Here is a 62,619-nt window from a genome sequence, read left to right on the forward strand (position 1 = left end):
TATCTGTTCTGTTTTGTTCAGTATCTTGTTGAAAAGAATATTGCTTTCAGTGCAACTCGGGATGCAACATAGCACAAAGGCAATTGATTACTGTACTTTCAGCATTTTATTTAATTAGCTTGTCTTGAGATATGTGGACTTTCATCTTCAGCTATCAGTAAGAGGTGGTAGTCATTTTCATCGTTTGGTTTGCAACATTTTCCTTGAGCAATCATTTCAAGGAAGGAATTCAGTTCCATAGTGCTTGTATAGAATTATACCTGTATCAATGCTTTAATGAACAGCTGTTGATACAGTGAGTGTTGATCCAAATTTCTCTTTCGAGTTCCATAGCTGTTAATTATTTGTTTGGCTCAGTCTTGTATCCTCTGTACTTCTGATTGCTTACTGTGGGATATCATTGGATCTGCTCTTTTGTTGATGTGAATCAGTGTAGCACTGTCCAGTCCTTTGATTGTTGGTGTCACTAGCTATATTCAGTATCCTGGTCACTCTTATTTTTACTAGTACACTATTTGTTCAAGGAATTTACATCAGCATTTCTGCTGTACTTAGTGTACAACTGTCATTTGCTATTGCTTTGGATTTTGAAATCTTTCATCACTTTGTTTATAAGTGCAGTGTGCTAGTAAATGAGATGGGCTTTGATGTCTTTTGACAGCTGGCATATTGTGGAGTTTAGGAAATTTCTCCTCATGCACTTAGTACTTTCATACTCTATGTTATTTTAGAGGGAAATACATTGAAATCACCAACTCCATTGTACATACCAATGCTCAGTGGTGGAGAATTTATAACAGTATGTTCCAGTTCAGGTTTTGTATTCTAGAAAGAACAAACAAAAATTATTTTGTCTCACTAAACACCGAAGGCATATAATAAAAAAATTTATTTCTCAATCCTTGTTGGGAGTGTAAGATGGTGTAGAACATTGTCCTTGTCACTGTGCGCTTTGTTTTGGATCATAGTTGTGATAAGATGGAACTTTGAGGTCTGGCGGAGGTAGTGTTCTGCACTCTATGACATACTTATTGTTTCCAAGTTTAACAAGCATTTTTTGCAAGCAAACTAACTCACTTGGAATGTCCCTTCTTATGAGATGTGGTCTAAGGATTTACCCTTCTCTAAATGATCGCAATTTTGCTTTTTTATTATTACAAGTCTTAGATTTGAATCTTGATTTGTAATATCCAATTAGGGTTGACTATGATGTTAGTCCCTGCTCAGTTGAGGTCAGGATTTCTTAAGTGTTGGAATCCCATTGTGCTTTCATTTTCTTGGTGTTGATTGTCTAAATCCAAAGTACAAGTCATTTTATGTTGTGTTTAGTTGGGTTTTGGAGACATTGTGATTATCTCTATTTGCCTCGTGTGGATTGTTTAATCATTGTCATTGTAGGAAAATGATTGACAGTGATCCAAGCAATTGCTTTTGGCTCAGCTCCCATTCAAGAAGTTGTTGGACTGTTGCCTCTAAGGAAGAAGGAAAAACGAATGGCAGGAAAGAGGGTGGTGCAGGAATCTTTAGCAGAAATTGATCCCTAATCTATTGATAATGCCCTTGTTCTCTTTATTTCTTTGAGGAAGAAACTTATTGTTTCCTTAAAGTAAAGGACTCTAGTTCAGCTGTATGAGGAGCTGATCTAGTGGTCATAGAATTTTGTATAGTTCATGAGTTTCCAGTAGCATAGCTAGTGCATTTCAGTGCAATGATTCTTAGATAGAAAATAGCCTGGATGAGTTTCATAAACTTCTTAGTCTTCCATTTGAATTTCACGGGTCTCACGCTTATTAGCAAGTGATAAACTTGTGTCGTTCTCTAGTGATTCTCATGAGGTTCTTCACTTAGCTTTTCTCTTTTTATTTTGCTTCTAAGAAAGCTCCTTTATGACAAATCAAGTATTGTCTTTCTCAGTTTTTGCTCTGACAGTAATTCCCAAGTACTTGAGGTTTTAGATGTTCTGTGAGGTATCACATCAGTACGATACCGTTTCAGGAATTTCAGTTTGATTACAGTTTCTTGGGTTTTTGACGCAAAATGATCTCGGGTTAGCCTAGTACATTTATACTCAATTTAAGAAAGGTATTTGTATCATAATCTAAGCATCTTTTTCAACTGCTTTATGTGAATGACATGGCCTCCTATGAGGAAATAAGTGTAGCTATATTTTTCCTTTAGTTTGCTTGAGAGGAAATTGCTGAGGATGCCTCTTTTTGTTGCACATGTTAAAAAGAAATCTGTTCTTGATTATTCTGGCAATATTATTTCACATCGACTAGTCTGTTGGTTTTTTCTTATGGTTGTTGCGTAAGTTTATCTAATTGTGACAAGTCTAGAAAAAAACTGGTTTCTTTTCCAACAGTTTACTCAAATCATAAAGATTCTTGTTTGTTGGAGCAACTTAGTCTGTTTTTCAAAATTGTTGGTGCATCAGGGTTTGCTTTTGACAGTCTAGGTTATTGAAATCCCTTGAAATGAAGACAGCAATCATGTTATAAGACAAATTAAGGCCAAACATTTATTAGTGACAGCCATTTGCTCAAAAGAACACAATTTAGAAGGGCACATTTCAGCCATATTTTTATCTTTTGGTTCAGAATATGCAGGAAATAACTTAACTATGTAAAAACATTTAGATTTAATGTAAAGGTCAGGCATTCACCCTCCAAGGAAAGTACTGGCAGATGCATTTTGGTATTTAAGGTTTACTTTAGTACCAATATCATGTCTTTCAGTGCCCCCTCGAAGGGTGCGCTGCCTGTGCTAACTCGTCGATGTAGGGGAATGCGACGTCAGTCCGATCTGGCACATAACCGGCTGGGGTGAAGCCGGGGTGTTGGGGCAGTACCCTGCATTTGATGTCATCCCCTTTTCCGGAGTCTTTTTTGCATTTGAGAAACATTGCACGAATTTTAACCTTGGTCGTGTATTTGGTCTTGTTGCTTTCTTTAAAGCTTTTTCATCCAGGTATATTGAACTGTACTTGAAATGAGGACTCCTGTCTTCAGTGGTGACTTGAGACACTAAAGTGAACTATAAATGTCTGAACTTTAATAATTCGTTCATGTTCAGGAGTTTAAATGGGATTTTTTAGTCTTGTTTCTTTGCATTCAATGAATGATGGCATTGATAAGTTTATACTTTAATGTCAGTTGTAACGTAAATTAAAAGTTTAAATATCAGTTTCTTTGGGGGTTTTAAATGTTACATTACCAACAACTTGAATTTAATTAAGATAACGCCTGAAATTGTTCTTATTCGGACCAAATTTAAGATATATATCCACTTGAAAAGTAGTAGAGAAATACTTTGATATAATCCAAATAATCTTAAATCCAGAGAGACATTTGCCAGACGTTAAATGTTGTGTTTAAAGATTAATTTGTACTTTGACAAATGTTGCTTTTATGCAGTTTAACATATTTTGGTTATTAAAATATTGTTTCTCTCAAAGATGTATGGAAGAGTTACGGGTAACTTTTCTTCTTTCTGAAGGTTCTAGTTTTGTAAACTGGACTTAGATTATAGGCTATGCAGTATATTATAGGGTTAAGATATGTTAACAAAACTGAATTGCCTATGAAGTGTCTTATAAAGAGTTAAGAGTTAAGTCCATGGTAACATTATGTAAGTACTGTACTCATTTTTAGAACAGCATTCTCAAGGTATAGTTAAGCAGGATTCCCTTTGATTGGCAAAGTTATTCAAATGGTATATGAAACTGTAATGTCAAAGATGTTCTTAGATCACTGCAAGGAATTAAAAACATTACTTCCATTTGTTGCTTCAGATAAGTCATGATTTTGAAAAGCAAGACTCTAAATGGAACTTTAAAAACTGATAATAGAGTTACAAAATTCAGAATTTTCCTTACAATTCTGTGTTCAGAGATATTTTTGGTACTGTGGTATACTGAAACACTTAGAATTGCTTCTAAGTATTCTCTCAAGATAAAAAATTGTCCGCAGCAGCAGTTTCCAGTTATGATATTCCTGGACTAATTATCATTTGTTGTAAATGATACCCATTTCCTTAAATGTTAACCAACTGGGAGATGTCCCAGCGATAGTCTACTTCCAGTAAACAAAGAGTTGCCATACAATTTCAACTTCTCCATTCGGAGGAATGAGACAATGTCACCGTACTCGTCACAGGAGATGTTACGGGACTGTTTGACTTCTATATAAGGTTCTCTGGTATGCTGGGAAGCAGGTAGAGCCAGCAAATACAATTCTGTGAAGTCAGCCCCTTATTTGGGGGGGACACTAATATGTCCAGAAAAAAAAATTAATAAAAAAAATTTATTTATTTATTTTGTTATAATTTACCTTTGTATTTTTATGGGCAATAAAAGTTAATTTTTCTGAATTTTTCCTTTATTGTTTTCCTTAATTTTTTTATATATAGAAATAGGAGATTTTTTAAAGTTCATTTTCACAACATAAGCATAAGGATTTTTTACATAGTACAATTTTACATAAATTTCATGATATATGTATCTTGCAGTTCTATTTTAATCGCCAAAACTCCTGTGTTAATAGATTAAACTTAACTTTATTGGTTAAATAACTGACTTACAGTAATAACTGCATTGGTTAGAGGGTATCTCAGTTTGCATTTTTATTTCCAAGTTCTACATTTCAGTACAAGAATAATTTGCATCGCTGTAAATGTATCATGCATTTGAGGTAATAGTCCACAAAATTTAGGAATTGTGGTCAAAGTTTTTTATGTAAAATCATGGTTTTTGCACAATTGACTTTAGAGATCTGGTCAATGACCCACAAAGAAGTCCATACAAATCCTTGGGATTCATAAGTCCTTTTGTGGGACTTCGGCTATAGATCTCTCCAGTCAACTGTACAAATGATAAAAATTAAGACATGCTTTTACATCTGAAACTTTGACCACAATTGCTAAATTATGTGGTCTAATAACTCAAATGTATGATACATAGTGTACAGTGATACAAATTATTCTTGTAATGAAATGTAAACACTTTGAAATTAAAATGCCAACTGAGATACCTTCTAACCAATGCAGTTATTACCATAAGTCAGATATTTAAGCAATAAAGTTAAGTATAAATCTATTAACACAAAAGTTTTGACAATTAAAATAGAAACAAAATTAGTCTAAGAAGAACTTTTAAACATATATTTCACTGGATTTTATCTTGATAGAAATCTCTTCTGACTTTGGCAACATTTAAAATTGAATCAATAAAATGAATCTAAAGAAATTTTACAATGAATATTTTACTGGATTTTAGCCTGATTAAAATCGGTTTTGACTTTGGCAAGAGATTTGGCACCATTTAAAAGTGGACAAAAATAATTAGTCTAAAGAAATTTTACATAAATATTCCTATGACAAAGAAAAGGGAACAATAAAGATGGATAAAAAATCTGTTAGCATTTGGTGAAAACAAAGACATTTGAGGACTATCTCTCACCTATACAATCCCTAATTTATTCATAGGTTTTCCATGGTTAAACATTGACAAGAAACATTGTATGATACCCAATTGTACGTACAGTATAATCATTATACTAAATTTCATTTAACCTTTACCATAAATTCCTTCTCTGATTGACATCAAATCAAAAAGACAATTCTATGCTACAGATATTAAATTTAACTTTAAAATCTGAAATACAAAATAAAATACCCTAAAAGATATGTCAACTTTGTAGTGGCTGGGAACTACCATTGGTCATTTTGTTCCCAGAGTTGGAGATAAATTTACGTAAAAAAAAAAAAAAAAGGCTTTGCCAAACTACATTTGTTCAATTAATCATTTCTTTAAACATTAGCATGTTGAATGTAAATATATATCTACTTCCCATAAAAAAAATTACATAATCAAAATAAACATGTAAACAAGGTTTTTGATTGACTAACTTCAGATTTGAATGGTAATTTGAGTTTGCACTTAAAAAGCGCTGATGATGCAAATAAACTTTTAAAAATCTAAACTTGGCTTAAGGATGTAAATTGATTCTCTATCAAAGCAAGACTGTGAAAAAGCTAAATGAAAGTAGAACATATAAAAATCATAAAATCTCAAACTACTGTACACAGATCACATATTGACATTACTCAGCAACTTGTACTAATTAATCAGTAGAACTTAGCAAAAGACGACTATTTTCTTAAGTGGTACAGCAAAATTAGATGGCAATACAAGAGAACCACAAAGTAACCAATACAGCTATTTTCCTATACACAAATTTTTGTTTAATATATATTAAAAACCTATGCAATAATATTTCTGGTAATTTCTCCGGTAAATAATTACAGAAAAGAAAAAAAAAGTAACATGGTAATTTCTTCACAAACTTCTCAAAACTAGGAGAGAACTTGAAAAGTTTGAAAGATTCTTGTATTTTTCTACACTTTTCATTTAAAATAGTTGGAAGTACTACGATTCTGCAACTTTTGGTCAAAGTAACAATTAAAATGATTCAATGACAGACAATTTCAAAAGGAAACTGGAAATTGGAAGCAAAAAACATCAAGGAACTGGCCCCATACAGGAAAAAAGACCCATTCAATGTTTACAAAGACTATCAACATTTCTAGGCACAAGGAAGAGGCAGAGACTAGCCACTTAAAATGACACAGGATAGACATCAGTGGTGTGAAAACGCAACCCTATACATCTCTTGGGCTAAAACAGAAACTGGACGGCTATTTACAAAGACTTGAAAGGGATCATGATGAAAATAAGAAAACATCGAAAATGCGATGACCAAAAAAGTGATGCTATGCAGAGCCTTCAGAACAATCTTACCCGATAAGCATAAGGCAAAGGGTGAAAGGTCCTCTCTCTCCACGATACCCATCTAAATCTTAAGATTAAAAATTGAGGGAAACTTTATACAATATCAATCCTTGAATGACAAGATTGAGAAACAAGGCGAGAACTGTTAAGATTTGACAGAGCAAAATAGGGCACCAGTTTCATGTGGAATTCCAAAACGTGCATTTTACAGCAGCTTTAAAAATACGTTTCATGACTGAGTAGCACCAAAAATAATAAAGCTGTCATTAAAATTCCAAAGGACATTCTTACTGTACCTGGTATAAAGGGCACCAGAGAATTAATGTTGAAATCTGCAAGATTATCCCAACCTGTAAATTGACACGTCAGCAAAGGACCCTGCATGGAGGGCATAATTTAAATAGAAACGAGAACACTATACCAACAGACTAGATCTAATATAATGGCCTTTCAGCGAGATTAGGATATACAGTATATGCAAAAGCAACAATAAAGTCCACAAAAAATATAAAGGAACTCGCAATAAAAGCGCTGCTGAGCAGCTGTTAAACTTTAACAAGGTAAACATAGCCGCTTACTGGGTGGAAGGTAAGCCACCACTCGACAGGCAGCTTGGCCTTCATTTTGACCTTTGGCAAAGGTGCCTGCGGGGTGGTTGAAGAAGGCTGTGTAACTTGAAGGTGTAACAAACCATCAATTTTTAATGGGAGACTTATCCTGAGGAGGTGGAAGTTCTCAAGACCAAAACTTGCATGGCTAACCGACCCGGATACTCTGGACTTTGTATGACCTCACTCTCGAGGGTCCAGTGCCTTGCACCTCCAAAGAGTGGTAAGAACATCTGATAATCTTTAAAAGCCAGAAGGAAACAGTTTTTTTGAAGGTCATTCTCTTAAGCTTATTATTCAGAGCTATGAAATATTCTTTTTTGATTTAGCATCTCAACGCCCTCACAGGACAAAGTAGCAGATCGTCTCGATTGCAAAAATCCAATTTTGACAGGTCATCTGTCCTCACCACAAACTGTGGGGCATATAGAGAAGGAAACTTTCCAACCTTCAGAATGATCAATGGCATATGAGTGCTGTGTAATTATCAAACTTGCTTCGACAAGGCTAACACATTCAGGTATCCCCAACATAAATACAAAAATACTTTCTGGTACGAGGTCCAAACTACACAGCAAGTATTCACAGCAAACCAACTTAGTATGGTGTCCTTAACTTGTAGTTTTGCTGATCATGGCGATCCACAAACCCTTTCACCACATTCAAGTATCCTCATGATTCAAAGAGGTTTCGATACTACCAGAGCCGCAATAGTGAGGATGGGGTGAAAGGTTACTTAAATTCAGCTCACACATCAAGTATTAATAAGTAACTGATAAGTTGACACTATGATAACACTACTGCTGAAGCACAGCTTCTACACCAAATATTGGGTAACAACCACTAAAAGGCCTAGAGAGCAGGTGTCTAGGATCTTGTATGCACCATTTATCAAATGGGAATGGTAGTTTTCCTCTCCCAAGGTCCTGCCAAAAGTACCGACGGTATCCAGTGGTTTTAGTGAAAAGAATCTTTGCGGCAAGACCACGGATATTACGAGCTCTGGGAGAAGCGCGGCAAAGGGATGGAGGCCTCATAATTGTCTTTTGTAGTCAAATAGAAACTGTATTTTTGGTTACAATTTTTTTTTTACCCATTGTTGTTAACAAATAAGTTGGAGACACTGGGTTCAACAAGGTTCAGTCTTTATCAAATAGAGATAAACTGCCCTAACAGGGCATAGAAGTAATTCAGTCCCTTCTCGAGTGATGAAAGTCAGATCAGTTGACACAAAAAGGTGGATTTTGGATCTTGCAGGAAGCTATGGTTGCAGAAAGCCCATGAATATTGTGAGCCCTGGGAGGGGGCTAGGTAACCCGAGGGTTTGAAGGCTCTCCAAACAGGCTCTCTCTAAGTGTCTACTGAGTGGTTATTACATAATGCTAAGGTTGAGGAAAGACCAAGAATGTCATGGGCTTTTACCAAAGATATAAACTTTCATAATCACATCCCCGTGACCAGAAGATTATGATCTTGGACACGCCTTTCTTGTTTTGAATTGTGCTAACAAACAAAGATATGGAAGGACAGGTGGCAGGAAGCATTCTCTTAAGGTATAAGTAAACTGGCCTTACAGGAAAAAGTAAACTGTGCGAATCCTCAGTTACCTCCTTAAATGACAGAACTGTAGAGGGGTGAAATCTGGTATCATTATTAGAAAGATTTTGGATCTTGGCTACAAATTCTGTAACAAAAGTAAAAGAAAGATCTTTCCACCCTCTAGAGTGTGAAAAAAAAATAGGTTATGTAGTTTGCTCACTCTTTTTGATGAGGCTACAGCTAAAAAGAAGACTGTCTTTAGTAGTAGGTCTTGATCTGAAGCCTTGTTGAGGGGAGTAAGAGGCGCCATTATGGTACCTGCTGAAGCCTTAGTTGCTGCATTACCACGTATATATGCCTCGGGAGGGGCCCCATCAGATGCTTCTCTCAAAGATAACCATGCTTTCATAATCATCAAGAATAGTGGTCTAGAATGATGCAGTGTTCTGTAGATGACACCAGTGACAGGGATCTCAAAGTTACTTCGGAGCGGCCTCGAAGTCCCTCTTTCAGAAGTGGTAGGTAAACTTTAACTGTGGAGATACAGTATTTACAAAACAGCAAAGTGGAACTTAATCAAGTGCAGTTATTGCAACAGAATTGGTCAATCTGGAAGCTCCTTGGAACCCCTATAATTAGATCTATAAAGTTAAGGTACCACTCCACCTGAAACTATTAGAGATTAGTCAGAACTGGGGAAAGTCTTAACACATCCATCCCCTCCCAGGAGAGATGGCCAGCATCTGGAACAGAACTAGAGAATTATGTGCTGCTAATTTTAGATTCAAATAATCATCAAACCTATTTATAATTGAGGAACTGCAAATGATGGGGTTTCTCAGAACTCAACAATTCAAAGACAAAAGAGAAGCAATTATCATCCTAGTTGACCAATAGTCTATTACTCCTATCACACTTATTTCACTGGGATGCAGAAGGCTGAGAGGTGAATGACATTCACATTGACTATTAGCAAAGGAGGCGTAACAGTCTCTCCTTGCTTGTAAATATACTTCTCGGAAGTCATGCTGTCGTACATCAACACTACTGAGGGACTACTGATGGTTGCAGTAAAGTAGGGCTACTTTTGGCTCTAGATAGTTGTTATTATTATCATTACAACCCTAGTTGGAAAAGCAGGAGGCTATAAGCCCTGGGGCAACAACAGGGAAAATAGCCTGGTGAGGAGAGGAAACAAGGAAAATTAAAAATATTTTAAGAACAGGAACAACTTGCCACTCTGTGGTAGTCACAAGGACACTTGCTCCTTCCAAAGGCAGGCACCATATTTAGCGACACGAGGAAAATGACGGGTATGGCTCCACTGTACACTTCCTCTCAAAACTCTGCAATTATCTGGGATTAAGTTTAAAATTGCCAGAAGCTACTTTAACTGATATACAGTTTGGACAACCATATCAAAAGTTATGTTAGTATTTCCATTTCTAGATAAGCCTGAAAGGGCAAAGGTCATCATTATCATTACTATTATTACTCACTTAGCTACAACCCTAGTTGGAAAATCAGGATGCTATGGGCCAAAGGGCTACAACAGTGAAAATTAGCCCAGTGAGGAAAGGAAATAAACAGACTACAAGAAACTATAAAAGAGACTTATGTCAGCATGTTCAACATCAAAAAATTCACTGTAAGCTTGAATTTTTTAAATTCCACTAATTCAAATAGCTAAGGAAGAAAATTCTAGTATACTGTGTAGTGTTGAGCTTTATGATAGAGAAAGCATGACTATTAGAATTAACTGCATACCTAGTTTTAAAAGAGGATGGTACTGTCCAGGAAGATGTGAATGCAAAGTGTAGTTAGAATTATGAAAAATTTTATGCAACAGGCATAGGCTAACGAACTAGCTGAACATCAGTGGAAGAGAATAATTTTTAGACCAGAAATAAGACATACAAATAGACCTCAAGTTCCTGTCCAAAAAAGTTGAAATGAGATTCAGCAGCTCAGGAGATCAATACTAAAACAAGGCAGAATGAAAGAATTAAAACAATTCTTCAGAATATGTTGATAACCAAAAATTTTGACACTTTCTTAATACACCAACATTTTGTGCAATTGAAGAAGAGAAAGACCGAAAGTTTTTCTCAAAAGGAAATTTTCTATCAAGAATCGCACCTAAAATTTCAAGTCATACGCAGATAAAGAAACACGACAATTACAGAGCGACTGTCCTCGACCTACTTACAATTATTTTGAGTTTTGTTAGGATTCAACTTCAAGCCTATAATTTGCACCATGCACTAATTTTAGCTAAATCTTTATTGCGGTAAGCTTCAATAAGGATGGATTTGAAAGAGAAAGGCCTGAAGTTGGGAAGGAAGGCTTTAGCTTCTTGCTCTCTACAGAGGAAGACACAAAAGGGGAGGAATCCGACACCTATTTGATTTTTCCTAAATCATGCAAAATTCATAAGTTGAGGTAAAGAAGCATTGCTTACCATGACAGGGGCCAGAAGAACCTTCCACCGAGATTAGGGAAAGTTCTCATATTCACTTGAGAAATACTCATAATCCCAAATGTACTGAAAGCAAAGAAAAAGCACAAGGCACAAAGCGAAGCATAGCATGGACAACATCGAAGCATCGTTTGATTGGAATGGCAACCCTAATATAGCTCCCGTCTCTAGATGCTACGAATTAAGAGGCAGAAAATACTGAGGTTAAATGACTAGGTCATTCACTAGATGTGCCCTGTGTTATGACAGCTCCATCCAGTTCAACAGACAGTGAGTTAAGAGTTTCCATACGCACATAGACCTTTCCCTGCCAGGAAAGGGTAGGTAGACTTGATGACCCGATCAACCTCAGAATTTTCTTTATATGAAAACTGCTTTATTAGGATCATCATGGTATTTGTATTTTGATTAGAGAGTGGTACTTCTAACATATAGTGTGCACTTGGGTGGCTCAGAAAGAAACCACCAATCACACAACACCTCCCAGTCACCTGAGCATGGAGAGGTTCTCCACTGCCAACACTATGACAGATAAGATGAATATCTTCATCAAACCTAATGCTTCACCTGGATCCAAATGTTTACGAATCTGGTATAATTATAAATGAAGGATCTGAATCTTGGCCCAGCTCCTGACGGGACTGGTTCCTATTAAGAAATTCATTAGAAACTCATCCTTCTTTGGACTCTCTTCCTCTTACCATTCATGACAAGAGACCGACTCGTAAGCAGACGGTAAGGAAGGAAATCGGTCGTTATGTTCTGCTGAAACAGATTCGTAATATGACTGAAGAAATAAAGGAATAATGAAAATTAGATCTTTGCAATTTAACATTATTTCTGAAATAAGTGGCATTTTACCCCAACTTTCCACTTAAAAAAATATTAATATTCATAATATAGATAAATAGTAAGCTAAATGCAAACCGTTTAAGTGATAGCTGGTCACAATAAGAGGCAGGAGAGATACCTCTTAGAATAGGAGATACAGTTTTGCACTCCTTTTCTTATTAGATATTAATGTAATGTTCTAACTTCTAATACCTGTTACTAAAGCAATGGCAAGCAGCTCTTCTAGGAGTAGGACACTCCAAAATCAAACCATTGTTCTGTAGTCTTGGATAGTGCCATAGCCTCAGAACCATGGTCTTCCATTGTCTTGGGTTAAGAGTTCTCTTGCTTGAGGGTACACTCGGGCACACTATCTTATTTTTTTTCCTTGTTTTTTAAATGGTGTTGGGCAGCCTTAATAGAAGGGCCATGGATGTCTAGAGGTTTTTCAACAGGTTGTCTTTTCCTTATGTGTTTTTCTTTTCAAGATCATCCTTACTGTCCGCCTTTCAGTTGAAATGGCTATCCTGAAGGTTATTTAGCCTTGCTTGGTGTATTGGGTCTATGTTAACCAGTTTTTCTGATGTTTTTTTTTTCTATAGTCCATGGATTTGATAAATTACTTTCTAATTCTGTCCATATTGTTTTCGTCACTCTTGTTAATTTGATTTGCAAGTTGTAAGTATGATGCATCTTTTTTTATTACCATCAATTCTTACGCTGTCGAGACATATGGAGCAAAATCTGGGACCAGTATGTCTTGAATTTTTTCAATGTCGTCTACTCTATTACAATATTCGAGGTCTTCATGCAAATATTCAAGACATTACAGTTGTGTTGAGACAATATGATGTTCTTTGGTGCTCCAAAACTTTGGATTCTAATATGAGGCACTTATCTGTGAGCTTCTTACAACTGGTTTTGAGTAGCAAATAATTTTGAAAAGGGATGCCTTTTCTAGGGACAGGAGAATGGCAGTGTATATTAGGACCGAGCACCCTGCTTCTCATAAGTTCTGCTATGAATGTGGATGTCATAAGATTCAGGTAATACAAGTTTGTGGCAGGCCCAATTTTTATGAGTTCTATCTATCAGAATCCAGACATGGATGATTCTATCTTCGATTGTCCTCTTACCATTATGGCTAAGATACAAGATGATGATAAAAAGGCCTCTTTTGTTTTTCTTGCCAATTTCAATGATCACCGTTGGGAGTGTTTAAATTCTGGTTCTCCTACCAATCGACACGGCTCAAGAGCTTTAGACTTTACCTCCGAATCAGGCTGCGAGCAAATCTTAAGTGAAGCTACTCACAGGTCTGGTAATTGCTTGGACCTTGTATACGACTACCCTGGCGTTATAACAAGTAAGGTCAGTTCTCCAATAGGGACATCTGATCATGCCTTGATTTCATTAGTAGTGAAGACTGAGCAGCCTGTCCTGATGTACTATACTCATTGGGATTTATATGAAATCTCAAGCAGACTGGAATGGGATTTTGAGTGATCTTTGGTGGTTGAATTGGTTACAATTGCATAGTACTGTTGATCCTGTTGTCCCTTTGAATGAGAATCTAGTCAAAATAATTGATAAGCGTATCCCTTCTCGTATGCTAAGGTGCCAAGTGAAGGACAAACCAAGGCTCAATGAGAATTGTATACGTGCTTATTTAGAGAAGCAGAAGGCCTATCATCTTTGGAAGGGTAACAGATCAGATTTGACTTGAATTAACTATACTCAGCTTAGAGCTTTTGGACAAAATTTATGCTTCAAATTTATACTATGTACAGTAACCATAAAAGAAGCCTTTTTGGTACAACCCAGGAACATAAGTGCTGACCTGCCCTTGAATCTGCACTCTTTGGTGTAAATGCAACAGTTCCTCCCTTACTTGAACCAGATGGCTCTGTTGCTCACTGTCCACAGGAAAAGGTAATCCTTTTGGCCGAGGTGTTTGACAGTAAGCAGAGTAATAAGAAACTTGATCTTCCTCATTCCTGTTTTCCTTAGGCTAAACTAACTAGTTTAGCTTTTTTATCTCGTGAAATTATAGATCTTTTGATGAACCTTGATGCTTATGGAGGTGAAGACCTAAATGGTATTTTTCCTTTGCTTTTTACAAAGATTGCAGATTTCTTATCTCCAAAGTTATGTTATTTCACGCAAGTTAGCAAGAAGAGGAGTTTTCATCACTTGTTGGAGAATTGTTAATGTTACTCCACTATATATATGTATGTGTTTGTGGTTGTTCAAGTCCAGCTGATTACAGCCCAATTTCCATAACTCCCATATCTCAAGTTTTTTAACGTTTTTTAGCAAAACATCTTGAGAGATTTGCTGAAGGTAATCATCTGTTCCCTAGTTTGAAATTTGGTTTTCGTAAAGACCTTGGAGCATGTGATGTCTTTTAAACAATCTCCAATTCTGTACAGAAATCCCCTGATTGTGGTTAGGAAGTTACCTTGGAGCATGTGATGTCTTATAAACAATCTCCAATTCTGTACAGAAATCCCCTGATTGTGGTTAGGAAGTTACCTTGGAGCATGTGATGTCTTATAAACAATCTCCAATTCTGTACAGAAATCTCCTGATTGTGGTTAGGAAGTTCATAAGATTGGCCTTGATTTTAAGGCTGCCTTTGACCGTGTTAATCATGAGGCCCTTCTTTTCAAACTCAAACAGTTGGGAGTGGGTGGGTTGTTTGTTAGCATTAATATTGTATTTTTAATTAATAGATAACAGTTTTTCTTGATGGGCACCATAGTGAGTATAGGAATGTGATATCTAGTATTCCTCAGGGTAGTGTTCTTGGCCCATTGCTTTACACACTATATACACATGACATGTGGTTTGGCCTAGAAAACAAGCTTGTTGCATATGCAGATGATGCTACTCTCTTTGCATCAATTTCATCTGGGGTTGCTGAATCCCTTAATAGAGACCTAGCTAAAATTAGTGCATGGTGCAAATTATGGGGCATGAAGTTGAATCTTAACAAAACTCAAAATATGATTGTTATAGGTCAGGGACAATTGCTCCTCAACATCCAGATTGCAACATTTATAAAGTTTCTTGAACTCTGTGACTTAGAATTTTAGGTGTAATTCTCTACAGCAAATTGACTTAAGAAACACATTAGGTCTGTCTTCTTCAATTGCAAACAAAATTGCTAATTGAAAAAGTCTTAAGATTTTCAGAGATCAATCTATTCTAAAGAAGTTTTAATTCTTTCATTCTACCTTGTTTCGAGTATTGTTCTCCTGTCTGGTCTTCCGCTGCTGATTCTCATCTTAATTTGTCGGAGGAACTCACTGTCTATTAAATTTCTTATTCCTGATCTAGATATTAATCTCTGGCACTGTCACATTCAATTAGTCCATTACCCATTTTGCATAAGATTCTACAAAATTCTGATCATCCTTTACATACATATCTTCCCAGACAGTTCTATCGTGTTCATAATACTAGGCATGCAGTTAATTCTAATAATCAGGCCTTCTCCATCATGAGGCTCAATACTACTCAGTATTCTAGGAGTTTTATTCCAGCTGGGACCAGGTTGTGGAAGGATCTTCCTAATCAGTTCGTTGAATCGGTAGAACTTCAAAAGTTCAAAGTTGCAGCAAATTTTTTTATGTTGAACAGGCTGACATGAGTCTCTTTTTATGTTATTGTTTTTAAAATATTTAATTCTAATTGTTCATTATTTCTCATATCGTTCATTTACCTATTTCCTTTCCTCACTGGACTATTTTTCCCTGTTTGAGCTCTTGAGCTTATAGCTTCTTGCTTTTCCAACTAGGGTTGTAGCTTAGCAAGTAATAATAATATCATAAGCCTCTAAAGATCTCTCAAGATTCTGGAGAGGAAACCAATGCTTAGGGAAACCATAGTTATAAGGCAAACCTAGTTTGCGAGAACGTGATGGGAATTGCTAACTTTCCTCTTCCACCACGGATGCCTCACGACTCAGTGGGGTTAGTAGTCTTAACTCTGGAGTCCCTCCAACGGAAACATCTTGTTGAACATGCCTGTCCATTTTCCATCATTCTGGTTGATGTGCTGGGACGTGGCTCCTAAAGATCACAATGTGCGTAATCCGACATTCGCCTGGATGTGCGTATCTTTTGAAGATAAGGTTTCAGGGATTTCTCAATATGAAAAACTGAATGGAAGTTCTCGCCGCATAGAATGACACGAGTCTCTAAATCCCGTTGGGAGGAGAAAGAGTAAAGTAAAAATATCATTAAGCTTCCTATGACGAAAAAAAAATATTCCCATTGGGAGAAGTTCACAACCTACAGTTTTTACATGGAGATTCCCTTGAACATCTCTTGTCTAGGCGAGAGAGACAAAGAAGATGTGTGTCTATGTCTGCCCGGCTCATAAGAATGCCACAACAGTCGCTATCCTGTCCAGGGCACGAATGTGAATACCAAGTTTTACCAGACATAAGCACTCACTTATAACTTACAGATAATGAATAGTAACTCATATGACTGTGAATTAAGAAAGAAAACACAAGAGAACACAGCACTAGATGAGTAGGGATATAAATGCAAAAGGCTCGATCATAGGGAAGTGAGAGCACAACCTCTTCACTTCGCGGCCAGCAGCGTTGTGAAGAGATAGAGATGTTGTGAGTATGTGTCCTCCTGCTCCTTGTGCATACGATGTTTACCCAGCAACAAAGCATGACACAATCAACCAAAATTTTGATAGGCCGGTTGTAGAAAACATGATTACTGTAGTTACCCCAAATAAATGACTCAGAAGTTTGTATCCGCGTAAGAATAAAACTTACAACACAAACAACGAAATGAATTTTATGTTCTTTGAGCACTGAAATTAAAACATACCAGCAAAATCTTTTTAAAATATCTTAAAATCGTGTTAGAGGTTATTGTTGTTCACATGTTGAAGTTGAACAAACCAAATATTTCTGTAAGAATAATAAATCCCATAAAGACAATATATAAAGAAAATGCAATTGGTTAGTTCCAGTGAATTTTGATAAAATAAGAAGAAAAATCGAATGATTCTATAAGAACTTACAAAACATTAAAATTGAAATATTGCATTCAATTCCACCAGTTACAAATTTAAAATGCACTATCCCCTTAGCTTGACTAGATTTCTTTACAAAGCTAAATTATTATTATTATTTTTTTTTTGTTACAAACACAAGATTTTAAGAATGCATTACAGTATTAAGAAATGTTTACTTAAGATTTTTCTGTGTCAGATTTACTCGAGTGATCAATTTGAAATTGTACTACTCCCTCATCTACAATGTTTTTATCAAAGATCTTGAGGCAATTGTAACCTTAACTAAGAGTACATTGCATTTTACATTAATTTCAATGAAATTCAAGAAAAAGACAACAGTTACATGTATCTGCAAAAATTAATATAAAACTTGATTTTAAATTTAATTCATATTAAGAATTATTCTAAATCAAACACATTCTAGAAAACATGGTAAATATGAACAATTAGTTATAAATATTAGAAGCGATGATTTTAAATCTTGAATAATAGGAGCGACGACTTTATATACAGTATCTTGTATGTCCTCCAAAAGCTCGAGAATTTCCATTGTCAGTGCTCATCCATCAAAAAATATCTGTAATAAAAGGAAAATTGTCAAAACTGTCCCAACCTTTCTTATTTCAGCTTTTAAAGTTGAAGAGTTTAATTATTCAAACAGGTTACTTTACATGGATGAAACTAGCAAGGCCATAAACATTGGTTGAGAAAAGTTCCAAATGGAATGACCCAATGTTGAGAATAGTTAAAATTCAAACAAAAAGGTAAATCAACAAAGAGATGAAGACATACAAATAGCAATGATGATTCAAAGAAAAAATAAAACAATGATGAATACTGTACGACTATTTACACATCCTTTCAAACTGACGCCATACTGTGCAGTACATACCCGACCATTTTTCACTTCTATAAGAGGGAGTGAGATGTACAGCCTTAACCCTTTTACCCCCGGGCTATTTGGAAATTTCCAACCCTTAACCCCCAGGGGGTTATTTTTTTTCCCAGCACATTATGCAGTATATTTTTTTTGAATTACTCTAACAGCCTTAATTTTTGTCATAGAGAGGTCAGGTTGGTCTCATTTTCTTGGAAATTGCCTGAATTTTCTCAAAAAAATTATCAAAAATATGAAAAAAACAAATTTTCTGGCATTTTTTTGCAAGGACGTACCGGTACATCCATGGGGGTAAAGGGATGGCTTTTGTGAAACGTACCAGTACGTCCTTTGGGGGTAAAAGGGTTAATATAATTATTATTATCATTATTATTATTATTGTACAGTCATTTCATTATCATCTTCCTTTTTATCATTATTATTATGATTATTTCTTGCTAAGCTACAACCTTAATTGGAAAGCAAGATGCTGTAAGCCCAATGGCTCTAACACATAAAATACCTGTGAGGAAAAGAAACGGAAATAAACTATATGAGAAGTACTGATAAATGGATATAAAGTGTTAAGATCAGCAACAACATTAAAACAGATCTGTCATATATAAACTATGAAGACAGATTCATGTCACTCTGGTCAACATAAAAACATTCACTGTAATTTTGAACCTCTGAAGTTCTGTCAATTCTACTGCCCAAGAAAATAACACACAAACAAGGTTACAACTTGGTACACTACTGCTTTCCTCATCAAGGTTAAAGTTTGAAGGCCACTTAAATGTGGCAGAGGCAAGGGTCAGGATAATTTTCTAGACTGACTATTGGAAACGTCCCTGCCTGGTTCAAGCTCAACAGTTTCTTGTAGAGTGAAAAAAAAAAAAAAAACTGACTGATTGCAATAATTACAGAGGCATAACACTTACTGTACATGAGTCATGAAAATACTGGTATATAATATGCTTAATCTAAAGAGACTGGAGAAAGATTGATGAAAAGCTGAGAGATGAACGAGCAGGATTTAGAAAAGGTAGAAGTTGCACTGACCAGATTTTCATTTTGAGACATGTTGTACAGCAAAGCGTTGAATATAGAAATCCCCTTTTGATGGGATTTGTGGACTGAAAAAGCCTTTGATAGAGTGCACTGGCCAATTTTGTGGAGAGTCCTGCATTACTATGGAATTCCTCTTAAATATGTGAATTTGATTAAGTCTGTTCATGAGCATAGCAAGTGAAAAGTTAATGTTAGTGGAGTCTTATCAAGCGATTTTCCAGCGAACAGCGGAGTACTCCAAAGGAATGTGTCGTCACCTATGCTGTTTATCCTCCTCATCGATTTTGTAATATGTAGAACAGTCATAGATGGTGGAGAAGGATTGGACTGGATTGGTGATAGGAATTTAGCAGACCAGAGTATGCTGATGAGGCTGTCCTTGTTAGCAGAACATTACAGAATTTGCAATGCTTGCTTACCAGAATGCATGAAATATCAAATGAGGTTGGGCTGAAGATAAGTAGAAGAAAGACAGATGAGAATGGAGTATGCAATGTTAGATGAAATATCATAGGAAGGAAAAAGGATTACAGTGAACCCTCGCTACTTCGCGGTTCGACCATCGCGGATTCACCACTTCGCGGATTTTTTTCATAACCCATATATATATATACATATTGGTAATAACAAAATCAACATACTGTACTGAATAATCAATATAATCGATGCAAAAACTAACCTATACACAGATGTGTACAGTAAATGCGTTTGTTTCTTCATTATGATCAGAGAAACGTAAACAAAACATTGGTTGCCACTTTTTAACGTGCTTCTTGGCGTGTTGAGGAAACGCATGATATAAAATCGCCTTTAATATTTGTGCCTGTTTTAGTTTAGGGTACTGCAGTACATGCATTAAGTGTTCTGTACATTAAAGGGTAGTTTGTTAACAGTACTACGTACAAGGGAAGGTTTTAAAAGTCTGAATATACATGTTAAATAAATAGGTAAATATGGTGTCCCTACTTCGCGGATTTTCACCTATCGCGGCCGGGTCTGGAACCTATCTACCGCGATAAACGAGGGTTCACTATGAGGTAGAATCTTGTAAGCATTTAGTAACTATGATCTCCAATACAGTAGAGTTTAGTGAAAGATTGAAAAAAAGCAAATCAGACAGTGGCTAAGTAAGTAAAACTTGGAAATCAAATCGCCTGAAACTGCATATAAAAATCCGACTATACATCAGTTTAGTGAGATCGGTGTAACTCTATTTACATGAGAATGAAACAATCTCTAATATATTTAGTAGATTTGAGCACAAAGCCTACAGAAGGATATTGGGAGTTAAATGGCAGGACAGGATTAGAAATGAAACTATAAGAGAGATTACTTGAGTACCATATGTTGACGAGATCACGATGAGGGGTAGATAGAGATGGTTTGGGCACTACCAAAGAAAGATTAGTTCACCAAATGTTCAGTTGGGCTCCACAAGGCCCTAGAAGAGTTTGAAGATCCAGACCTACATGGTTGAGGACAATGAAGTGTGAAATAGGAGATGATGAATGGAGAAGTATTTAATTAAAAGCTCAAGATAGAGACGACTGGTGAAAGCTAACCGAGGCCCTTTACGTCAATAGGCGTAGATGATGATGATGATTACAAAATAAAAACAGCAAATATACTGTACGTCTTTTCTATTGTTTATGCTTGTAAGCTCTTTCAGACTACGATAATGCTTGTAAGCTCTTTCAGACTAAGTCTATGCTTTCCATATCAGTTGATTAAAGCAAAATACTGATTATTTTTCAAGCTAAGAGATAATCATTACTTGAACGAATATTTCTATTTTACCATATCAAAGTATATACCAGTAGTTTTTTAAAATTACTTTTCTCATTTCATTTACTGTCAATTTTAATGGCATATCGAAGTTTAGAGGTGTTTCATATCTGATGCTGATGCACAATTTCATGATTCTTGTTTAAAAATCTTTGGAAATTATTGAATTGTTCTTATAATTCTATAATTAATATGTCATATTCTACTTAACATCATTTGTAGCAACCAAGGTAATTGGTTACAAACCGGCAGTTTACTTTCTTTTGGTAACAATTGTTTCATCATTCATTCTCATTTGCTCTTCTAACTTACTGAACCAGAAGTTGCGATACAGAGGTAGAGAGAAAAAGACGTTAATCTATTTTGATTTAGTCTCAATAGAAAAACTGAATTTGCATTATACACAAAATAAGTGGTGAAATTATTTTTCATTGAAGAAAATTCAGTGCTCGCACAATATGCTGGATTGCAAGTGTTACACTAGTATATGTGGTATTGTTGTAATTTACTTCATTAATTTAAAGACCCAAAAAAGGGATATTGACGAAGGAAAAATCTATTTCCGGGAACGACCTGTGTCGCTTTGTGAAATGCTCCTCTAGCACCATTTCTAAGGTATAGTTATTGCTGAATATACCAGAGAAAAAAAAGAGAGATGCATGGAATGCCAGGAATAAACCTAGCTCGCTCACTCATTGAGTGTCAGTATAGAAAACCATAGATCCCTCACCAATTAGACCTCTCCCTCATCAACATCCCCCCCTCTCTACCCCTACATCTCCCCCCCCCCATCCCTCCTCAGCACATAAAAGAATAATTAAAATGTGAAAAACATAAAACATATCTGCTCTCGGAAAATTGCGATAGAGAGAGGAGTTCGGGGTGTAGATTTACATACATACATATACCAAAGGCACTTCCCCCAATTTTGGGGGGTAGCCGACATCAACAAGAAACAAAACAAAAAAAGGGGACCTCTACTCTCTACGTTCCTCCAGCCTAACCAGGGACTCAGCCGAGTTCAGCTGGTACTGCTAGGGTGCCACAGCCCAACCTCCCACATTTCCACCACAGATGAAGCTTCATACTGCTGAGTCCCCTACTGCTGCTACCTCCGCGGTCATCTAAGGCACCGGAGGAAGCAGCAGGGCCTACCGGAACTGCGTCACAATCGCTCGCCATTCATTCCTATTTCTAGCACGCTCTCTTGCCTCTCTCACATCTATCCTCCTATCATCCAGAGCTTTCTTCACACCATCCATCCACCTAAACCTTGGCCTTCCTCTTGTACTTCTCCCATCAACTCTTGCATTCATCACCTTCTTTAGCAGACAGCCATTTTCCATTCTCTCAACATGGCCAAACCACCTCAACACATTCATATCCACTCTAGCCGCTAACTCATTTCTTACACCCGTTCTCTCCCTCACCACTTCGTTCCTAACCCTATCAACTCGAGATACACCAGCCATACTCCTCAGACACTTCATCTCAAACACATTCAATTTCTGTCTCTCCATCACTTTCATTCCCCACAACTCCGATCCATACATCACAGTTGGTACAATCACTTTCTCATATAGAACTCTCTTTACATTCATGCCCAAGCCTCTATTTTTTACTACTCCCTTAACTGCCCCCAAAACTTTGCAACCTTCATTGACTCTCTGACGTACATCTGCTTCCACTCCACCATTTGCTGCAACAACAGACCCCAAGTACTTAAACTGATCCACCTCCTCAAGTAACTCTCCATTCAACATGACATTCAACCTTGCACCACCTTCCCTTCTCGTACATCTCATAACCTTACTCTTACCCACATTAACTCTCAACTTCCTTCTCTCACACACCCTTCCAAATTCTGTCACTAGTCGGTCAAACTTCTGTTCTGTGTCTGCTACCAGTACAGTATCATCCGCAAACAACAACTGATTTACCTCCCATTCATGATCATTCTCGCCTACCAGTTTTAATCCTCGTCCAACCACTCGAGCATTCACCTCTCTCACCACTCCATCAACATACAAGTTAAACAACCACGGCGACATCACACATCCCTGTCTCAGCCCCACTCTTACCGAAAACCAATCGCTCACTTCATTTCCTATTCTAACACATGCTTTACTACCTTTGTAGAAACTTTTCACTGCTTGCAACAACCTTCCACCAACTCCATATAACCTCATCACATTCCACATTGCTTCCCTATCAACTCTATCATATGCTTTCTCCAGATCCATAAACGCAACATACACCTCCTTACCTTTTGCTAAATATTTCTCGCATATCTGCCTTACTGTAAAAATCTGATTCATACAACCCCTACCTCCTCTAAAACCACCCTGTACTTCCAAGATTGCATTCTCTGTTTTATCCTTAATCCTATTAATCAGTACTCTACCATACACTTTTCCAACTACACTCAACAAACTAATACCTCTTGAATTACAACACTCATGCACATCTCCCTTACCCTTATATAGTGGTACAATACATGCACAGACCCAATCTACTGGTACCATTGACAACACAAAACACACATTAAACAATCTCACCAACCATTCAAGTACAGTCACACCCCCTTCCTTCAACATCTCAGCTTTCACACCATCCATACCAGATGCTTTTCCTACTATCGTTTCATCTAGTGCTCTCCTCACTTCCTCTATTGTAATCTCTCTCTCATTCTCATCTCCCATCACTGGCACCTCAACACCTGGAACAGCAATTATATCTGCCTCCCTATCATCCTCAACATTCAGCATAAATTTATAAATCTGCGATGCATTGAGGGAGTGATAAGTGAACCGTGATATGACTAGCGATCTCCTGGACTGGTGTTTGAGTCCTGCTCAAGCTCGGTACTTACTTGTACCATCTGCAACCTCATCATTCTTTTGAGCCTGTAAGTCTACCTGCTTAGTAATCAGCAGCCATTGCCTGGCCATCCTTGGTCCTAGCTTGGGTGTTGATCATATGTATATATGGTTATTCTGTAGGGCATTGTCCTGCTTGATGGGGCAATATCACTGTCCCTTGCCTCTGCCACTTCAGTGGCCTTTAAACCTTAAAAGCTCCTCAGAGGCATACTATGCAAAAGTTTTGCTTTCCAAGTCAGATATTAAGCTTCTTTTTTTTTTGGCTAAGACAGCGACAATTCTGGGAAAGACTACAAGAAATGGATTTTATATTTATATCTAATTCTTAAGGATGAACAACGAAGTGTACCAAGGTATGTTTTAGTGACAAACAAGGGTATTTGCAATGAAAAAATGAATGAAGAATGCTTGTTGAATGAATGTGTTTGTAGGTAATATTTTGGGGACAATGAAAAGACACTAAAGGTATCATACTCTTGAAAGCAATTACCAAAGGTGAGCATTAGGAGTGAATAGAAAGAAAATGTTGCATGAAAGATGGAAGAATGTACCAAGTGGCTGATTCATAAAAAAATACTTTATTTTGAAGATCCTTACTAGGCTAAACTAGAATGTTAAATTGATTAAAAAACAAAAGATTGACAGACGATGATGCCGGCTATGATTCAGAATGCCAAGAGAATCAGCACTATGTGGGCTTTGGACCTAATTCGCGGGAGGGATACGTATTTGAAAGAAGTTAAACACTGGTTTAGGATGTCAGGGCACTGGCAGCCACAGTTTGCCGCACCTAAACCTGTTACTACTACTACTACCCCAAAGTTATCCCAACATTAAGGGGTCGGTCGCCTGATGCACCCTCTCCAACGCCTTAAAGGCATCCTCTTCTAACAAACCTCTTCTCTCCAGATCATCCTTCCCCTTATCTCGCCATCTAATTCTCTGCGTCTCTCTTGATCTTCTCCCCCTTACAGGTTCCTCCCAAGCTCCCCCTTACAGGTTCCTCCCAAGCCCTCCTCACTCCCTCCCCACCATCCATCTCCAACACGTGCCCACACACACTCGATCGTGACACTATTATCATCTGGGTAATCTTCATTACATCTGCTATTCTACTTATTTCTTAAATTTGCAATCTTTCAAAACAGTGACACAATATTCCGATATACCACCTTAGCATTTTCATCTATGTTCTCTCCAGCTTTTCTTCCATACCTGATAAACCAGTTACTCTTCGGTTGTAAATTTGTAGTTTTCTATCTTATACCATCATTACATGCTGAGCACCAGGGAGAGAATATACAAAAGGATAGAATTTCGTGCTAAGGTGGCAATGTATGCATGGATGAATATGGACGAGCAGGTGATCTCTTACCAAATGGAGGAGAGTATATCAGAGAAAGAGAAGATGGTGGAAAGGAAAGGAGAGGAATGGAAATTAATGTAACACATAACAAATCTAATGGTGAACAGTAAAGCAATTAAGAGTTTGACAACATTTGAAAAATGGAAAAGTTGGGTGCGAACAAACGCAGGACTAAGTTTCCGAGGGTAAATCTTGATTGGAAGATTGTCGACTCAATAAAGTATCTGAAAGTATATACTTCACTGTACAACAGAGATGAAGCAAGTCCCAGAATAGACAGGTCAGGTGAGACAGACAGGTGCAAGGATGTGAAAGATTAATAAAAGGTTGACTGAGGAAGCAAAAGATGGAATTGTATTATACAGTAGTATTTCTGTATCTTATGATGTATTGCGGTGCCTATTGGAAACATCATTGCATAGCGATCAGCCGGACTGAGGCTCAAGTCCCGCTAAAGATCAATAGTGTGTGCAACATTACTATCCTTGTGAGCTACAATTTAAATAATTCAAACCTCACGACCAAATATTGATCTCTGCGAACATGACATGATTGGAATTTTATCAAATACGCTTCTCCCAATACTCACCTTGACAGGTTTTGCAAAAGTTGGCCTCAGGTCACTACAGACATCACCCGAGTATACATAAGGGAAAACCTTGGCTCATCTGCAATAAAGAAAATAAATTACTAGTTGCATTTAAAGTGATGTTAGTAATAAATCTTACTCAATGCATAACGGGAACTCTCAAGGCAATCGTGTGAATGTTCAAGACCCATATATTTAACTTTTAATACTTTATCACATTCTTTAAAACTAATTTGTATTTTTCCTAACTATACAAACCTGAGTTCTTTAAAATGAGATTTGATTTAAGCGCATTAGCAGGTAGTTAGCGGCTGGTGGAGGGAGAGCCCCGGCCCTTCTGCCGGTGCAGACAACCTTCAATTCGACTGTGTCTGGGACTTTAGGTGAAGGCAGAAAGTTAACTTTGAGGAGTCAGGTTTGTATTATTACTATTATTACTTGCTAAGCTACAACCCTAGTTGGAAAAGTACGATGCTATAACCCTTACAAGGGCTCCAACAAGGAAATCATCCTAGTGAGGAAAGAAGATAAACATATGATAGTGTGCCCGAGTGCACCCTCAAGCAAGAGAACTCTAATCCATGACAGTGGAAGGCCATGGTACAGAGGCTATGGCACTACCCAAGACTAGAAAACAATAGTTTGATTTTGGAGTCTCCTTCTCGAAGAAGAGCTGCTCACCATATAAAGTTTCTCTTCTTCCCTTACGAGGAAAGTAGCCACTGAACAATTACAGTGCAATAGGTAACCCCTTGTGTGAAGAAAAATTGTTTGGTAATCTCAGTCTTGTCAGGTGTATGAGGACAGAAAAATAGGGCAGACTATTCGATGTGTGTGTAGGTAAAGGGAAAATACAAATTAGTTTTGAAATTTGCGGCTTGTCCCCCCACGAGTACAAACAACCTTCGTCCTTTAATATGACTTAGGTGGGTGAAGTGCCTCTTACTTAACTGGATGGATAAAATCCAGCGATAGCTATGCTCAGACAAGATAATGTAAGGAACGTGGCATCCTAGACACCTCACGAACCAAGGTCAAATGTACCGTAGGTTCAAAGACCAGGAAACCAATACTATTGCACTAAAAATTCCCTGTCTCAGACTAGTGAATCTGTTAAGTAAGGGCTGTAAATATCCATCCTCCCCTTCAAAAGGAGGATGGTGGAATGAATGACCACTTCTATTTCAACATTTAACAGAAAAACCTTTAGCTATAAATGTTGTTTGCCTGTATCAGCATCCATCCAGTTCCATGTGATCACAACAGCTATGCCCCAAAGGAAGAGGAAAAGAGAGAGCAAAGGCTCCAGACTTTCACTCTCATCCTAGACTTACATTGTAACCGTCATCTTGGACACAATACTTTGTCCTGCAGGAGAGCTACGGTCACAACAGGACTTGCTGAGCAGCAATTTCAGGTCCAGTGAATATGTACTCAAAGGCTCCTTAGTGCATCCCACAAATAATGCTCACAAAAGGTGGTCCGATGCTTCCATACTCCTACATCTAAAGCTTGAGCCGACGAGTTTTTTCTTGAAGGCTACAGTAGCACCAACTCCTTTGATCTCAACGACACACACATAGTTTAACCTGAGCCGAGGGATCTCGAAGGTAATGCTTTATTGATAGTCTCCTGCAGCCAAAAGCAGATTGTATTCTTGATGACTCTCCTTGTATGCTCTACATGTACTTCAGAATAGATTCTGTTACCTAGGTCTGGGAGTTTGAGTTATCTCAAGGTAGTGCTTTAGCATGCTTACAGGACACAAATTAACTCCTCCAGATCATCAGTTACTTCCCCGAGTGAAGAAACTGTAAATGACGACAACCTGGAATTAATGATTGATGGATTTTGAGTTTTGCTACAAAGCAGAAACCAAAGATTACAAAGACCAATCTGCAATGCTCATAACGAGAGAAGGAATACAAGCCCGTGAAGTTAGCTTATGCACTTATTTGAAGCGAACGCAAGGAGAAAGACCATGTTCTATGCTAAGGTTCATACGGAGCTCTCTCTAAACCGTGGATAGGTGTGGTGGGTCGTATACGAAGAGGTAAAAAAAAAAAAAAAAAAGTTTTTTTGCCATAATTTTTCTTCTGTACTGGTTGTGAGAGATATTGACCTGCGAGACCTCAGTTCATTGTGTGCAGCAGTCAGGCGAGGACGCATTTCATCCCAGCCCTTTTCCTTGTGCTATTTCTGAGATACCCACGGGTTGAGCTCGACCCATCAATACCTAATAAAGGGAAGTTGTGTAATATGACAAATTCGAAGATAATTTGTATTTTTCCTAACCATACAAACCTTAGCTATTTACAAAGGGTATTACTTTTAGCGTAGCTGAAATGGCGAGCCATTAGACTTTAACGAGGGTGTATTACCCCCGCGCTAGTTAGCGGGGGGTAGGGGAGTGGTAGCTAGCTACCCCTCCTCCCCCTCACACACAGGTGAATACTCACTTTCACTTAGAGGTAGGACTTGTCTTGGGGGACAGGGCTGGCGGGCAAATATGTGTAAATAGCTAAGGTTTGTATGGTTAGGAAAAATACAAATTATCTTCGAATTTGTCATTTGTTCCGTAACCGAAATACAAACCACGCTATTTACAAAGGGTGACTTATCCCTAAGGAAGGGTGGAAAGTCCCCAGCCATACTGGCTTTGGCTTTACCCGGGGACTCAGAATCCGAGTGAGTCGCACTCGAGAAAAGGAGTCCCTGCACCTCACAAGTTCCTTGCTCCGCAAGGAACCATGTGGCCTACGTAAGCTTGTGTGTGAAGGAAGAAGTGTGACTCGTCCTAGGCAGTTGACCTGAAGTTCCAGAAGGAACTCTGGGTTAGGACGTTCCCAATACCACCTCGTCAGGGTATGGGGGACGCGACAGTATTGACTCAATACTCGCAACACAAGGAAGCATGGTTTACCTGCAGAGGTTCGAGGTCAGCTATGCAGAGACCAGGATGCTGCTTCCCCGTAGAGGGGATGATGAAGAAAGAAGTAAGGGCCAGACATACTTCTTTCGTTCATGCAGACTAAAACCTGATAACAATGCCCTCAACCTTCTGCTACCTGTCCAAAAGGGAGCCTTTGGATAGACCAGCTGTTGTGTAGCCACCACAGAGCGATAGAAAACGTATCGAGACTCCTGTGGGTCACGCCCTGCAGGAAGCGGGCTGCGAAGGTCATCAGACGCTTCCAGACTCCAGCTTGTAGCACCTGCGTCACAGAGTAGTATTACTCGAAGGCGAGGGAGGTTGCGATGTATCCAACATCGTGCTGTAGGGCGACGTGACGGGGGAGGGTCTGAAGACAGGACGAGATGAATGTCCTTGAGTCCGGGCTGAAGAGGTATACTGGTGACTCTCCCCCCATGTCCTCCTTGTGTTCCCAAATCGGCTGCAACTGAGGACAAACTGCAGCTGTTCCCAGCGCTAACCTCTCGATTCCTTACTGGCAAGAAAGAGTAGGTCTTGGGACATCAGACACAGAATGGAGACTCGAAATCTTGAATGAATCGGACCGAAGGGCCGGGACCCTCAGATTCTGAGTCTAGCCAACAACTCAGGAGCGAGCCTGAATGTTGCCTTTCCCTCTTCCTTAGAAAGGGGGGAGTAGTAAGAGATCAAGAAGATTGCTTACACACTGGCCGTGGCCAGAGTGAGCAGAAGACCCAAGGCGGGATACAATCCGAGGCCTGTCGTAAAAGGGTCTTGAGAAGATCTCTTAAAGGACTAAAAGTCCGAGCCATGCTCCAAGTTGGAGGTCTTCCTCCGACTAGGGCAGGGACGATCGTAGCTTCGCATGAGCGAGGATAGATCCAGCGGGCAGGAAAAAGTTATTCCTTTAAGCCTGAAGGTCAGGGAAAGGCTGAGCGACAGGCTTCATTGCCGAGAGCGGAAAGGAGTTTCCTCCCGCCGAAAGGCAATAAGACTGTTATTGCTGGAGAAGAGGCCTCAAGGGAAGAGGTATATCTCCCACGGCACCAGCCACCTTAGACTCTTCACTTTGCCTGGGAGACCCCTGTGGATGACTATCGCAGATGACGTGACCTCCGTACCGCGACTGTAGCGGGTTGTCTCTTCTAGAGGAGGAAGCGTAGTGTCTCCAGGCATGAAGCCGAAGCGACATCCCGGTTCGGGAGAGATGTCACAGTGTGGTTGCTTGAGTAGTCTGCGCCGTGGGAGAAGCTCTCCCGGGAGATCCGTCAGGGGAAGCAGAGGGTCCAGAAACCGTTCTGCGCGTAGTCCCAGTGGAGCTCTCCCATTGAAAGGTTGACAGACAACCTGGTCTTGTTGAGGCCCATTGTCCGCAGACAAAAAGGAGGGAAGACGCAGGCGTCGAAGTTGTCTCACCATCACCGGAATGCATCTTGCCAGTGTCTCGGGGTCTGAGACTGGGGGGAAAACTAGCGGAAGCTTAAGGTTCCAAGCTGTCGCGATCAGGTCCCCCAGACCAGCACTTGCTGGTTACCCAAGGTCAAAGACCCCTAGGTACACTCTCTCTATGAGGCTCTGCTCGGATAGTCTGAGAGAAACATTCCCCTGCCTGGAATGAGAGAGCCGATGGTGGTATTGAGAGAATCTCAATCATCCCGGTATCTCTACTGCAAGAAGTGAAGGTGTGAAAATGCATCCCCTGCTGGTTAGAATGAAGTCGACGCGCAACGGGGAGACTCGGCAGTAGCTGTAGGATCTGAAGAGGGGCCAGACTAAGGCCCCTAAGCCTGCCTGAATGATGGAGAGGTATCCTTCAGGTCTTGACCATAGGCCTGGACCGGAACATGCCCCCCCCCCCTTTCCTTTGACGAGTCCGAGAACCGCATCAAGAATGTGGGGAAAGGACGAGAATATCCACTACCATCAAGAGGCTCCATAGGTCAACACCCATTGCAGGTCTAATAGTTCCGCTGGTCCCATAGGGCCAGGGAGTCCGGTTAAACATTGCCTGAAGCCACCGGAACTTGGATCGCCCCACATGGAACTTATCCTGAGGCGACCGTTCGGACTATAGACGGGTCAATGAGGAAAGAAGAACTAGGAAACGTTTCAAGGTAGGGCTGAAAGCTCTGCTTGACTGAGAACAGGTACTGCGACTCTCCTCAGTCTTGCCACAGTCAACCGAAAGGAAGGCTCGGAGGATGTGGTAACAGAATCTGGCGTCCCCAGGTGGTCACCCATCCAAGTACCGACGTTGCTTAACCTCGCTGGATGGACGAGAAGCGGGGTTTCCAATGTGGTAAGGCGGTTGACTCAATATCATGGCCAGATGTTGAGGCAGAGGAAGAGAAGGCTCCAAGCAAAATACCATGAGCCCACACTCATGGTAAGCATCCGGAAGCTTACCATGAGCCCACACTCATGGTAAGCATCCGGAAGCTTGTCCCGGCGCTGAAGAAGGTCGAAACCCAAGCCTACAGGAGTTGACCAGCCCTCCAAACAGCAGAGGAGGCGGAAGCCTGCACCTGAGCGGCCAAGAGGAAGGCAGGGAGAGTTTTCTGGGGAAACAAACCTGCTATGCCACAGCGGGATAGCCACACTGCATCCTAAGCAGGAATACTTGCAGTCTAGGCTGAATTCGACGAGCACCCTGGAAGATGGATGGAATGGAAACTGAAAGTACCCGTCCTTCCGATCCAGGGTTTTTAAGGAGTCCTGTCGCCTCGTTACCAGTCTGATCGATTCTGCTGGCCGAAGTTTGTTCGACAAACTTGATCGGGGCTGAGAGGTCGACTATGGACATCCCCTCTCAGATCCTTCCTTACAAGAAAGGATCGACTGAGGGGGCCGGGGGTGAAGCCGTCGATGATCCTAAGGAAGACCTTCGCCTAAGGTATGGATCATTCTGCCCAACCGGGCAACTCTGCTGACGCTATGGCATAGAGGTTCAGAGACACTGAATTCGCTGACAGAGAGGGCAGGCGCGATATCCTTGGCTATTCACAGAGAATATGCGGGAATGGGCATCGGGAAGCTGTCATTCGGATGAGTAACCTTAAGCATCCTCCCAGCGAAAAACCTGCAATCCTAGAGTTCGTGAACTCCTTTTAGGACTATGCCCCCCCGGGGGAGTCTCCCGTGCCATCTGTTCCTGACAGGAGAAAACTGCAATTGGACACCTTGTCCCAGTTGTCGTAGCCGATAACTTAGGCCGACGTGGTTGAAAGAAAAGGCGCTGGAGCCCTGCAGAGTCTGGAAGAAAGCGCCTTGGAGGAGTGAAACCGGAAGTCGATTTACTCCGCACAGCAGCTGTCTAAGTCTCTGTCCTTGGGCACAAACAAACTCTTCTCAAGGATGGAAGGGTGTCTGAGGTCGTCGACCTCCACAGATGAGACACCTGAAGGAAGCCCTCAGTCAGCGCGTCCAGATGGTACAACATCGAGCTTGTCCGCAAGTTAGATACTTAACGACGAAAGGCCAAGGTGCCTAAGCTCGAGAGGAGGAAAGTACCCTTGATCTTCCTGTAGCTTCCTTGAACCAAACCTCGGGCCGTAACCGAGGAGGGAAAGAACCTGGTAAGCTCCCAGAGGAAGAGGTAAGCAGTCACCCCTTGTCCGATGGAGAAATCTCGAACGGAAAGGCCCCCCCGCCAAAAATCCTTCCAGGGAATGACGGGGAAGGGCTAACCTAGGTTCAGGAATAGAGGAGTGTTGCTCAGATCTCCCTTAAGTTTCTCCTATTCTGCAAGTGCCATGCTCTGTGTTTACGGGGTGAGACAGTGTTCTGGAAACACGCTCCAGAAGAACTCGCCAGGCTGGTCATGCTGCGAAAACCCCATTAGGAATCGTGGTCGCAATTGCCCTGGAGCTCGCGCGACGGGAATTCCTGGTGGTCGGCGGGCGATAACCCATAGACGAGCAATGGATACTGCAAGAAATAAGCCGACATTTGTGCGAAGAAACACTGTAGGTTCGCGCGACGGAACACCATCCGTCTGCGCGATGGAAAAAACCGTTGGTTCGCGCATGGGCGAACATTGGAGAGCATGAGCGTAGACGTGCAGGCACGTAGACGTGCAGGCACGTGGGCGTGTGGGCGCGCGGGCGCGCGGGCGCGCAGGCGAGCGGTCGCGCAGGCGAGCGGTCGCGCGGTCGTGAGGGTGGGCAGGTGGATGAGAGCGAGTCCGAGGCGGCGAACGCAAGCGTTAGCGCGATGGCGAGGAAACGCGCTGCCGCGTGGGCGAGGAGGACTGCTGGCGATATGGATCAACAAGCGATCGGTGGTGAGCTGGTGAGCGCTAACGCGCAGGTTGGCGATGGCGCGTTGTGATATGCGGACGCGATGATCGAGCAGTATGCGCAGGTGAGAGATCGTGCGATGGCGAGCAGTATGCGCAGGTGAGCGATCGCGAGCAGTGATCAGCATGCGCAGGGTCGCGCGATGGCGATCAGCATGCCAGGGTCGCACGATGGCGATCAGCATGCGCAGGTTTGCGGTCGCGCGATGGTGATCAGCATGCGCAGGGTTGAGCGATGGTGATCAGCATCCGCAGGGTTGAGCGATGGTGATCAGCATCCGCAGGGTTGAGCGATGGTGATCAGCATCCGCAGGGTTGAGCGATGGTGATCAGCATCCGCAGGGTTGAGCGATGGTGATCAGCATCCGCAGGGTTGAGCGATGGCGATCAGCATCCGCAGGTGTGCGGTCGCGCGATGGCGATCAGCATCCGCCGTTGAGGGTCGCGCGATGGCGATCAGCATCCGCCGTTGAGGGTCGCGCGATGGCGATCAGCATCCGCCGTTGAGGGTCGCGCGATGGCGATCAGCATCCGCCGTTGAGGGTCGCGCGATGGCGATCAGCATCCGCCGTTGAGGGTCGCGCGATGGCGATCAGCATCCGCCGTTGAGGGTCGCGCGATGGCGATCAGCATCCGCCGTTGAGGGTCGCGCGATGGCGATCAGCATCCGCCGTTGAGGGTCGCGCGATGGCGATCAGCATCCGCCGTTGAGGGTCGCGCGATGGCGATCAGCATCCGCCGTTGAGGGTCGCGCGATGGCGATCAGCATCCGCCGTTGAGGGTCGCGCGATGGCGATCAGCATCCGCCGTTGAGGGTCGCGCGATGGCGATCAGCATCCGCCGTTGAGGGTCGCGCGATGGCGATCAGCATCCCCAGTTGAGGGTCGCGCGATGGCGATCAGCATCCCCAGTTGAGGGTCGCGCGATGGCGATCCGCATCCGCAGTTGAGGGTCGCGCGATGGCGATCCGCATCCGCAGTTGAGGGTCGCGCGATGGCGATCAGCATCCGCAGTTGAGGGTCGCGCGATGGCGATCAGCATCCGCAGGTGAGCTAGTAGCTGGCGAACCATGTTCCTTCAGAAGTGTTGGAGAACGTTGGCGTGCCGGCTGAAACACACGTGGGCGATCCGGAGATCGCTGGCGAGCTGATGATCGCTGACAAGCTGACGATCGCTGACAAGCTGATGATCGCTGACGAGCTGATGATCGCTGACGAGCAGAAGGCTACGCGTGGAAGCCTGCGCAAAGAAGAAGAGTCCTTGACCCCGACCTGAACCGAAGTTCTAGATCGCGAGGGCGAACGTGGGCGCACAGGGCGCGTAACAGGAACCAACAGGAACCGCAGGGAAGATCATCTTGAAAGCGCTGACGAACAGGAGAGCGCTGATGAGCAGAAGGGCGTGCAGGGAAACCCTGACACGCAAGGGAAGAACCCCCGTGGGGGCAACCCTTTGCCCTGAAGTGATCGTTGTCCGCCGGGAGACTGATGTCCGTCGGAAGACCGCTGTCCGTCGGGCAGACCGTTGTCCGTCGGGAAGACCGTTGCCCGTCGGAAGACGAGATCAGACTGCTGTCCATCTGCACCAAGGCGGAAGATCGAGAAAAAGGAGCTGTAGGCTGCAAACGGAGATCCAAAAGGCGCCTCAAGCACCCTTATAGGGAGATGAGAGGCCCTTACGATGAGGCGGACGGTGGGCCTTACGGCGAGGGAGGCCAATAGCAACAGCAACAGCAAAAACCTCCGAAGAGGAGTCTCTATGAGTGTACTCTCTCGCGAACGAAAGAGAAACACTTCGTGGAAGAGACTGGTCAGCCAGTGACCTAAAAGGAGCTCCTGCAGTTGCCCAGCCCCTTGAGCGAAACTGCAGGTGCGACCGCTCAGCACCAAGAGCATAGTCGCACGAAAAAAAAAGGGCAAGAGAAGAACCCCCCAAAAGGGGAAAAACTCAAGCCTGGACAGGAAAAACTTCCCTCGGAAGGAAAGTTATCCGCCCAAGGAGGCAAGCCTCCTGACTGTTCTAAAATGAACTGGAGAGCTGTCCGTCGACACGGGAGTACTACCAGTAGAAGGAGACACGCCCCTGACGAAAATACAAGGGGGGAGGCAGCAACAGCCGAATCCCCAGGACTCCACCGGACAGCTCACACCGTTGCTATATTACAGAAACGAACTAGATCGGTAACTGTAAAAAAAAAAGAAAATAAAACAAATAATATTAGTACACATTCATTCCCCCGGGAAGGCTCCGAAGAGGAATCCCGAGGGAAAGGAACAAGAATTACACAACAGGCACGTGCCCTCACAACCACTTACACTCGCGGAAGTTGAGCTGTAACCAAAAAAGAATTATAACAATTATAATTATGTAACTATGTAATTATGTAATTTAAAAATGAATGAACACTAAAGAAAGAACGAAAACCCCGAAAGGAATCGTTCTACAAGCTGAAAAACAAAAAACAACTACAATTAGATTCATAAATAATTGATACAAACGTACGGCGTAGCAACCCCCCACACGGAAAGGAAGCTAGGCTACAAGGGCGTAGTAACACGTAGTAAAAGGGTGAACGACCTCAAGAGAGAGAGAGAGAGAGAGAGAGAGAGAGAGAGAGAGAGAGAGAGAGAGAGAGAGAGAGAGAGAGAGAGAGAGAGAGAGAGAGAGACATAAGTCAAACTCGATCGCCACCCATAAAATACGCCGTGGTGGCCTAACTGCCGAGGCCTCCACGTAGATATCGTACACTACACACACACATCTGAAAAGGAAACTTACTTATTTCTATACTCAAATATATATACAAACATGAAAACATGTTTACATATATATTGAGTAAATGAAAAGTAAGCGATTAAGTAAAGACAAAACAGACAATGGCTGCCAAGCGAGGACCAAGACAGAGACGTCTGTCACAGTCCGAGCCAAAGGTTAAAGTGAGTATTCACCTGTGTGTGAGGGGGAAGAGGGGTAGCTAGCTACCACTCCCCTACCCCCCGCTAACTAGCGCGGGGGTAATACACCCTCGTTAAATTCTAATGGCTCGCCATTTCAGCTACGCTAAAAGTAATACCCTTTGTAAATAGCGTGGTTTGTATTTCGGTTACGGAACAAATAAAATTTTTATATAATTATCGAATGTGCAGTAGTGTTTAGGCGTGTATAAAACTAAAAAGATTATTGTAAAGTATTTGTGAATGTCTTCTACCCCGAATGTTTTTATAAAACGGCTTATAATTTCTCCTGTTTTTTTAAGTTTGTATCTTTACGAAAACTTAATTATGATTATTTTATTTGTTTAAATTGCAAAATAATATATAAACTTCATTCTAGCAACCATAATATTTTTCTGCAAATCCTTGAACAATTATATAAGTAAATGACTCGCTGATATTGACATTTCTTTCTCCATTTCAGGTAGCAGATCTGACCTTCCAGGGGGGTGTGGTTGGCGGCCATTTGGCGAGCCTATCCGACACAACATGGCATAGCTCTATGTGGGAAAAAAAAAAAAAAATTCCCCTTTATAAAACATTAAATAAATATCCAAGTGCAGATTCTTTTACACATTTTTGTTGTACAATAATAATACAATATCCAGTAAAAATTCCAGCCACTAACTATGTCATTTACCTACCCCCAAAAAATGTTGAAAAGAGGATAGATTTTTCTAGCAAAAAAAAAAAAAAAAAAAAAAAAAAAAATCTCATTTCAGGAAACGTGAATCTCGGCAAATGATGCTCAATTATTATTGAATAAGTTCTAAGAATAGTTTTAGTTTATTTCCATATTTAGATTTTAGGTGAATTATTTTGTAGTCATTTTTTTTTTTTTATAATAATTTCTTTAATTTGTAATAAATATTTATTTTGAACTTAGCTTTTATTTACTTTTTTTGAAGATTAAAATACTGTATTCCTTGAAATTTGTTCTTGCTATTAACCCTTTTACCCCCAAAGGACGTACTGGTACGTTTCAAAAACTCATCCCTTTACCCCCATGGATGTACTGGTATGTCCTTGCAAAAAACTGCTATTTGCATATTTTTGATAACTTTATGAGAACCTTTAGGTATTTTTAAAAAGAATGAGACCAACCTGACCTCTCTATGACAAAAATTAAGGCTGTTAGAACAATTTAAAAAATATATGCTGCAAAATGTGCTTGAAAAAAAACCCCTGGGGCTTAAGGGTTGGAAAGTTCCCAATAGCCTGGGGGTAAAAGTGTTAAAAGGTTGCGAATTGATTTGTAAATAAATTTTTTTATGAATTTCTCTACCCGAGGTTGACCCACGATACCTACAAGGTGGTCAAATAATGATACCTATACAGGGTTAAGGACTACAACACAATGGTCACATGGTATGACAATGAAACAATCTCCAATAGATTTAGTAGATTTGAGAAAAATGTTATTTTCATTAGTAAAATAAATTTTTGAATATACAGTGATACCTCGGTAGTCGAACGACTCTATACTCGAACAATTCGGAGTTCGACCAAAATTTTCGAGAAATTTTTGCTGCGGTGCTCGACCAAAAATTCGGTACTTGACCAGCCGAACACGTGACGACCGCATGGGCTTTGTGATGATCGCGCCATCTCGGCCACTCTCGCTTGTTCGGGAAGCATCAGTTCTCTCGAGAGCGTCACTCAGACAACGCGCGATCAGCATTCGTTGTGATTTAGTGATTTTCAGTGCTTTTAATTGCTTTTTTAGCTTTCATAATGAGTCCCAAGAAAGTAATGAGTGTTAAGGGGAAGGAGAAGAGGAAAACAGTGCGAACAACGATCGAGTTGAAGAAGGAAATTATAGCGAAATATGAGAATGGTGTACGAGTGTCCGATTTAGCGGTAGAATACGGAATGGCGAAGTCGACCATTTCTACGTTTTTAAAGCATAAAGAAATGATTAAGAAGGCGAATGTTGCAACGGGAGTTACGGCGGTAACTAAGCAAAGGCCACAAGTGATTGAGGAGATGGAAAAGTTGCTTTTAATATTTATTAAAGAAAAACAGTTGGCCGGGGAAAGTGTTAGTGAAGCGTTCATTTGTGAAAAAGCGTTGCATATCTATGAAGAATTAGTGAAGAAAAGTCCGAGTACCAGTGAAAGTGATTCATTTACATTTAAAGCGAGCAGGGGTTGGTTTGAAAAGTTTCGTAATAGAACAGGTATTCATCGTGTTACTAGGCATGGGGAGGCAGCTAGTTCGGATCAAATTGCAGCCGATAAATACGTGGGGGAATTCGATCGGTACATAAATGAACAAAATTTGATCGCACAACAAGTCTTTAATTGTGATGAGACTGGGTTATTTTGGAAGAAAATGCCAGCCAATACGTACATTACCAAGGACGAGACGAAGATGCCAGGTCACAAGCCAATGAAAGATAGGCTAACATTGTTGCTGTGTGCAAATGCAAGTGGCGATTGCAAGATCAAACCCTTGTTAGTGTACCACTCGGACAACCCCCGGGTGTTCAAACGAAATAATATTTGTAAAAGTGCACTACCAGTTATGTGGCGCTCGAACACTAAATCTTGGGTCACAAGACAATTCTTTACTGAGTGGATAAACGAAGTGTTTGCCCCCCAGGTTAAGGCTTACCTCATTGAAAAGAGCTTGCCAATGAAATGTCTTCTGGTTATGGACAATGCTCCTGCACATCCTCCAGGTCTCGAGGATGACTTGAAAGAAGAATACAGCTTTATCAAAATCAAATTCTTGCCCCCCAATACTACTCCCATACTCCAGCCCATGGACCAACAGGTCATTTCAAACTTCAAAAAACTCTATACCAAGGCCCTTTTCAGAAAGTGTTTTGAAGTGACCAGTGACACGAAGTTGACCCTAAAGGAATTCTGGAAGGAACACTTCAGCATCCTCAACTCTGTTAACATGATTGACCAAGCTTGGCGAGGTGTGACCTATAGGACATTGAACTCTGCCTGGCGTAAGCTGTGGCCATCATGTGTCACAGAGAGGGAGTTTGAAGGTTTCCAACCAGAGGCGGGTCCAAGCACTGCTACCCCTGTAATTTCTGATGACACTGATGTCGTTGAGGAAATTGTTGTCATGGGCAGGAGTTTGGGGCTTGAGGTCGACAAGGATGATATTGATGAGCTTGTAGAAAGCCATTCTACCGAGTTGACTGTGGAGGAATTGTTGCACCTGCAACAACAACAGCAGCAGGATCTGATTGTGGAGCAGGAATCTTCAGAAGAGGATGAGGTAAGGGAGGATGTTCCAAGTTCTCTCATCAATGAAATTTGTTCCAAGTGGGCAGATGTGCAGGCTTTTGCTGAAAAATACCACCCAGAAATTGCAGTAGCAAACCGGGCAGTGCATATGTTTAATGATAGTGTCATGTATCATTTTCGAAGAATACTGCAGAGGAGGAAGAAACAATTAACAATAGACCAGTTTTTCACAAAAGAAAAGAAAGCTGCTACATCAAAGCCTGTTTCTCCTCCAAAGAAGAGACAAAGAAGAGAAGAAACCCCTGAAATAGATCTGCCCACCCTTTCATTGGAGAGAGAAACAACTCCTGAAGGAGAACTACCCCGCCACATCATGGAAGGGGACTCTCCTTCCAAGCAGTAACCTCCCCCTTCCATCCTCTCCACATCCATCCCTGTATGCCATCGAACCGCTGCTCAAAGGTATGTTCACTACAGTACAGAAAATGGTTTAAAATTGTTTTATTTTAGTACAGTAAATGGTTTAAAATTGTTTTATAGGATTTTCTGACCAATTTCATACACATTTAGATAATTATTGTTGTTTAGGTACACGTTTTATTAATATTTTGGGCCTGTTCGAGTGCTTGGGAACGGAATAGAATATATACCATTATTTCTTATGGGGAAAAAAAATTCGGTACTCGAACAAATCGGAGGTCGAACACGGATCTCGAACGGATTATGGTCGAGTACCGAGGTATCACTGTACTTACCCGATAATCATGTAGCTGTCAACTCCGTTGCCCGACAGAATTCTACGGGAGGGATACGCCAGCTATCACTATACTAGAAGGGGGTGTACTCACCAGCGCCACCTGTGGCCAGGTACTGCAGTACTTCTTGTTGACACCACCTCACTTTTTCCTCGGTCCACTGGTTCTCTATGGGGAGGAAGGGTGGGTCAATTAAATCATGATTATCGGGTAAGTATATTCAAAAATTTATTTTACTAATGAAAATAACATTTTTCAATATTAAACTTACCCGATAATCATGTAGCTGATTCACACCCAGGGGGGTGGGTGAAAACCAGTGTACATGACTAAAGGATAGCTAAGTATCCCGTATTTCATATAATCAGTTATTTCAGAATAACAATGAAATAATAAGTACCTGGTAAGGAAGTCGACTTGAACCGTTACTCTGCCTTTATTAAGTTCGTCTTCCTTACTGAGCGCAGCGTTCCTCTTAGGAGGCTGAATCAACTCTAAGGTGCTAAAGTATACAGGGCTGCAACCCATACTAAAGGACCTCTACACAACCTCTAACCCAGGCGCTTCTCAAGAATGAATTGACCACCCGCCAAATCAAAAAGGATGCGGAAGGCTTCTTAGCCTACCGTAACAACCCAAAAAACAACAATAAAAGCATTCAAGAGAAAGGTTAAAAAAGGTTATGGGATTAAGGGAATGTAGTGGCTGAGCCCTCACCTACTACTGCACTCGCTGCTACGAATGGTCCCAGGGTGTAGCAGTTCTCGTAAAGAGACTGGACATCTTTAAGATAAAATGATGCAAACACTGACTTGCTCCTCCAATAAGTTGCATCCATAATGCTCTGCAGAGAACGGTTCTTATTAAAGGCCATCGAAGTGGCTACGGCTCTCACTTCGTGGGTCCTTACCTTCAGCAAAGCAAGGTCTTCATCCTTCATGTGAGAATGGGCTTCTCTAATCAGAAGCCTTATATAATACGAAACTCCATTTTTGGACATGGGCATCGAAGGTTTCTTGATTGCACACCATAAGGCTTCTGACTGTCCTCGTATAGGTTTTGACCTATTAAGATAATATTTCAGAGCTCTGACAGGGCAAAGAACTCTTTCTAGCTCGTTACCTACCATGTTGGAAAGGCTAGGAATTTCAAACGATCTAGGCCAAGGACGTGAAGGAAGTTCATTCTTAGCTAAAAATCCGAGCTGTAAAGAACATGTTGCAGATTCGGATGTGAACCCAATGTTCTTGCTGAAGGCATGAACCTCACTGACTCTTTTAGCTGTTGCAAGGCAGACGAGGAAAAGAGTCTTGAGGGTAAGGTCCTTGAAGGAAGCTGACTGGAGAGGTTCGAACCTAGGAGACATAAGGAACCTTAGGACTACGTCTAGATTCCAGCCTGGAGTGGGTAAACGACGTTCTTTAGAAGTCTCAAAAGACTTAAGGATGTCTTGAAGGTCCTTGTTGGAAGAAAGGTCCAAACCTCTGTGGCGGAGAACTGAAGCCAACATACTTCTGTACCCTTTAATCGTAGGAGCCGAAAGGGATCTCTCATTCCTTAGATGTAATAGGAAGTCAGCTATTTGGGTTACAGAGGTATTGGTAGAGGAAACTGCATTGGCTCTACACCAGCTTCGGAAGACTTCCCACTTGGATTGGTAGACTCTACGAGTGGATATCCTCCTTGCTCTGGCAATCGCACTGGCTGCCTCCTTCGAAAAGCCTCTAGCTCTAGCGAATCTTTCGACAGTCTGAAGGCAGTCAGACGAAGAGCGTGGAGGTTTGGGTGCACCTTGTCTACGTGAGGTTGACGTAGAAGGTCCACTCTTAGAGGGAGAGTCCTGGGGACGTCGACCAGCCATTGTAGTACCTCTGTGAACCATTCTCTTGCAGGCCAAAGGGGAGCAACCAGCGTCAGCCGTGTCCCTTCGTGCGAGACGAACTTCTGAATGACTCTGTTGATGATCTTGAACGGTGGGAATGCGTAAAGGTCGAGATGGGACCAATTCAGCAGAAAAGCATCCACATGAACTGCTGCTGGGTCTGGAACTGGGGAACAGTACAAAGGAAGCCTCTTGGTCATGGAGGTGGCAAACAAATCTATCGTAGGCTGACCCCACAAGGTCCAAAGTCTGTTGCACACGCTCTTGTGAAGGGTCCATTCCGTGGGGATGACTTGATCTTTTCTGCTTAGGCGATCTGCTGCGACGTTCATGTTGCCCTGAATGAACCTTGTTACTAGAGTGAGGTTTAGACTTCTTGACCAAATGAGGAGGTCCCTTGCTATCTCGTACAGGTTCCTCGAATGGGTCCCTCCCTGCTTGGAGATGTAAGCCAAGGCTGTGGTGTTGTCGGAGTTCACCTCCACCACCTTGCCTAGCAGGAGGGACTTGAAGTTCATTAGGGCCATATGAACTGCCAGTAGCTCCTTGCAGTTGATGTGGAGCGTTTCCTGTTCCCTGTTCCACGTTCCCGAGCATTCCTGTCCGTTCAAGGTCGCGCCCCAGCCCGAGTCTGATGCATCCGAGAAGAGATGAAGATTGGGGGTCTGAATCGCTAACGATAGGCCCTCCTTGAGAAGGAGGTTGGTCTTCCACCACAAGAGAGTGGTCTTCATCTCTTTGGTGACAGGGATAGAGACTGCTTCGAGCGTCAAATCCTTGTCCCAATGAGCTGCTAGATGGAATTGGAGAGGGCGGAGGTGGAGTCTCCCTAACTCGACGAACAGGGCTAATGATGACAGGGTCCCTGTGAGACTCATCCACTGTCTCACCGAGCAACTGTTCCTCTTCAGCATGCTCAGGATGCAATCTAGGGCTTGGCTTATCCTTGGGGCCGATGGAAAAGCCCGAAAATCCTGACTCCGAATCTCCATTCCCAGGTAAACTATGGATTGGGAGGGAATGAGCTGGGACTTTTCTAAGTTGACTAACAGACCCAGTTCTTTGATCAAGTCTAAAGTCCAGTTGAGACTCTCCAGACAGCGACGACTCGTGGAGGCTCTCAACAGCCAGTCGTCTAAATAAAGGGAGGCTCTGATGTCCGATAAGTGGAGGAATTTTGCAATATTCCTCATCAGATGCGTAAACACCATAGGAGCTGTGCTTAGGCCAAAACACAGGGCTTGGAATTGGTACACAACCTTTCCAAAAACGAATCTCAGGAAAGGTTGGGAGTCTGGATGAATAGGAACGTGAAAGTAAGCGTCTTTCAGATCCAACGAGACCATCCAGTCCTCCTGCCTGACCGCTGCTAGGACCGACTTCGTCGTCTCCATAGTGAACGTCTGCTTGGTGACATAAGCATTGAGCGCGCTGACGTCCAGCACCGGTCTCCAACCTCCTGTCTTCTTGGCCACCAGAAAGAGACGGTTGTAGAAGCCCGGGGATTGATGGTCCCGGACTATAACCACTGCCTTCTTCTGTAACAGGAGCGACACCTCCTGGTGCAACGCTAGCCTCTTGTCCTTTTCCTTGTAGTTGGGAGAGAGGTTGATGGGAGAAGTGGTCAGAGGGGGTTTACGGCAGAATGGTATCCTGTAACCCTCCCTTAGCCACCTGACAGACTGGGCGTCTGCACCTCTCCTTTCCCAAGCTTGCCAGAAGGTCTTGAGTCTGGCTCCTACTGCTGTCTGGAGAGGAGGAGAGTCAGTGTTTGCCTTTTGAAGTCTTGGGACCTTTCCTAGACTTGCTCCTGGAAGAGTCTGGCCGGGAGCTTCCTCGGCTGGGGGCTCTGCCACGAAAGGGCGGAATAAACCTTGTAGCAGGAGTATCAGCCACTGGGGTGCGGTAAGTCCTGGGAACTGAGGGAGCAACCCTAGTCTTACGAGCTGAAGAGGCCACAAGATCATGAGTGTCCTTCTGAATCAGGGCTGCAGACAAATCCTTGATAAGCTCTTCGGGAAACAAGAACTTAGAAAGCGGAGCAAAAAGGAGTTGAGACCTTTGACAAGGTGTGATGCTGGAAGAAAGAAAGGTGCAAAGTTGCTCCCTTTTCTTAAGAACTCCTGACACAAACATTGAAGCAAGCTCGCCAGACCCATCCCGAATTGCTTTATCCATGCAGGACATTAAAAGCATGGCCGAGTCCTTGTCCGCAGGGGAGGTCTTCTTGCTTAGGGCCCCCAGGCACCAGTCTAGAAAATTGAACATCTCAAAGGCACGAAATACACCCTTTAGGAAGTGGTCTAAATCGGAGAAGGTCCAGCAAACCTTAGAGCGCCTCATTGCTGATCTACGAGGAGAGTCGACCAAACTTGAGAAGTCAGCCTGGGCAGAGGCAGGGACTCCCAAGCCTGGTTCCTCTCCTGTGGCATACCATACGCCTGCCTTAGAAGTGAGCTTAGTAGGTGGGAACATAAAGGAAGTCTTCCCTAGTTGCTGTTTAGACTGCAACCACTCCCCTAATATTCTTAAAGCTCTCTTAGATGACCTAGCAAAGACGAGCTTAGTATAAGTTGACTTAACAGGTTGCATGCCCAGCGAAAACTCAGATGGAGGAGAGCGGGGGATAGCAGAAACAAAATGGTCCGGGTATACCTCTCTGAAAAGAGCCAGGACCTTACGAAAGTCAATGGGTAGAGGAGAAGACTTGGGTTCTTCCACGTCTGATGAGGGATCCAGGTGCGCAGCTTCCTCCTCAGAAACCTCATCACCAGAGTGTAGCGAAGTGAGAGGTAATGTAACAGTGGTATGCTGAACAGCAGAATCTGAACAAGCGGGTGCATAAACGCTTGTGGTTTCATCCTCAAGTCTCTGTTGTTGAGTTAAAACCTGAGGTTCAGGCTGCAAAGACTGGTCAGGAAGAGTAGAGGAAGGTAGGCGCATGGGTTGAGGTGGCTGACTCCTAGCATGAGTCTCTTGTCTCAAGAGTTGCGCTTGCTGTAAGGGTAGCGGATGCGCAGTAGCAGGTTCCTGAGGAACGAGTTGAGGTTCCTGAGGTGTGAGCTGCGAGAGTTGAGGTAGCGGCTGCGCAGAACGCAGTTCTTGTCTCGCGAGTTGAGGTTCCTGAGGTGCTAGCCTAAGGAGTTGAGGCTCTCGCCTTGAGGAGGGTTGAGGTCGCTGCAGCGAGTGCTGAGGTGGCTGCCTCATGGATGGAAGAGGTTGTCGTACCTCAAGAGATTGTTGCCTCGCTGGTGGAACCGCAGGCGGAAGCGGAGGAAGTAAGGCATAAGACTCCTGCTCCCATTGCTGAGGTTGCCTTAAGGAAGGCGGAGGTTGCTGCACACCGCTGGTAACTGGCAACTCAGTACGCGGTAAGGTATCCTGAGGAACCTCAACTTCGTACGCCTGGCAGACTGGACTGCGGTGAGGCGGAGCAATCGCAGGAGGAGGTGTAACCTTCTCAGCCTGACACTCACGCATTAAGACCGCAAGCTGTGACTGCATGGACTGCAGCAAAGTCATCTTGGGGTCGACAGACGCTAAGGTCTGCTGAGGTAAAGCCTTAACAGAAGATGAGGTCTGTTGCGGCATCACCTTACCTCTCTTAGGAGGTGTGCAGTCACCTGATGACTGCGGAGAGTCAGAGCTAATCCAATGACTGCAACCAGGTTGTAGAACTCTTGAGGTCTGGACTTTGCGTTTGAGAGGTCTTGAGACCTGAGTCCAGCGTTTTCTCCCTGACATTTCTTCTGCAGACGAGTAAAAGACGGGCTCAATCGTCTGCGGGTGGGAGTGACGGTCTCTGTAAGACACGCCCGCAACCACCGAGGATACTTCTGTGCGCCGATCAAGGCCTGCCGAACCCTTTTGCCCTTCGACATTGCTTCTCCCCTGGGCTTGGGAGCTTGCAAGAGGTCCCGGACTGGGAGGACGACTGGCACGCACAGAAGTACCCTCACGCACCACACTGACACTGACACTAGCACTTGGCACTGCACTGACACTAGCACTTGGCACAGCACTGGCACTATCAACTCCCACTGCACTTTTGACCTTAAGTTCTTTGACTTCTGCCATAAGAGACTTATGGTCACTAACCACCGATTCCACTTTGTCACATAAAGCCTGAATGGCACGCAAAACATCGGACATATCAGGTTGAGCACAAATAGAAGGTTCGGGGGTAGCCACTACAGGGGGAGGAAAAGGTTGAGGATCATGAGGTGAGGAAAAAAGTGAAGAGCGAGAACTCCTCCTAACTCTCTCTCTCTCTCTAACTTGGTTGAATATTTCAGGAATCGAACAAATTCAAGTTCCGAAAGTCCGGCGCATTCCTCACATCGATCTTCCAACTGACAGGGTCTTTCCCTACAGTCAGAACAAGCGGTGTGAGGATCAACCGAGGCCTTCGGAACACGCCTATTACAAGACCTACATCGTCTATGGGGTGGGGCTTGTGAAAGGTCAGACATCTTGAATCAAAGAGTAAGTCAAGGGGGATTCCAAATCAAGCAAAAAGATCGTTAACCATTAATCAAAACCAAATAAAAGCTATCTAAGCTAATTAGAAAAGTTTCCAGTATAGCGAAAGCTGAAATCTTAGAGAAATACTTCACCAAAAACCGTGAACAATACTCCAAAATCATAAGCGTATCCCAGAATGTCTTGCCGGAAGCACGACAGAGGAAAAAGTGAGGTGGTGTCAACAAGAAGTACTGCAGTACCTGGCCACAGGTGGCGCTGGTGAGTACACCCCCTTCTAGTATAGTGATAGCTGGCGTATCCCTCCCGTAGAATTCTGTCGGGCAACGGAGTTGACAGCTACATGATTATCGGGTAAGTTTAATATTGAAAAAAACCCTCACAAGGATATTGGGAGTTAAATGGCAGGAAAGGATTAGAAATGAAACTATAGAGACTACTCGAGTACCACAGGTGGATGAGATCATGATTTGGAATAGATGGAAACAGTTTGGGCATGCTCATCGCACTCCCCAAGAGAGATTAGTTCACCAAACGTTCAGCTGGGCTCCACAAGGCACTGGAGGAATTGGAAGACCCAAGCCTACATGGCTGAGGATTATGAAGCACAAAGTAGATGATGAATGGGTAAGTATTGAATTATAAGCTCAAGATACGAGATGACTGGTGAAATCTAACCGAGGCCCTTTGTGTCACTAGGCATAGGAGATGACGATGATGATGATGATGAACAGTAATAAAACCAAACCATTTATCACAAACAAAGTATAAAAACTTCAAAAAAACACTGGGAGAGAAAATAAGATAGAGTAGTGTCCCCTCAAGCAAGAGAACTTTACCACAAGATCAGAGAACAATGGGTTTTATTTTGGAATGTCCTTCTCATAGAAGAGCAGCTAACCATAGCTAAAAAGTGCCTTCTATCCTTACCAGGAAAAAAGTAGCCATTGAAAAATTATAAAGCAGTAGCTAAACTCTTGAGCAAAGAATTGTTTGGTAATCTCAGCGTTGTTAAGTGTACGAGGAGAGATGAGAATATGTAAAGAATAGGAGAGACTATTCAGTGTATGTGCAGGCAAAGGGAAAAAGGAGCCGTAACTAGAGAGAAGGATCCAATGCAGTACCGTCTGGCCAGTCGAAGGACCCAATAACTCTCTATCAGTAGTACAGTATCTCAAAGGGTGGTTGGTGACCCGGACAACCTGGTGGCTAGCAGAATGATTGTACACAGGCAATGGCGAGCAGTTAAGGTTGCAGCATGTAATTGCGAGTACCTAACAGGATACCTAGTACGACTTTAATGGGCGCAATCGCCAACATACGTGCCATCTCAAGTACGAGTGGTGGAGCTCCCCTAGATGAGCGATCATGAACGGCTGAGATGAAAACAAAGTAGACCGTAGTCTCGCCGTCTCTTTTAATACTTTGGTAGAGGGTTGGGCAATACAGTACTCTCTCTCACATGGGTGGGAAAACCGTGAGAGTGACATCTAAACTCAATCAGCCTCAAAGGCCTGATCGTTCAATAGTTTTCTTCCCACCAGCAGTGGGTACGAAGTCAGCTGACTACATGCCTAGACAAAGAGGTAAATGCACAGAACACACTCCAAACCATGGGAATGAAACCCCTTCAGTCTCTCAGATGTAAACAATGGACTTGAGTGAAAAATGTTATTTTTATTAATAAAATAAATTTTTGAATATACTTACCCGATAATCATGTAGCTGTCAACTCCGTTGCCCGACAGAATTCTATGGAGGGATACGCCAGCTATCACAATACTAGAAGGGGGTGTATTTACCAGCGCCACCTGTGGCCAGGTACTCAAGTACTTCTTGTTGACACCTCCTCAATTATTCCTCGGTCCACTGGTTCTCTATGGGGAGGAAGGGAGGGTCGATTAAATCATGATTATCGGGTAAGTATATTCAAAAATTTATTTTATTAATAAAAATAACATTTTTCAATATTAAACTTACCCGATAATCATGTAGCTGATTCACACCCAGGGGGGTGGGTGAAAACCAGTGTACAAGATTAAAGGATAGCTAAGTATCCCATATTTCATATAATCAGTTATCCACAATAACAATGAAATAATAAGTACCTGGTAAGGAAGTCGACTTGAACCGTTACTCTGCCTTTAATAAGATCGTCTTCCTTACTGAGCGCAGCGTTCCTCTTGGGAGGCTGAATCAACTCAAAGGTGCTAAAGTATACAGGGCTGCAACCCATACTAAAGGACCTCATCACAACCTTTAACCTTGGCGCTTCTCAAGAAAGAATTGACCACCCGCCAAATCAACAAGGATGTGGAAGGCTTCTTAGCCGACCGTACAACCCATAAAAAGTATTCAAGAGAAAGGTTAAAAAGTTATGGGATTATGGGAATGTAGTGGCTGAGCCCTCGCCTACTACTGCATTCGTTGCTACGAATAGACCCAGGGTGTAGCAGTACTCGTAAAGAGACTGGACATCTTTGAGATAGAATGATGCGAACACTGACGTTTCTCCAATAGGTTGCATCCATAACACTCTGCAGAGAACGGTTCTGTTTGAAGGCCACTGAAGTAGCCACAGCTCTCACTTCATGTGTCCTTACCTTCAGCAAAGCAAGGTCTTCTTCCTTCAGATGAGAATTTGCTTCTCTAATCAGAAGCCTGATGTAGTAAGAAACTGAGTTCTTAGACATTGGTAGAGAAGGCTTCTTGATAGCACACCATAAGGCTTCTGATTGTCCTCGTAATGGTTTTGACCTTTAGATAGTACTTAAGAGCTCTAACTGGGCAAAGTACTCTCTCCAGTTCGTTCCCCACCATGTTGGACAGGCTTGGGATCTCGAACGACTTAGGCCAAGGACGGGAAGGAAGCTCGTTTTTAGCCAAAAAACCGAGCTGTAAGGAACATGTAGCCGTTTCAGATGTGAAACCTATGTTCCTGCTGAAGGCGTGGATCTCACTTACTCTTTTACCTGTTGCTAAGCACACGAGGAAAAGAGTTTTTTAATGTGAGGTCCTTAAAAGAGGCTGATTGGAGCGGTTCAAATCCTGATGACATTAGGAACCTTAGGACCACGTCTAGATTCCAGCCTGGAGTGGACAACCGACGTTCCTTTGAGGTCTCAAAAGACCTAAGGAGGTCCTGTAGATCTTTGTTGGAGGAAAGATCCAAGCCTCTGTGGCGGAAAACCGCTGCCAACAAACTTCTGTAACCCTTGATCGTAGGAGCTGATAGGGAGCTTACGTTCCTTAGATGTAACAGGAAGTCAGCAATCTGGGTTACATTGGTACTGGTTGAGGAAAACTGCATTGGCCTTGCACCAGCTTCGGAAGACTTCCCATAAAGACTGATAGACTCTGAGAGTGGATGTCGTCCTTGCTCTGGCAATCGCTCTGGCTGCCTCCTTCGAAAAGCCTCTAGCTCTTGAGAGTCTTTCGATAGTCTGAAGGCAGTCAGACGAAGAGCGTGGAGGTTGGGTGTACCTTCTTTACGTGAGGTTGACGCAGAAGGTCCACTCCAGGAGGAAGAGTCCTGGGAACGTCGACCAGCCATTGCAGTACCTCAGTGAACCATTCTCTTGCGGGCCAGAGGGGAGCAACCAACGTCAGCCGTGTCCCTTTGTGAGAGGCGAACTTCTGAAGTACCCTGTTGACAATCTTGAACGGCGGGAATGCATACAGGTTGAGATGGGACCAATCCAGCAGAAAGGCATCCACGCGAACTGCTGCTGGGTCTGGAATCGGAGAACAATACAAGAGGAGCCTCTTGGTCATCGAGGTAGCGAATAGATCTATGGTTGGCTGACCCCACAGGGCCCAAAGTCTGCTGCAAACATTCTTGTGAAGGGTCCACTCTGTGGGGAAGACCTGACCCTTCCGGCTGAGGCGATCTGCCATGACATTCATATCGCCCTGAATGAGCCTCGTTACCAGCGTGAGCTTTCGATCTTTTGACCAAATGAGGAGGTCCCTTGCGATCTCGAACAACTTCCTCGAATGAGTCCCTCCCTGCTTGGAGATGTAAGCCAAGGCTGTGGTGTAGTCGGAGTTCACCTCCACCACCTTGTTAAGCTGGAGGGACTTGAAGTTTATCAAGGCCAAATGAACTGCCAACAACTCCTTGCAATAGATGTGAAGTGTCCTTTGCTCCTGATTCCATGTTCCCGAGCATTCCTGTCCGTCCAGTGTCGCACCCCAGCCCGTGTCCGATGCGTCCGAGAAGAGACGGTGGTCGGAGGACTGAACAGCCAATGGTAGACCTTCCTTGAGAAGAATGCTGTTCTTCCACCACGTTAGAGTAGACCTCATCTCTTCGGAAACAGGAACTGAGCCCGTCTCTAGCGTCATGTCCTTTATCCAGTGAGCAGCTAGATGATACTGAAGGGGGCGGAGGTGGAGTCTCCCTAACTCGATGAACAGGGCCAGCGATGAAAGTGTCCCTGTTAGACTCATCCACTGCCTGACTAAGCATCGGTTCCTTCTCAGCATGCTCTGGATGCATTCTAGGGCTTGGAAGATCCTTGGGGCCGACGGACAAGTCCGAAAAGCTCGACTCTGAAGATCCATACCCAAGGAGACAATGGTCTGGGATGGAACGAGCTGAGACTCCTCAAAATTGACCAGGAGGCCCAGTTCCTTGGTCAGATCCATAGTCCATTTGAAAATCTCCAGACAGCGACGACTTGAGGGAGCTCTTAAAAGCCAGTCGTCTGACGGAGCCGGACACAAGATCATGATACTGCTGCACAGTCTGTAAACTGTCAATCATGGGCAAGCGAGGAAGTACAGTGACAACCCGAATCTGTCTAGACTGTCTGGGTCGTACAGACAACTCCTTAACGGGTTGCTGAGGTTGCCCACTGCGTCACAACAAGTCCCTTCTGTTGGTTGTTGAACGTCTTCCCCGTGACACATTGACTCCGTAAACAAAAAAATCCTCTAACAAGGACTAAGCTTGGACTGCATGTCATGCAACACAGCTCAAGGTCTATGGGAGCAGGTGTGGTAACAGACGGGATTAGCGGCTGAAGTGTAACCATTACCTTCCCTGTAAGCATGTTATGCTTAAATAAAAGTCCATAAGAGGTTATGCAGCTAAAGGCTCCCTCCAAATGACAGAGTCCTCAAGGGAATATCAGAAGGAGGAAGAAAAGAATTTTCTCATCTACAGGGACCTTATCCTAGAAAAGCTAAGTTCTCTGAGTGAGGGTTCACTGGTGCAAAGCAGCAGACTAGAAGGCAACGTTATGAAACTGCTTGACAGTCTAGTGAGTTGGCAACAACCCAAGATGTGTTGAGAAGCATGCGGTAAGGTATGCAGAGCATGATGTATGCAGAGTATGCTGTATGCAGAGCATGCTGTATGTAGAGCATGTTGTATGCAGAGCATGCTGAAAGCAGAGCATGCTGTATGCAGAGCATGTTGTATGCAGAGCATGCTGAATGCAGAGCATGCTGAATGCTGAGCATGTAGTGAGTAGAGCCTGCTGAAAGCAGAGCCTGCTGAAAGGAAAGCAGAGCGTGTGCATGGCGTTTAACATTTCTCAGAAATTCCATGACCAGTGCTAGAGTGCTTTATGCATGCTTGCATGGGGTTTAAACCATGGTATGCTGAACAGCAGAGTCAGAACGAGCTGGAACAACAACAGAGGTTTCCTCAACTTGAGGGAAAACCTGAGGTTCAGACTGCATAGGCTGAACAACAGACGGAGCAGAAGGCAGGTGCAAGGGTGAAGGAGGTTGACTCCTAGCAAGAGTTGCACCCAAGGATTGCACCAGCTGAGCGGAGGACGGAGGCGGAGTAGTCCGTTCCTGTTCCTGAGAGATGAGTGGAGCATGAGAAGGTTGAGGCTGCGCAGAACAAGGTAAAGTTCTAGCAAGCTGAGGCTCCTGAGGCGCAAGTCCATGGTGTAGATGAGCTTGCCTAGATGAGGGTTGAACTCGGTGCAGCGCTGGTTGAGCAGACAGACTCACGGAGGGGAGAGGTTGTTGTACCCCAACCGAGAGTTGCACCACTGGTGGAGCAGCAAGGGGAGGAGGAGGAAGAGTGTAACTCTCCTGATCCCAAAGCAAGGGTTGCCTTAAAGAAGGCTGAGGCTGAACAACACTGTGAACAGCAAACTCCGAAAGTGGTTCAACATCGTACGCCTGGCAGATGGAGCTGCGACCAGGCGGAGCAGGTGCAGGCTGGGCGAGCACAGGCGGAGCAGGTGCAGGCTGGGCGAGCACAGGTGCAGCGAGAACAGGTGGAGGGAGTGCAGGAGGTGCAACACTCTCAGCCCGACACTCACGCATCAAGTCCGAAAGCTGTGCTTGCATGGACTGTAGTAGAGTCCACAACATCATACGCTTGGCAGATGGTACTGTGATCAGGCGGAGCGAGTGTAGGAGGAGGGAGTGTAGGCGGAGGCGGAGGAGCAACACTCTCAGCCCGACACTCACTCATCAAGTCCGAAAGCTGTGCTTGCATGGACTGTAGTAGAGTCCACAACATCGTACGCCTGGCAGATGGTACTGTGATCAGGCGGATCGAGTGTAGGAGGAGGGAGTGTAGGCGGAGGCGGAGGAGCAACACTCTCAGCCCGACACTCACTCATCAAGTCCGAAAGCTGTGCTTGCATGGACTGTAGTAGAGTTCACAACATCGTACGCCTGGCAGATGGTGCTGCGACCAGGCGGAGCAGGTGCAGGCTGGGCGAGCACAGGCGGAGCAGGTGCAGGCTGGGCGAGCACAGGTGCAGCGAGAACAGGTGGAGGGAGTGCAGGCGGTGCAACACTCTCAGCCCGACACTCACGCATCAAGACCGAAAGTTGTGACTGAATGGACTGCAGTAGAGTTAACTTGGGGTCGGCAGACACTAAGTTCTGCTGAGGTAAAGCCTTAACAGCAGAGATCTGTTGTGGCAGAACCTTACTCCTCTTAGTCGGAGTGTAATCAACTGATGACTGAGGAGAGTCAGAGCTAACCCAATGACTGCATTCGGGTTGTGAACTTTAACTTCGTACGTCTGGCATAGGTCTGGACTTAACGTTTAAGAAGTCTTGAGACCTGAGACCAGCGTTACTCTGCCTTTATTTTCTCCCCTAATCTCTTCTGCAGACGAGCAAAATAAGGGCTCAATCGTCTGCGGGTGGGAGTGACGGTCTCGGTAAGACACGCCCACAACCACCGAGAATACTTCTGTGCGCCGATCAAGGCCTGCTGAACCCTTATGCCCTTCGACATTGCTTCTCCCCTGGGCTTGGGAGCTTGCAAGAGGTCCCGGACTGGGAGGACGACTGGCGCGCACAAAAGTACCCTCACGCACTAATCACTTATCACTTTGATTTCTGTTTGCACTTATTTCACTGAACTCGAAACTTTAAGTGGTTTGTACCTGAAATACGCAATTCTATCCTTTCTCAAAGTTAGTAATTGCGAAAACAGAATTACAATGTAACAGAAAAATCTAATGAAAGATAAATCAGTGGTTGGAAAGAGACTAAACACTAGATCACTCTAGAAACGTTTAGTTTCTTCCCCTAAAGAGACTAGGGAGAAGAGCAAAAAAACGATAACGACGTTACTCGTACGCCTGGCAGGCTTGAATGAAACGTTTATCCTCTTTCTCCCTCCGTCTCTATCTCTCTCTCTCTCTCTCTCTCTTGACTTAGAACCTGAGAGAAGAGCCCAATCATATATATCGTTAAAACATATTATTGTTAAAGGAAAAAAACTGAAAAGTTCCTTTATTAGGATCAAAACCATTAAGTTAAGAAAGAATGAACAAAACGCTAGACACGGTTACTCTTACTGCAACGTGAAACCGTGAACATTCTTTCTCTATCGTAACGATAGAGTGCAAGTTGAACGTTCTGAACGTCAACAACTGCAGAGACAAAACAAAACGTTAGTTCAGCTTTGAAAACAGTACGAGACTGTCAAAGAAAATCTTTCAAACTCTGTGGCGGAAATAGCATAATATGTTAACAGGTAAAACCGAAATGACGGGCTCAAAGTTTATTAACTTCGGTAAAAGACCGCCTACTATTAGGAAGGTCGAATATAAACAAATATAAAAATTAATTTTAATGAGTTTATAATAAAAGGAAGTTAATCGAAGAGGCCTATAAGAGGCGGAGAGATATAAAATAAATCTATAACTTTTGTTAAGCAAAATTAAGAAAGAGAGTCTATACTCTCTTAGACACCAACACTTCCGTCTAAGGGAAGGGTCGGCCATTGAAAGGTGAACGAGAGTTCATACTCTCTCGTCACCATAATTAATCAAATTAATTCCAAAAGCTAACTAAGCTAATATAGAAGTTTTCCAGTAAAGCGACAGCCGAAATCAAAGAGAAATACTTCACCAAAGTCGTGAAAATACTCCAAGAACATAAGCGTATCCCAGAACGTCTTGCCGGAAGCACGACAGAGGAATAATTGAGGAGGTGTCAACAAGAAGTACTTGAGTACCTGGCCACAGGTGGCGCTGGTAAATACACCCCCTTCTAGTATTGTGATAGCTGGCGTATCCCTCCATAGAATTCTGTCGGGCAACGGAGTTGACAGCTACATGATTATCGGGTAAGTTTAATATTGAAAAATTGAAAAACCTACTTAATAGACTGATATGCAAGTTATAATGCCCCAGCTCCTATTAAACATATAGAGAAGGTATTATTGTAGTGTATTACAAGGCAATGTAACCTAGGAAAAAAAAACTACTTTTTCTTATAGAAAAAATTACGCTCTCTTCGAAAATGATACTTGTTCCCATTGCAAATTAATAGTTTCAGAAATATATATATATATATATATATATATATATATATATATATATATATATATATATATATATATATATATATATATATATATATATATATATATATATATATACATATATATATATATATATAAATATATATATATATATATATATATATATATATATATATATATATATATATATATATATATATATATATATATATATATATATATATATATCCTACAATAATGGGGGACCCCCAGTGGGAACTCGGGGGTTTTGGGTGGGGAAAACACACTGGGGAAACGATATATAACCGTAAAACAAGCCTTTTCTTCTCTATACATTACCTTCTTGAATGTATAATAAACTGAGGAAAATACAAAACAGTATAGCTGGAAAAAATACCAAACTAGCCAGCAATCGTCTTTTTTTATAGCGAATTCCAGTTTCGCTAGAAATAAGAGTATCGCATATTACCCGTAATTTATGATCTCCTCTTGCAACATTGCTATTGTCCTAGACTTCTCTCATTTTAGTTGTCTTCAGCAAGTTTATTTCATTCTCTTTTCCCTTGATGAGACCGTTACTCCTATTAAGTCCATCTAACATTTTCCTTTCTTTCTTTAACCTATCTGCAACTAACTCCATCTAAGAGTATTTCTCTTTATAATTAGGTCCTTTATTTTCATTCATTCCTATTTTTTTCCCTTAAGATAGCCATCCACCGGTTTGTAGCAATTTTACACCACTAAAATAAGCCGGTTAACAGTCAATTCTATTGCTGCCAATTCCTTTTTTGACCGGTGTGATGGTCTGAACGATCCCCCGGTCTCAGAATTCTCCTTGATAATCTGCGCATGCGCGAACATTACCGTTTGCCAGTGCATACGAGGATAACGTTTTATTTTCCTGTAATGTTAGCGTGCACAGCTCAACATTACCGCTTGCCGGTACATACGAGCTTGATGTTTTATTTTCATGCGAGCGAAGCGAGCTAATGGCGGAGAAGAATCATTATACAATGTCAAGGAGAATTCTGAGACCGGGAGATCATTCAAACCGTCACACCGGTTGTCAGTCAATTCTATTGCTGCCAATTCCTTTTTTGACCGGCCATGACAAGCTAAGCAGGTCCACAATTCACATTAGTTGCATAATGCACAATGCAATCCCCCCCCCCCCAAAAACGGTAATTTTGTATATTATTCCATGGTAATGTAACCTAGGAAAAAAACTACTGTTTCTTACAGAAAAAATTACGATCTCTTCAAAAATGACACTTGTTTCCGTCGCAAATGAATAGTTTCAGAAATATATATACATCTATATCCTACGGTAATGGGGGACCCCCAGTGGGAACTCGGGGTTTTGGGTGGGGAAAACATACTGGGGAAACGAAATATAATTGTTTTCCTATAGTAAATAACGTGAATTAAGCGAATTTGATGTTCATTTTAATGGGAAACAAACAGATCAACCAATTCGGATAACTTTAAGATGCACGGTGTCACTTCTCTTACGAACGAACGATAACATTAGCAACGTTACCAATAATACACAGTGTTACCAGCATTGCCCTATGGTACACAGAGTTACCAACGGCACGTTGACATTACTAAAGATAGTAATGATAGATATTTCCATATATTAAATAATTTCTCCATATAAGTTTTACTCAATATATAAAATGTACAAAAAGGGCACAGAACCTAACAAACCTACCTAACCTAGCCTAGTAGTATGACAGGTCACAAAATAACATTTGATCTACATCGGACGTTGGCAGCACTGGTGACTGTATTTTTTCATGACACAATCTTTGTAACGGCGCCTCCAAAGTTTATCCAGATATACTGTTTTGTATTTTCCTCCAGTTATTATAATTTCAAGAAGGTAATGTATAGAGAAGAAAAGGCTTGTTTTACGTTAATATATCAATTCCCCAGTATGTTTTCCCCACCCAAAACCCTGAGTTCCCACTGGGGGTCCCCCATTATTGGAGGATATAAATGTATATATATTTCTAAAACTATTAAATTGCGACGGGAACGAGTGTCATTTTCGAAGAGCGTAATTTTTTCTATAAGAAAAAGTAGTTTTTTTCCTAGGTTACATTACCATGGAATAATATACAATGAAACCAAAAAACCTTTGCATACAGTAACCAGAGAGGGTAATTTTTTCTATAAGATAAAGTAGTTTTTTTTTCCTAGGTTACATTGCCCTGTAATACAGTAAAATAATACCCCCAGATATTTCATCAACACGCAGATTTGACTCTCCTGTTGCAGCTTCCTCAATGCTTTCGCTACCTGTCTTTTCAGTTTCTCTTACCAGAGTTGAAATGATAAACTCAGTTGCTTCTATCTTACTTATAGCAACTTGCTGTTTTCGTTCGATCCTAAATATGTTTCTGCTTGTTTTCCTTCATTGTACACCATCCCTGTGATTACTGTAATGGCGCCTTTGCCTAGCTCTGCTGTTTCACTAGCTCTCTTATGTTCTCACCCCTAGTGCTCACCCAATTACTATTGTTAGCAACCATATAGCTCACATTGAATTACTCACACTAAATACACCGTCGTAGGCTCATCCTGTCTGCTTTAAAGCCACTTCTGACTCTGAACTAACCTTAAACTACACGCTATTTGGTTGCTATGATTCCTCTTAGGGTGTGAAGTCACTGGTATGGGCCATGGGGTCACAGCGTTGCTCGTCCGGCTTTCGCCAAAAATACATCCAAGGATTGAGATTGTCCATCCACCTTCATTCATTTCTGCACTCAGCCTCTCACTTCAATTATATGTGTTCAACCACTACACTATTTAAGAACACGTGTTTTCTGAGAGTGCTTCGTCCTGTCAACTCTAGTGACTCTCGTCTGGAATCTGGACTCTGGAGTCCGACAGTCCGACTTTCCTGTTCCAGTTTACACCATTTAGTCAATCTTTACAACGGCTCCTATAGGAATCCTCCAACGTATTTTAAAGTTAATCATTATTTACACTTTTATATCATTCTAACTTGAGTATCTCCCCATAGTCTAATCTCGAGACCTTTAATAATAATAACAGACAAATTTATTTTGGAAACCACAGCTAAATGAATGAATTTAAATAATAGAGATCGTGCCATTGTATCATGCAAACTTTAAGTTCTATTTTTCATGATATAGTTCGTGTATTAATTAAATGATTTAACCGTGTTTATTATTTTGTGGGCACATATATATTAAAAACAGTAAAATTAAACTAATTTGTAGTCACGATTTTATTCAATTGTTAAGATGAATGCTGATATGACTAAATCAAAAGAAATATCTGACAACTTTTCTCATGGCACGGACTCTTCATTAAAAAAAAGCTATTGTGTAAGCTTTAAATCATTTTCATATAAAAATATATTTTCTAATACTAGTAGGCTAATACAGAATACAATAATATATAAGAAATAAAATGTATGAGAGCCCATTAATGTTTTATCTGACCGTAAAATTAGATCATTTGGAGGGGTTATAGTAATCTTGTTTGGTAATACAAGTGAAAAAGCATTTTCACAAGGATGATGGTGACGTGGCAAAAAAAGAATTTGGTATTATGGCTTATAAGACATTAATATACCATTCTAAAGGCAAAAGTAAGTCTTAAGATTTAATATAGATGACGATTAAGGAATATTCCATCCTAGAGATAGCTAATTATAGATGAAAACCATAAAAATCAAGATTTGTTGTTAGCAGACGAATTAATTTAGGGAAACAAAACTAAATTAAGAAAACAATATCTTATAAATTGGCCCATTCTATCATGTAAATTTGAGTTTTAATTCTAGTACTACTGTTCCAGTATTCTATTAAATGATTTATATATGTGTGTTATTCAATAAAGGCTCGTAATTTCAAGAAATTCATGGACACGGCGATGGTATGGGTACCTATTGGCAGAAGTAGTAACTATTCAAATAGACACATATTAGATACTACATGACAACTTTACATATCCAAAGAAGGTATCTAGTGCAAGACATGGACTATTCTATCATTGCAATATAGGACGAATATATTAGAAAATATATTTACTTTTAATTGGAGATATAATATATCCAATTGTGAAGATAAATACTGAGAAGAGAATTAAAATAGAAAATCTACTAGCCACTTCTAGCAACTTCAACCTTGCCCATATTATTCATCAAAAGAGCTATTGTTCAAGTTTTAAAAGTCTTATATATAAAATATATTTTATGTGCAGAACTAATACAAAATATATCTATATCAAATAATAAATTTGCTCAGATACCATCAAAGTCATATTTGATTGCAAAATTAAAAATCTTAAAGAAATTTTGCACATTTCTATTGGTAAAACAAGTAGCTCAGCCTGTTTCAGAAATAGTCAACTGTCTGTTTTACCAAATACGATATACCAGAGACCTTAAGGAATTCTAATTTTACAATCGAACTAACCAATAATAGTATTTAATAAAATCTTATTAAGTGAAATAAATATATCTTGTATTATTATCATACATAACACATATTCTATATGAAAGACATTTAAGGCTTGGACAATAGGTATTTTGATGAATAACCTGCGATGGAAAAGTTGCTACCATCTTTTTTATTTTAATTTTTTTAAAAAAGTTTTCCTCCTAGCAACTGGATACATTATTACTCAAAAGAAAAGTATTTTCATTTCTTAATATATTCGTCTTATATTGTAATGATTAGATAGTGTATGTTTTACAATAAATAGCTTCTTTGATATACAAAGTTGCAACTGTTTTTTTTTCTCCATATTTTAGTTATTATTTTAGAGATTAAAAGCCTATAATGAATAATAAATATCGATAAATCTTTTAGTAGCATAGACGAACAGTATCCTTAATATTAATACTGAAGTTTGCATGATGCAATGGGACAACTTCCATTATTAATTGAATTTTGTTTGCCTAAATAAATTAGTCTAACGAAAAATGTCGCAATTTTTTTAATGCTTTCACCAAGAAATAGCTTCCTCGAGGATGGAATACCCTTTAATAAATAATCATATTCAATTTCAAGAGTTAACATTGCCCATAGAATGGTATATTAATGTTTTGTAAGCCATAACACCAAATTTATTTTTTGCCACGTCGCCATCACCCTCCCAAAAATGCTTTTTCACTTGTGTTACCAAACAAGATGACTAAAACCCTTCAAGATTTCTAATTTTACAGTCAAATAAAGCATTAATTGGATCGAATAAATTTGTATTCTTGTATATGATTGTATTTTGTAGTACTGTCCTCTAAAAATATATTTTATATTTAAGAATATTAAATTTCATACGATAGTTTCTTTAATGAAGAATCCTTACAGGACAAAAGTTTCTTGAAGTTTCTTTCAATTTATTGAAATTACCTGTAGTCATCTTAACAATTGACTTCATTATATCTCCAAATTAAAACAATTTTACTTGTTAACAAATAATTTTTATTTTTATTAGTTGATTTTTTTCTGAATCTACTCAATGTAAGAAAAATTAGCCCAGGTACGCACACATGTATACAAGTGTAGATACACACACATACATAGTATATATATATATATATATATATATATATATATATATATATATATATATATATATATATATATATATATATACCATATATATATAATATATATATATATATATATATATATATATATATATATATATATATATATATATATATATATATATATATATACTTTCTGGGTGGAGATATCTTAACGTGGTGAGAAGGTTTGCGTATTGCCATGAGTAGCACAGCTGTTCTATAATAAAAAGTTAGGGCCACCCATACTAGGTTGGTTTGATGTGTGCGATCAGACGAGAATCTCCCACCATCACCAATCCACGCTGGTCAGCATGGGGAAGAAAACTAGCAAATCACAGATAGGAATAAGAACATGTCTGGGGCCTTCGTTCTGCAGTGAACTAGAAGCGGCTCTCTCTCTCTCTCTCTCTCTCTCTCTCTCTCTCTCTCTCTCTCTCTCTCTCTCTCTCTCTCTCTCTCTCTCTCTCTCTCTCTATGAAGTCTCATGAAGTCTCTTCCCCTTTTATAAGCATTGTTGAAATAATACTCACTTAACGCTAATAAAACAGGCCATCAACACATCAATGTTAATTACTGAAATCAGATAATGGAAAGAAACACTGGGCAAAGAAAACTAGATTTATCATATATATATATATATATATATATATATATATATATATATATATATATATATATATATATATATATATATATATATATATATATATGATAAATTTTGCAAATTTTTTACGTGTTTTTCATATTCAAATAAGCCATATATAATTTTGATACATTAATGTCTGGCTTCAACCCTAGTTGGAAAAGCAATATGCTATAAGCCCAGGTGCCCTAGCAGGGAAAATAGCCCAGTGAGGAAAGGAAACAAATAAAAATGAAATAATTTAAGAACAGCAATAGCACCGAAATAAATATTTCCCATATAAACTATGTAAAATTTGACAAAACAAGAGGAGGAGAAAATAAACAGAATAGTGTGCCCGAGTGTACCCTGAATCTTTTATGTATATGTTGCCTGAAATAATAATAATAATAATAATAATAATAATAATAATAATAATAATAATAATAATAATAATAATAATAATAATCAACAAATAAGCAAAATAGTAGGATGACAGATTTACCCTAGGAGGATTAATACTTATTTTTCCTCCAGGGATTAAACCCTTCCACTAATTCGCCCCCCCCCCCACCCCATCCACAGCTGATGTTGAGACCGGTCGTCACCCACCCGCTGTGAGCAGCTCAGCCGTGTGTGTGTGTGTGTGCGTGTGTACGGGTCTACTTGTGTACATACAAGTACGTCTGTAAACGTTGGTGGTGGAAAACGACCGGTTCAAGCGAAAGAAAGTATATATATATATATATATATATATATATATATATATATATATATATATATATATATATATATATATATATATATATATATATATATATATATATATATATATATAAACAACTGCATCGGTTTATAGACCACTGCAGGACAAAGTCCTCAGACATGTCAATTGAAGTCTTTGGTTTGTCCAGATTTCAATACCACGCTAGCCAGGTGCGATTGGTGATGGTGGGAAATTTTCGTCTGATCACTCACAGCAAACCCCCAAGCTACAACCCTAGTTGGAAAAGCAGGATGCTATAAACCCAACGACCCCAACAGGGAAAAATAGCCCAGTGAGGAGAGGAAATAAGGAAATAAATAAACTAAATAAGGAAATAAATAAACTATGTAAACTATAAAAATTAAATAAAAAAAAGAGGAAGAGAAATAAGAAAGAATAGTGTGACCAATTGTACCCTCAAGCAGGAGAACACTATCCCAAGACAGGAAAACCTTGGTACAGAGACTAGCAACAAC

General features: G+C 41.3%; 1 long non-coding RNA gene across 1 annotated transcript; it reads right to left on the bottom strand.

Annotated features, from left to right (window-relative positions):
• Positions 1 to 16,055: 16,055 nt before the first annotated feature.
• On the bottom strand, positions 16,056 to 58,085 carry LOC137650540 (uncharacterized). The gene is made up of 3 exons (XR_011045982.1): positions 57,804 to 58,085; positions 25,864 to 25,942; positions 16,056 to 17,870 (listed from the first exon to the last, which is right to left on the bottom strand). It is a non-coding gene; the product is annotated as an uncharacterized lncRNA (long non-coding RNA).
• Between the last annotated feature and the right edge of the window lie 4,534 nt (positions 58,086 to 62,619).

Source organism: Palaemon carinicauda, chromosome 12, assembly GCF_036898095.1.
Source record: "Palaemon carinicauda isolate YSFRI2023 chromosome 12, ASM3689809v2, whole genome shotgun sequence".
In the NCBI taxonomy this organism is placed as follows: Eukaryota; Metazoa; Arthropoda; class Malacostraca; order Decapoda; family Palaemonidae; genus Palaemon; species Palaemon carinicauda.